The sequence below is a fragment of the Populus trichocarpa genome, chromosome 9 (genome assembly GCF_000002775.5).
Source record: "Populus trichocarpa isolate Nisqually-1 chromosome 9, P.trichocarpa_v4.1, whole genome shotgun sequence".
Lineage (NCBI taxonomy): Eukaryota > Viridiplantae > Streptophyta > Magnoliopsida > Malpighiales > Salicaceae > Populus > Populus trichocarpa.
Window position 1 is genome coordinate 7,194,488 of NC_037293.2, and position 63,529 is coordinate 7,258,016.

Genomic DNA, 63,529 nt, shown 5'->3' on the forward strand with positions numbered 1-63,529 from the left:
CAATAAGTGAAAGAATCAAACTTGGGAGGCTATTAATAAAGCATGAATACCATCTTTATCGTTTCTTGCTGAACTCATAGCGACCAATCTCTACTTTAAGATAACTTTTCTTTAATTTTATTTTTTATTTTTTGTCATGTTGTTTGATGCTACTACTTAGTGTTTTGCTAGGAATGAGAATATGTGGAGGGAAATATCAACTTTTTTTTTTTTTTTTTTAATTTGGCGAACACTCTTTTAGCCTCAGCACAAGGATTTGGACAAATACAGGTGAATTCCAGGAATAAAGATAGCACGTAAAGAAAAGGCGGTTTTCTTTACAGCCTTCTCTTTGTACATCAATTCCTTTAAAGGCTTACAGTAGTTGAATGGACCCAAAATATGGGAAAGAAACAAGGACACTTCTGGAAACAGCGAAGGTCTTATGGTCCTACCGTTTGATCAATGATCACCCTTTTTTCAGCCACGAACAAGAAGCCAAGGCCACGAGGACAGCTGATGATATATAAATATCCCAGAAACTTTCAGCGAAGAAAAAGAAAACCAACAAAAATAGGTACTTCTAGGATATACCATTTTCGATCCCTGGATGTGACGGTGATTTTCTTGTTTGTAAAGAAGAAAGAAAGGGAAAAAAACTCATGATCTGTACTGCGAAACAACCACTAAAGTCTAAACGAAACCCTAAATTTCATGCCAAAGCCATTAGCTAAGTGCCGTTTGGAGATTGAAGATCCCTATCATGCATGTAAGCTTAGAACCCCTCAAGTATATATATATTGAGGGTGTAACCTATCTTATAGATCCTTAGTGCGTGTTAAAAAATTGTTCCTATAAATAAAAACCAATTCCTGTATTTACAATCTTGTAAGAATTATATATATCCATTTCAAACCAAACACATGTATACACCTTTCGTAGAAGACAGACGATCGAGGATTGAAGTAGATATCACTAAAGCACCACTGATTGGCAGCTAATCAGAGACATGTCTTTGGTGCACACGCATCAGAGACAATATTTATGATTCTTTTCCGTCACGGGAATGGCTGTTTTTATCACTGAAGAGGGGACAGGCCTTCACTTGAATGGCTGTTTTTCTGCACGCAAGTTCACTGTATCTAGATAGAATAGCTGAAACCTTCATGCACCCATGAAAATAAATTAAATCTTATCAAGGAGGGCTATTTATAAAAAAAGAAAGACAAATTTAATAGTAAAAGCTAATTATTTTCAAAAATCATATAAAATAAGCATTTAACTTATCTAAATATAGAAGTTTAGCGAGAGGAAAATTGTAAGATATGCTTGATATATTATAAAAAAGAGATAAAAGAGAAAAAGGGAGAGGAAAATCAATGGGAGACCAGCTTTATTACTAGAAAATATATTTATTTAACAGGAATAAAAAATATATTCTTAGAAAACTTATTTTGGCTAACTGAATTAGATAAACATGTATATAATTCAAACTCTTTAGACTGTGCATTTGAAAAAAGTTGAAGATATTGATCACGAATTATATTAAAACTTAAAATTATACAAGAAATTAGAAATTTAAGGACCAAAATGTACAAATAATATATAACAGGTGGCAAGTATGGTACTGCCATACTGTGGGACCCTATCACCCCAGGTTCCATTAATACTCGTGCCGAAGTGGGTAACTTTACTTTTCCACTGGTCTGCGTAGTGCGTACGTGTTTCTTAATCAGTGTTTGAATCAAAACTGTATTTTTTAAAAAATTAAATATTTTTTTAAAATATTTTTTATATATTTTAAAATTATTTTAATGCAAAAATAATTTTTTAAAAATAAAAAATATTAATTTAAAACATTTTGAGTAAAAAATACTTTAAAATCGTAATTACTACTACACTTCTAAACATCATTTTAATATGATGCATGATATTGTTTGAAAATATTTTTTAATTATTATGTTTTTTTTATTGTTTTATTTTTAATATTAATTTTTTAAAATTATATAAAAACATATTAATTTAATATTGTTTTTAAATAAAAAATTAAAGAAATTGTTTGGTTTGAGGGTGTGATGATTTTTTTTAGTGAGATTTTCATTGAAAAACAAATTTTTACTTTTATAAAATATAATTTATATTTTAAAATAATTATATCTTTAAAAAAAATTTACCACAACAGACCAAACATACAATCACAAAAGCTAGTCGCATATTTAACAACCCACAACTAACCTAGTCTGTTTAATCAGGTCCTGGTGCGCATGTTTAGGGCTAGAGGCTAGTTTGGCTTGGACTGGTTATTCAAATACATGAGGTCTGCATGCCAATTGACAAGTGGATTAGTACGAAAACGTTTACCTAATTACGTCCTTTCCAGCTGGGTTAGTCAAGCTTCGGTCCAAACTTAAATTATGCCAAACAGATCACCACAGTGTGACGGAGATCGTGACCCTTTTTTCGTCCTACCACCTTGGTTTTTACCTCATTTTGCAATGGGATGCAAAATTTGTTATTTTTAAGAAACTAACCTTTTTTTTTTTTTTTTGCATTTAAAGTGTTTTTGAAAAAAAAAATATTTTTAATTTTTTTTTACTTTAAATTAATTTTTTTTATATTTTCAGATTATTTTAACATAATAATATCAAAAATAATTTTTAAAAAATAAAAAAAATATTATTTTAATATATTTTTTTAAAAAAAACATTTTAAAAACATAACTGCTACCACATCCTCAAACACCACTTTAATCTTCTTTCATGTACAAGGGCATTTTGAAAATGAGGTAAATATTATTTTTTAAAATGTTTTTTCGCTTATCAGAATAATGATTTTTATATTATTTTTTAAAATTTATTTTTAATATTAATATATTAAAATAATTAAAAAATATAAAAAAATTAATTTAAAATAAAAAATAATTTAAATTAATTTCAAAAAACAAGAGGAGACCGCAAAGCCAAACAAATGACACGAAAAAAAATTCATGTAAAATTACAAAAATCACCTCACTTATTAAGAATTAAAAAAAAAACTAATCTTTATTAAAAATAAAAAAGTGATCTCATTTATTAAAAATAGAACGTTCCCGCAAAACCTTAATCTCATCAGTGGAATTGAAAACGAAAGGGATAATGTTCTCAATTCTCTCCTCACCAATGTTTTTTTTAAAAACGGAAAATGTTCTTAAAGTTCACTTTCCAAACGGTCAGTTCTTTAATTGAATAAGATATTTTCCGTTCCTTCCTCAATCCCCACCCCAATGTGTAACCTTTTATTTTCTTGACATTCACAGTAAGGTAACTCCCACCCAATGACAGTAGCCATTGGGCCAGAGCAAAAGAATTCCAGAGAATACAATTCCCCTGCAAGACTGCAACTGCCATTATATTTATTATATATCTCTTGTTAAACTTTGTTAGATTGTTTACTTGTATAATTCTACGAGTTTCAAGGCTTTATTTAGATAAATTTGTTTAAAAAAAACAAAATTTTAGAGACTAGAGAGGGACAAAGAGCATTGAATGCATTTTGCAACCTCTTTGGTGCACACGCATCACTTGCCTCTTCACTACTTGCTGCTGCCTCTCTTCCTACATTCTCTCTTCTCTCTCTTTATATTCTCCTTTACAGCTTTTCACCCTCCAAGTTCCAACCTTTTTGGCCATCTCTCTCGCTCACTCGGAGACAAAAAGCCATGAACCCACCAGCAGAATTTGTGGAGCAAGGGATATCTCCACAGGTACTCTGCAATTGACCATGATTTTTTTATTGCAGTTTTTCAGTTTCATATACTGTGGAGTATGTGTTGAATGGCGTTGTGAATGCTGCCACTGACGGAAGCTTTCAAGAAATCTTAGTTCAATGTTTGCTTGTAAGACTAAAGATGGTTTCTTTTTAAAAAATTTCTGATGTATAATAATGAATTGGCGGGGTTTTCTATTTCGTGTTCCTTTGCAGTAGATTTTGTATCTTTTTAGTATTTGGTGATGATAGTGAATTTCATGAGCAAGTTTCACAGTGATGGTGACTCATGCAATTCATTGGTAGATTCTGCTTCTCTAACCAGCCCCTGTGTATTTAATTCTTAAATGTTGGATGGATTTAAGAAGATTGCACCCATGATTTTTTTTCAAATTTTGTTTTGATGTCTACTTGGGTCAGATAGGTTCATTTGAAAGGTGAAAAAAAATATATGGCATAATTTAGAGCTTTTACCACTGTTATTCTTCAGGCATATTTGTGATAAGCTGTGGCATATTTTGTCTATTGAGGATAGGAATAGAGCGTTGAACCTCAAAAGACTGCAAACAGGCTTGAATAGTGCTTCTCATTTCTGGCTCAAAATAGGGTCATCAACCTTTTGCATTTTCTGCATATAAAGATAATTTTACCTTATAATGTTGTTTGTCCTAAATTTTTCTTTCATATGCATCATGAATTTATTAGTATACTCTATTATGAATCAGAATGTAAAGAGGGCATCCTGCATGAGCGTGATCACATTGGCTTATCAAAGTCTTGGAGTGGTTTACGGTGACCTTAGTACATCCCCTCTCTACGTTTACAAGACCACTTTCTCTGGGAAGTTGAGCCTTCATGAGGATGACGAGGAAATTTATGGAGTGCTCTCCTTTATCTTTTGGACATTTACTCTCATCGCTCTTGTCAAATACATATTCTTTGTCATGTCAGCTGATGACAACGGTGAAGGTAGCGCTTTCTCATTTCCTCAACTGCTTACTAATGGTTTGTCGTACACAACCTTATCAAAATTGTGACAAAAGAATTATGCAGGATAAGAACAAACGATTTGTATCCTATTCTGAATATGATGAGAACTCAGAGAAATATATATGCATAAATCATTGCCCGGGCTTAGCCCCAATTTTATTCCACTGCAATTACCGAGAAGCAGACTTGTCACCCTGTGAAAAACCTGCCCTAAGAAATTTCCCCTGCATTCTTATCCCTCTCCCCTTTTCTTCTGAAAATGGGATGCTTGGACTAGGCTAAGCACCACCCTTTAGCACACAGCAGCATTCTAAATGTTGAAACTGTAGCAGTTGTGCACAACTCAGGTAGAGTTTTCATTCTGAATACCAGACACATCCATCTATGGAAAAACCAGGTGCTAGTTCCCATAGAACTTATTAATTTGAAGCTCAATGGCTGCAGATTTGGACAAGGGAGAAAGACAGCTTACTGATGCCAGCTTTGCACCTATTGTGCAGGTGGTACCTTTGCATTGTACTCTCTTCTTTGCCGACATGCGAAACTCAGCATTTTACCAAATCAACAAGCCACAGATGAAAAGTTGTCTACCTATGCAACAGAAGCATCTGCAGACACATGGCAGAGTTCTGCTCTGAAGTCGTTGTTTGAGAAGCATCCAAGATTTCACAAAATGCTGTTGATCTTTGTTCTTTTGGGGACGTGTATGGCAATTGGTGATGGCGTACTCACCCCTACAATATCAGGTAGCGGGATTCAATGTAACCTCTCCTTTTTGCTTAGGAGCATAAGTACCCAAGGAACACTCATACTGATTGGCTGTTGACAGTCAAATTATGCTAAATTTTCTTATGATGTCCACTGAAAGGGGAAAAATTTCTTCCAATGTCATGGAACATATAATCTATAACATTTTTCTTATTGTGGCAAAAATGCAGTACATATTAAATTGGAATACTTAGGGATGGTGAATCTTGATGGCAGTTGATATTTTTCTTGCCAGAACAAGATGAAGTAGGTATAGAAAAGGTGCCTTTCTTTTTTGTATAGAATTAAGAATGCTGATGGCAGTGTGACTTAATAATAGTTTTATGTCCATGTATAACTTGGATGTCAAATCTGAAACGCAATGACATTAGGATATGCTCCTTTTCTCTCTGGATATTTTTCCCTCCTTTTGAAACTCTGAATCTTAGTCTGATTTATAGAATAGATCCTATTCGTACTGAGATTTGCATACCTCTGCCTTTCAGTCCTTTCAGCAGTTTCAGGGGTCAAAGTTAAAATCACTGGACTCCATGAGAGTAAGTCCATATTCATTCATCACTGTCTAGAAATATATTACTGCTTAAAGGCCATCTTTGTGAGATAAACTTAGATTTGATGTTTCTGTGTTCAGATTACATAGTTATAATCTCGTGTGTCATACTGGTGGGGCTTTTTTCTCTTCAGCATCATGGAACAAACAGAGTTGCTTTCTTGTTTGCTCCTATTGTCACGGCATGGCTTCTGTGTATTAGTAGCATTGGAATATACAACATATTCCGGTGGAATCGACATGTATTTTGTGCGATTTCTCCCATTTACATGCTGAAGTTTCTTAAAAATACTGGCACTGAGGGATGGGTGTCACTAGGAGGAGTGGTCCTTTCAATTACAGGTACCTCTTTAACACTTCCTTATGGTTATAGTGATTTACTTGACGATTGGGCTACATATAGGTACTAAAACTAGTTTCCTCTGGAATGCGTTTCAGGAGTGGAGACGATGTTTGCAGACTTGGGCCATTTTTCTTCATCATCAATAAAGGTAACTTGGTTATGTACCAGGCATTCAAAACTAAATTTTCTTATATCATTCAACCATGTCTCTATCCTAATCTGAACACCTGAAATTTGTTTTCTAGGTTGCCTTCACTTGTGTAGTATATCCCTGCTTAATTCTTGCATATATGGGTGAGGCTGCATTCCTTTCCAGGCACCATGAAGATATCCAGAGAAGCTTCTACAAAGCTATACCAGGCAAGAGCTAAACTAAGGTCCAAAGTTGAAGATTGCTATTGGTTCTTCTCTTGTGTTAATGTAACTATGCTTTCTGCAGAATCTGTGTTTTGGCCAGTGTTCATAGTGGCAACTTTTGCAGCTGTAGTAGGAAGTCAGGCTGTAATATCAGCTACATTTTCCATGATAAGTCAGTGCTGTGCCCTGAATTGCTTCCCACGTGTGAAAATTGTTCATACTTCAAGCAAAATATATGGGCAGATATACATTCCAGAGGTCAATTGGATGTTAATGTGCCTTTGTTTGGCTGTGACAATTGGATTGAGAGACACTAACATGATGGGCCATGCATATGGTATAAATATATCAGCCATAAAAATAATTTACAATTATCATTTATCTTTATGCATTCATCTATGTTAAATAAAATTTGATAATTTTCCTTGGTTTTTAGGTCTGGCTGTCACTACTGTTATGTTCGTGACAACTTGCTTGATGGCACTGGTGATGATAATTGTGTGGAAGAAAAAAATAATTATTGCAGTTGCTTTCTTATTGTTTTTTGGATCGATTGAAGTGCTTTACATTTCAGCATCTGTTTACAAGGTGCCAGAAGGTGGGTGGATTCCACTTGTGCTGTCTTTGATCTTTATGGTTGTGATGTACATATGGAACTACGGAACAATGAAGAAACACCAATTTGATGTGGAGAACAAGGTTTCGATGAATAGGATAGTGTCTCTTGGACCTAGCCTGGGCATGGTCCGTGTTCCTGGAATAGGTTTGGTTTACTCCAACCTGGCTATTGGAGTCCCTGCTGTTTTTGGACACTTCGTAACAAACCTGCCTGCCTTCCATCAGGTGCTAGTTTTTGTCTGTGTCAAATCTGTTCAAGTTCCTCATGTCAGTGAAAATGAACGGCTGCTCATCAGTAGGGTCGGCCCAAAGGAGTATGGCATGTTTCGGTGCATTGTAAGGTATGGTTACAAAGATCTGCAACAGGAAAACTATGATTTTGAGAACAGACTGGTATCCGGAATAGTTCAGTTTGTAGAAACAGAGGAAGAAAGTGCATCTAAACTGACAAGCGAATCATTTGGGGAATTTGAAAATACAGCTTTCAAAGGCTTTGTTGCTTCAGAGCACCCCTATACAAACTCACGTCACAAGGAGAAAATGGTGCCGTCTTCATGTGATATTCAAGCAGAAGTGGCTAAAACTGGCAGTGAACGTCTAGAAAATACCCAACTTAAACACGAATCGTTGCAAATACTGAAAGCTAAGGAGTCTGGTGTTGCTTACATTCTTGGGCATTCCCACGCGAAGGCAAAGAAATCATCCTCTATCATCAAGAAAATTGCAATCAATGTGGTATACACTTTTCTGAGCAAGAATTCTAGAGAACCTGATGTTATTCTTAATGTGCCTCACACCTCCTTGCTGGAGGTTGGCATGATTTATTATGTCTAAGTTCTACAGGAGGGACACTAGCGATTAGGAGATTCTACACCTAGAGGGGAAAAAAGAAAGAAAGAAGACCACTGTTCATTACGGTGACAGATATCGAGTACAGTCCGGATAGTAGCCTAGAGAATGGAGAGCTTTCTAGTCCTTTTTGAATCCAGGCTTTACAGGTTTGCATGGCACACCTTGCTTGTTCATATGGGTTATATGTTTGATGACTAAACACCATATAACACCATCACCAACAATTACTAGAAAATGTATAGTCTTATTTCTTGAAATTGCTGGCTGTTCTAACATAACACATGCACATGAAAGTTAATGCCATTCTGAAACATTTGCTGATAAATGTTGCAACTGGACTTGATGAATTATTGCAACTCTTCGAGCATGGAGGATTTTCTTTGTCGTATCGCCTGTTGTCTGTTGATGCAGAAAGGATGACAATGTGGTACGGATAGCAGAAAGGATAATGCAAACAGCAATTTCTTTGCCTAGCTCTCCATAACATTTGAGTACAGAACACATGCATGCATATTGAAAATTATAAACTTTCAGTAATTTAGGGAATGCTGGAGGTAACAATCTCCTAAAGTTTATTGTATGGTTCTAGCTCGTCAGGTGGGAGAAAAATTGAAAATAATAACATAAAAAAGAATTGTGAGTAAAAGTAAATAAAGGGGGGTAAAAGATGAATTGAAATATTTCCCAAATTGGCCATGAGATATTGGGTCAAATCACTAAGATTTTATTGTTTAGGGACTAAATCTGGATATTCGAGCAATATAAGGGACTAAGAAAACCAATGAAGCTCACAAACTTGAAATTGCAAAAGTGCAAAAACTGTCTTACATAATTTGCTAAATTATTTAATATCAATTTTTATTGATTTGAGTTTCTATAAATTAAAGAACTACTCAGTTCCAGAAAACCAACATGAAAGCTTGAAGAGGTAAGATGAATATATCGACTCTTTGAGGGAGTGAAAATTGAGAAAAATAATTGAAATATAAAGAGTCCGTTAAAACAAACGGGGGCCGTGAATGATTGATGATATTGCTAGAAGAATTGCTCTGTTAATCACAAAGACTTCAACAGTTTACGAACCTTAAGACGGGTTGACTTGGTATTGGATTCCTTCATGCTGTTTTTACCTTCTTGGTTTGCACCTTCATCTAAATAAAAATATGTTACAACAAAAATATTACGTGCAATTTCTTTTTATAAAACATACATATAAAATAAATAAATAAATATATGTGGCTTTATATCATTGGATGTTGATGTAACTCTGTACATCTGTTTTGTCACACTGCACCACAGGTTGGCTGAAAAAAGAAAAAAATCAACATGTAATAAGCTACTATAGCGTCCCTATCACTGGTTCTGTATTGCATATATAAAATATATCGATACATTAGAGTAACAATATACTTTTTTAGTTGATAATATTAGTAATTAGCATAACTATATATAATTATAATTAATTAGTTAAGTTACTCAATGATAAGTTAAATATTCTACAGTTTATGTAACTTAAAAGTACTATATTTATAGCGTCTTGAAATAACTATAGCAAGCCCCAACCAATAATAATAATAATATAAAAAAAAGGGGATCGTTCGCCCCTACACATAAAAGAATAATAAACCAACGTGAGCTGGCACTTTTGATTGCTAGCGTGTTTGTTTTCTCAGTGCTTTGGAGGAAGGTTATCAATTCTTAGTTATTTTTTTTTTATAATTGAAATGGAATATTTCAGTTTTGGAGTATTTTGACGTGTCATTTCAGAGTTGTATTGTATATATATATATATATATATATATTCAACAAACATAATTCAAATTCAAGATAAATTAATTATAAATTATACAATACAAACACAATGCCAAACAAATATAATTTCAAAATTTAAAATATTTCTAAATAGTCAAGATTAAATAGATTTTTAACTTAAAGTAATTCAATTTAAACAAAATATCAAAATATTATGAAAGTAAAATGTTTTAACACAAATATTTTAAATATAAAGTTAGGTTAATGTTATCAAGGCTAATGGAATCTAAAGCATCCATTGTTTTGCTCAAATTCCTACAAAGTATAAACATGAAAAAAACAACATGAATATAAACCATATATATTAGTGATAAATCTAATTTTAAAAAATTAATATCATTGTTAATGAAAATAGTAATAATAATTTTCAATATTATTATTAATATCATTGTTATTGAAAATAGTAATGAAAAAGAGCTTTTTATAATTGGGTGATTTAATTAATTAAATTGAACAAGGTTCAATTTGATTCAATGACTTTTTAAGAGCGGAACGGAACATGTGGAATGAAACCGGAACGTTCTGGGCGGAATTTAGCCGAAAAATCCGGAACGGACCGAGATTTAAAATAAGATGAAATTTGTTCTGTTTTGTTTTGTTTTTTAAATTGGTATGGAATGTTTCGGCCATTCCGGATGAAACAGAACGGAATTGACAACCTTACTTTAGAGTAGTTTCGAGCCAGGCTCAGAACCACCTGATCTCTTTTCATTTAATGTATTTTTTGGTTTGCATTATTTTTTCTTTTATAATTTTCATTAAGACCTTTCATTTTATTTCTTAGATTGTTAATTGTTCAAAAGGCCTGATAAACAGTACTCTAAACCAAAAGGCCTACAAACCAATGATAAACAGTACTATAAACCAAAAGGCCTGATCCAGCTATCCTGGGCAGAACCCAGGCGAGCACGACGCCCGCTAGCCTAGGACAGCCCAGGCGAGCTGGGCTGCTTGCCTGGGACAGCCCAATCACTTGGGCATGTCCTCAGGTGCAGCCCAGCTGCGGGAAAAACGCAGATCTTTTTTGTGCAGATTTTATTTTATTTTGCATATTTTTATTCATATTTTCTCATAGTCTTTCTTTTGTTGTATGGATATTTTTTATATTTCTCTGTACACAATCTCATAAATTCTTTCTTCTTCTTTTTTCCCACACAATCCCATAAATTTTACTTGTCTTCACGCAAACATTTTTATTAGACAACCTACACTGCTAATTATGTACCATTTTATAAACCAATAAAAATCATTTATTATTTTTTCAAATAGTTGTACCGTCCTAAATTTAGTCTCTCTTCTTAAGAAAGATAAAGATAATCTATGTAACAATTTTTTTTATATATAAAAACTTACCATATCCCAAGACCTATAAAAAAAAACACTATTCATCTTTTTCATTTTTCTAACATGCTTAACAACTTAATAAAAAACCCAAACTGACTTAAGCATCAAATTTTTTGTTTTGCAAATAACCTTAACCACAAAATACAAGTCCAATCTATAACCAATAAGAAAAAAAACCTAAAGATTCATTGAAATATTCATCGAGGATGCATATATGATCCCTCTATACAATTAGCATTACTTTATAAAGTTACTAGCCATATAATGGTCTTATTATTAAGTATTACTTTAAAAGGTGTGAGTTTTTTACTATGCAAGGCTCAATTGTTCATCATCTCACCTATTACTGTGGATGAGTTATGTAAAATTTCATGTTTTTTCAATTTGATTCTCAATTTTTTTCCAGCGATTTAGTTTTAATTGAAGGTCAATTGATTTTAATTTCTTATGGGAAAGTGGTATTGAAAAAATAAGGATCGAAATGAAAAAATGCATCAAATATGGGTGACATATCATAATTTTCACAAAAGATGCACTTTGTTTCTTGAACTTTAAAAATCAGGTAAATTATACAATTTCAGTACATCAATATTTTTCCAATTCGATTTTGGTTAAAAAGTTTATTTTTGTTATTTTTCAGTTCCTGGTTAAGAGAGGAGAGAGAAGGGTTGCCATATTCTGATGGTAGAGAGAGAAAGTGTCATTAACACTGATTTAGACCACTAAAATAAATTATATTTGTGTCAAATGGTTACATTTGATAAGGAGAGTTCATATTAGGTGTTTTTTTTTTTACTTTTAAAGTTCGTGACAAAACAAATATGAGTTCAAATTGATTTTTAGATTCGAGTTTATTTCGATTTTTGGAGCAGCTTTTCAGGTTTTTTGAGGCCATAGATATGTTTTTCATAGCTCTTACAATGTTTTAAAGGTATTTTGAGTAAAAAATAAGTTGAAAAACAGGTTTCTGGGTAAAAAAAAACTTAAACCTTGATTTCTTAGCCACCACAGTGGCCTGAATCTGGGTAAATCAAATAGCGTGTTGTCTGTTTTATTTTTTTCAAAAAAGTTTTGGGCAAACTCGTTTGCCCCAGTTGCAAACAAAAAAATTAAGGGTCCAATTGTGCGGGCTTGCCAGGCCCAGCCCTACGATGCTTGACCTTTGCTTTTTTTTTTTTTTCTAATTCTTTTTTATGGTTTTTTTTTTCTAATTTATATTTAAATTAGTACCTCTTCTCTATTTCATTTTATTTGGAAAGCCTCTTAATGACGATATTTTTTTTAATTATGCATTTAAATTTAAAGAGTTTTTCATCTATAATTTTTTTTCTTTTGTATGGATGAAATTTATTTTTGAAAATAAAAATTTTATTTTTCAGATAATATTTATAATATGCGCAACCTTGCATGATGCTATTTCCCCCCTGTTATTTTATTCGATCAATTTAATTTGTGTGTCTATTTCTATTATCGTTTGCTTAAATAGAAAAATTATTTTAATAAAAAAATTGATCTACACTTGTTTCTTTATTTTTTAAATTTTATTTTTAGATATCATTAATAACTTTTTATTTATTCATTCGTATATACAGTTCTCGATTTATTTAATTATATATATGCTTCATTTTTTTTATTTGAACTTATATTTTTTAAATTACAAAAATATATTGAAAAAACATACATATACAATTTTTTTTTTATAAAAAATAAAAATATACACAACTAGCATACATGAAAATGAAAAAAAAATAAAAGAAAAAAGAAAATGCGTTGTGTAATGTTACATGCGTACAGCTAATAGAATTCGTGTTTTCAGATGACAGCACAAGATGTTTCTGCGATGATGCAATCGGACAAAAAAGCATCATCTTCCAAATATACAATGGTGGATACACCATAGAAGTTGAAATCCATGGCAGGCCTTACAATGTAATCAAGAACTGTAACTACACAGGTTTAGTTGATGCTCTCCATAATGGACATGGAAAATGCTGTACAAAAAGGTCAGAGTGTTCAATTCCTAACTGTGGGATTGATTAGTGAAATTGAGAGCAGTAGATTCATTAACCACCTTCTTCTTCTTCTTCTTCTTCTTCTTCTTCTTTAAGGATTACCTGTATGGTTTTTAAGGGAAAAAAACAAATAAAATTAGCGCAAGAATAGTTTTTAAGGGAAAAAAAAATTGAGAGAGACAGAGACTTGTGAATGTTTCTTTTTTGTTTTTGCCTAGCCACCCACCGATTTGGAAGGTGATATTTTACCTTCTCACACGTGAAGTAAAAAACTATACAAACTACTATTTGCAAGGCAATCATGCTTACTTAAGCCAGCCATTAATGGAGGAGACTTTTATAGGAGAACAATGACAGAAAGCACCAATAATACAGTAGATAAATACAAGACACAGAACTTCCTTTGGTCTTCGGGCATCAATATAGTTCACAAATGAATTGCCCATCAAGATCTTGTGGCTCAAATCATGCTATTATAAACAGGACACATTTTGCCCACACCATCCTTCCAACGCTTCTCAAGTCATCAGCAAGTAATAGGGAATTCGATTTACGAACCAATGATGGCTATGGGGCCTCCTAAAAAAAAAGAAAAAGAAAAAGAAAAGCTGACTTGAAGAAAATCAAAGCAACACCAAGCTCCTGCAGCTCCTGGTCGGACTACTTTTTCTCTTAACGTTGAGGCAGAAGTACATTATAGTGATTGCGCTTAGATGTTCCTTTCTATTACTGTAGAATTGTCTTACAAAGATTTTTATCAGGATCCCTCATAAACCCGGTACATCTTCTCCGGTCTCTACCAAAATGGTGATATTCTAACATTCTCCATCTCTTCAACTACCACAGGAAATAAAACTTCACCATCAGAGATATTCTTTACTTTTAACTCGTATAATCGCTAATTTAACCCTTGTAACATTTTACAATCAACGCCTCTGAGAGGGCAAGCTACTTCAGGAATAAAACCTGTAGACATACTGTATCATGACATAGAACCAAGGCCTACGAAAGGGCAGGCTACTTCAAGAACAAAACCTGAAGCATAGCTGCCATCCATTTTCCTTTAAAAGTAAGGGGAAAAAAAACAAAGTAAAAGACGAAAAACTTATTCTGGTAGGCTGTATTTATCATTGCCTTTTCTTTTCTTTAATGAACTACTGTCGGCATCTTTACTGTGCTTCATTTCCCAGCTCTTTTTTACTTTCCACGTTGCTTAACAAGCAAAGAATAACAAACGCAATGCAGTGCGATCAAGACCTCTAGAAAAGTTCATGGAGATCAACACGAGAAGAATTCAGAATTGAAACCTGGTTTGACCTGATAGTTCCACCATCCCACTCTGGGGCTTACACATGTACAATGGAGAGTAGAAAAGGAAGTTCACACATGGGCAGTTGGGAGTTTGCAATCAGTCATATCTCAATTGCTGCTTCGTGCTATGCCTCACAGCACAACGTGCAAGATATGCAAGTGATGTTATAACTTGGATTGATGAAGCCTAACAGCTTATGCCACAGCAAGAAAATGGAATTCTATCAGGATGTCAAGGGTAAATGAACTTCATATACAATCAATAATGCGAAATAAAATAGAGGAAAGAGTTAAATTTGACCTGAGAATTTAATGTTGCACCTAACATAACTTCCTAGGGACAACTATAGCCAGCAAATCAAAGAAAACTCCTCACCTACACTGCAAATTGCAAAAGAGGGAAGTATAACAAATCACAATTTCTGGTTCACAAAAAGTCAGAAATACCCTGCCCAGGATACCATGTTCGGCATGCCTGGAGTGCCATTTCTAAGCATACTAAGGGGTATTCTATTGAGCATCACTCTTCAGGCTTAGGTGAGAATACCTTGCTTCAAAAGTAAGATCATTAAATAAAAGGGGAAGGATCTAGCTATTGAATGCGACTCCAATCTTCTTCTGTTATTATTTTGATGAAAGCAGAACGAGAGAGTAAAATGCGGAAAGAAGAGGATGAATCATTGATCATCTACCTCAAGAAAGAAGTCGAAGCTGCTCTGCTAAGGACTGATTCTCTGGAGAAAGAAAATCAGGAATTACAACAGGAAGTAGTTCGTCTAAAAGCACAGATAAGTTCACTCAAAGCACACGACAATGAGAGAAAATCCATGCTTTGGAAGAAGTTACAGAACCCCATTGACAGCAGCAAAACTGATGTATTTCTGCAGAAACAATCAGATTTTGTCAAAGTGAGTGAGGAACATTCAAGTCCAAGACCGAGCATACAGGAATTACCATCAAGAAAAGAGAAACTGGCAAAAGTACCAAATCCACCACCAAGGCCTACTTCTGTAGCCCCTTCATCACCCAAGGAAGTGAACAGCAATAAATTGTCACCAGCACCAGCACCAGCACCAGCACCACCACCTCCACCTCCGCCACCGAAGATGTCTGTTGGGTCAAAAACAGTGCGCCGCGTGCCAGAAGTCGCCGAGTTCTATCGTTTGGTTACAAGGAGAGATGTCCACATGGAGAACAGAATCAATTCAGCGGCTATTCCAGTGGTTGCATTTACTCCTAGCATGATTGGAGAAATTGAGAATCGTTCCACTTATCTTTCTGCTGTAAGTTAGTTGCAAACTTCTCTTCTCATTGTTTTAACAAATTGTTACTCACTGATGACAAAATGCATGCTCATTGGCTAGATAAAATCGGATGTGGAAAAACAGAAGGAATTTATCAATTTCCTAATCAAAGAAGTGGAGTCTGCAGCCTTCAAAGAAATATCTGATGTTAAGGCATTTGTGAAATGGCTGGATGATGAATTATCATCTTTGGTTGACGAAAGGGCAGTATTGAAGCATTTCCCACAATGGCCAGAACGAAAAGCAGATGCTTTGCGAGAAGCTGCTTTCAACTACCGAGACCTAATAAACCTCGAGTCTGAAGTTTCATCATTCCAGGACAATAAAAAAGAGCCTTTGATCCGAGCCCTGGGAAGAATGCAAGCATTGCAAGACAGGCGAGCATGTACAAACTAAATTGCAGTAACTCCCTGTTTTTACTCAATACCATGAATTAATGACATGATCAAACATCAAATTTACAGGTTGGAGCGAAGTGTAAACAATACAGAAAGGACTAGAGAGAGCATGATCAAGAGATACAGGGATCTTCAGATCCCATGGGAATGGTTGCTGAACACAGGGTTGATCGGTCAGGTAGGTAGCATGTAGCTTATTTTTACGTTGAAGCCTGATCAGGTAACATGTAGCTGGTTTTCACCTCGAAGCATGATATTTCAACTCATGACAATACCTTGCCAACAAAATTATCATCAATTAATAGAAAATTAGAACAACAACTTGACAGGCCAAAACTTTTGACATTTACAGAAATAAACTGAAGTTCACGTGTTTTATAAAGGAAACTGCTTCTTCCCATTTAAAGGGATTGAAGTGCGTCATTTGGTAATATGAATAACACCAGAAAAGATTCTCAGCAAAAAAGCATGATAAACATGATGGTCTAGCCTCCTGCATTCTCTAGAATCGAAGTAGCGGAATAGAAAAATGGCTTCTCATAAGTGAAATTTCAAGTGATAGAAAAATCTGGTGGCCACTCGAAAAATTTTATGCAGATAATTTGATGCCCCCCACTGCATTTTCTAGATTTTGCATATTGCATCTCGTAATGGATTCATCTTGAAGAACTCCAAAGAAGGGTTTCCTATATCTGCCAACATTTTTACACAAATATTACCAAGAAAACAACTTTAAAATGGACTCCCAATAAGAAATCAGAGACACAGCTCCAACTAACAGTCTCGATATTGTTAACAGATGAAATTAAGTTCTTTGAGGCTAGCCAAGGATTACTTGAAAAGGATAACTAAAGAGCTGCAGCTTAATGAATGCTCAGGAGAGGAGAATCTTCTGCTTCAAGGAGCTAGATTTGCCTATCGTGTACACCAGGTAAACATTGAATTCCCTCAAGCTCATTTTTGAGATTTTACCTGTCTTACTAACCTTTATGTCAAAACATTCAGTTCGCAGGTGGTTTTGATGCTGAGACCACACATGCATTTCAAGAGCTAAAGAAGATTGGCATGGGTAGTCTCAAACAATAGAGAGTTAAGTATATTCAATTCTATAGAATGGGAGAGTTTCATAAATTATGAATTCAAGTTCTAAGATCCTCTCTTATGGGTGAAGACATACTAATCACTGGTTTTGAGAGCAATGATACCAAGCACCTTGATCATCTCAGGCTTTCAACATGCAGCAATCAAAACAAAAGGGTAAGGAGTCACGGATGGCAATGAATGTATAATATAAATTCGGACTAAATCTTATGAATTTATCTGTCTAAGTAACTTGGGCAAATTCTTGATTGCCTGAAGGGGAAGAAGGCATTACAGTCTGTTTTTGGGAAGTTTTTTCACTGAATTTCTGAAAACATATTCTGTATTCTGCAGTTCGGTAATGATAGTTCACTGAATGCATGGGAAAACATTCAGTAAATCTGTCGGATTTCCCCCAATAGCAGTGCCTTCCTGACATCCTAAATCCGTGGGTTAATTTTATGTTCTATATATCTTATTCATTTAGATCCTAGCAGCAAATAGCACATGAATTCATTCCAAAACCTTTTGAAGAATAGAAACATCGTATCCCGTTCACACCATGTAAATCACTCAACAGTGTTTATCACACAAAAAAGAAAAGAAAAAAGAAAACAGAGAGATACAGTGCAGTTTTGCTATGCTAGACACAACATGAGCAATTAGTCGAGGTGCGCGCAAGCTGACCCGAACACCCACGTTAAACTAAAAAAGAATAGTATAACCATGTGACCGTGAGATTAATTGAGGTGCGCGTAAACTAACCCGGACATTCACGTTAATAATAAAAAGATAGAATTGTATAACCACAAGAGTTAGCTCAACTGGTCAGGTTTTAAGTTTACTTTTCAATGGTCACGAGTTTGAGTTTTTTCAAGGTTATTGGAAGCTTACATAGTCATTAACTTTGAAATCAGTGAAATTAATCAAAATACATATAAACTGACCCGGACATCTATGTTAATAAAAAAAAAACCATCTATCCAAAAGTCAAAAACCCCTAATTGAACAGCCCTGAAATCTAAAGGACCAGCAGGTTAAGGACCAACAACCAAAATCTTTTTGCTATTAATAATCTTATTATTTTTATGTTTTAAAAATATTTTAAAAATAATTTAAATTTTATATTTTTTTTCTTTAATTTAATTTTTTAAAAATAAAAAATATATTATTTTAATATATTTTCAAATAAAATATATTTAAAATACAATCATCAGAATAACTCTACTGACAGCAATAGCCAACTTCGCGCACGTTTTAAAATTAATGCACCACAAGTGACTTAGCAGGAGGCACTGCATTTTTGCATTGCATTTGCACCACAAATTAAAAAAGGATGGATTTCCAATCTATAGTATTAAAGAAAACATTAGTTTCTCCAGTTTCAGTCAAGCAATGTAATTGTTAATATGATGATTATTGAAAGTTTACATAATCATTAATTTTAGAGTTTGTAAAATTAGTCAAGGTATACGCAAACTGGTCTGGACATCCACATTAATAATAATAAAAAACATTAATTTATATTAAAAAGTCAAATTATCTCTAGACACCATTTTTATTTTAGTTTAGAATTAATTATATTTTAGTTTAGTTTGTACCATCCTGTTGGCATATATAGTGCTTGAAATCTTATATTTTATTTTAGTTTAGAGTTAATTACCTTAATTATCCGTATAATTTATAGTTGTTTAAAAAAACCCGAACTCCAAGCACAAGAACAAATCAAAATGGAGGCACCTAATTTTTGTCAATTTGGTCTTGACAAGCACCCAACATTCTTCTATATTATTAGGATCTTGATTAGTTGGATTCTTTTATTACTAACATAATTAACGGAATCCCTCTACTATATATTATATTAATGTTTGATCTCTTTAATCTAACAGACCAGTTAAGCTAATGACGTGTCACATTGAAAGCGTGACACACATCTAGTGTGACTAGGAATAACAGTTTGATGTATCAAAATTCATTTTTTTTCTTAATTTTTTATTTTTTAATAAAAAAATAAACGATGTTGTTTTTTTATTAATAAATGCTGGATTTATTATTTTTTTTATAATTGTTAATGATTTTATCTACTTATTTATTTATTTATCATATTGAAAGTGTTTTTTTTAAAATGTTTTACTTTATTAAAAAAAAAACGTTTATTTTTTTACTTCATCAATGGAGGATAAAATTATTGATTTAATTGATGAAACGTACTTGATTCAATTCGTGTTTTGTTTTCATAGGCGTGATTTTTCAATTTATTTTTTATGTGTTTGAGATTTTATGATTTTATATAAAATATTTTTTCTTGACAGTCTTATTTGTCTTTGAAAATTAAAATAAAATCTAGAAAAATAAAATAAAAATAAATAAATTATTAAAAAATAAATCCAGTATAAATTAATAAAAAAAATTAACAAAAAAATATTTTCTTTTATTTATTTGTATTTTTTAATTAATTAAAAAAATTCCTATGTAAATAAAAAATTTAAAAATATATTTCTAGTAATAAATAAAAAATATGGCAAAAAAGACTTTTTATTTGATTTTTTAATATTTCTTTTGAACTTTTAATCAACTTTTGTTTTTTTACATGTCTCATGCTCTTAAAGTGATGCATTGTCCACGTAACCGTTCTCTCAGGTTAAGTGACTTGAATATTAAAATAATATAAAGTTAAGGGATTTATTAATTATATTAGACTATTAGTAGTTGAGAAACTTAACTTATTAAAACCCGATAATACAGAAACATAGAGCATAATTAACTAATGACCGAATAAATCTTAGATAAATCCTAGGATATTTGCAACATACCCCTAGATGCCAATACTACATGTTTGTTTAATATTATGATACATAGTACTTTTTTAAAAAAATTTAAAATATATTAAAATAATTTTTTTTTAATTTTTTATATTAATACATCAAAACTATATGAAAAATACTAAAAAAATTAATTTAATATTTTTTCAAATTAAACACAATTACAAATGCAATGACAAACACACACTAATACTATTACTTAATTTATTAGCAAATAAACAATGTGATGATTTGATTTTTTTTAAAAAAATTGATGATTGGTTTTTTCTAAGATAAATAGCAATAGATATTAAATCAGATTTTTTTTTTAGATTAACGTGGATGTCCGGGCCAGTTTGGGCGCAACTCGACTAATTTTACGGGCTCTGAAGTTAATGGCTATGAACAAACTTCTTGGTCCCAAATTCTTACCACTAAAACACCTACTATATAATTATATTAAATCAGATTTTGTTTTGACTTGCTTTGCGTGTACATTATTAAACTAATCCTTGCTAAAAATGCCACAACATTATTTTACAAACCTATATATTATTGTTTTTTAAAAGTATTTTTTATTTGAAAGTATTTTAAAATAATATTTTTTATTTTTTAAAATTTATTTTTAATATTAATATATTAAAATATCTAAAAACATCTAAAAAAAAACTAATTTAAAAAAAATTCAAATTTCTTTAAAAGTATTTTTACACTACAGAAACAAACGGCAACTTAGAATGGTGACAGATCCAACTGCTCAAAGACGTTCAAACTTCGGTAGCAACTCAAACAACAACACACTCTCCTTCTCATGCTCTTGCCCTTCCCAAAGCCAGTACCCTGGTCGTCACCTTGCAAGCAGGCTTGTACAATAGGCATTACCGATGTTTTCTCCGTGCCCCGCGACTTTAACCTTGCACTTCTTGATCATCTTGTTGCCGAGCCAGGGCTCACCAACATTAGTTGTTGCAATGAGCTCAATGCAGGGTATGCAGCTGATGGACATGGAAGGTCACGACGTGTATGTGCTTGTGTTGTTGCAAGGAGCTGCATGTGAGCACAGCCTTTTGTTCTGAAATTGTGGAATCCGCAGATGCATACATATTTGTCGTCCCTATCTTCAATGACTACAGCTCCGTTGGATACTCACTCCTCCTCGAGACATAGAAGCCAATCATTGTGCAGCCTGATAGTGTTGTAGATGCTCATGGACCTGCTTTCGGGTCTGTACCAATGGAGGACTTTCTTTTCCTGCACTTGCCAAAAGGCTTCACAGGAATACAACTGCATATAAAAACTACAGGAGGGGCATCCTCTCAAACGTAAGCCAAATTATATACTCTCTCAACACATACAGAAAATGTCTCAGGGAGCACAGCTGTGGTTGCTGAGACAGGAGACTCCTGGTTTCATTGCCAGAAACTCAAGTTACCAGAAGGACGTGTGTACTGTATAGGATCAAAAGGCCTAATGTCATTTATCTTAATTTCGACTTTTCTGAGACATAAAAAAGGTATAAAACTTGGTGTTGTGGGTATGAATTTCAGATTCAATATGGTTCAATAGGGTGGTCTGTAGGTGCAACACCTGGCTATGCACAGTCCCTGCCATATAATAGGGTGATTGCTTGCATTGTCGATGGGAGCTTTCAGGTGAGCACTTAATACTGTTGTCATTCAATCCATCAGTAACTGGCATGCAAATTTATATTGTCCTATCTATAAATGTAATCCCTTTGAAGAATTACTTTATAAGGTTACTGGCCGTACAGCTGATAGCGATCCGATTTGCAGATGACAACACAAGCTGTGTCGACTATGCTGCGGTGTGGACAAAAGAGTACCATCTTCGTTATAAACAATGGTGGATACACCATAGAAGTTGAAATCCATGATGGGCCGTACAATCGTATCAAGAACTGGAACTACTCGGGTTTCGTCGATGCAATCCACAATTGGGATGGCAATTGCTGGACAAAAAAGGTCAGGGTTTGAACTCCTAATTGCAGAATGGGCTGCTTCAGTGAAATTGAGAATTGTAAGTCAGTGTTAGTTCAATTGTGAGGAGGAGCTTATTGAAACAGCAACAGGAAAGACGAGAAATTGTCTTTGCTTCATTGAGGTGATTGATACTAGCAAAGAGCTCCTAGAATGGGGTGTAAGGGTCTTAGCAGCCAATGGCCGCCCACCAAATCCTCAGTAAACGGCCTCTACAAACTTGAAACTAGAATAAAAATCCTGTTGCAGAATCTTAAACGTTTCAATTAGCAAGGCTGCCTCATTTATATCAAGAAATAAAATTAAATGGGATTCAGTTCCTGAGTTTATATGAGAAATAAGATCAAACCTCTGTTTTATGATAAAGCAATGTCAATACATCTTGCCTATGTTTCATGATTGTTCTGCGCGATCAATAGTTAAAATCTTCAATTCATATTTGGTCGTATGAAGTGGTTTTTTTTTTTCAATTATGAAGTAAACTAGTGAATGTTTCTCGTTTGTCTTGCCTAGCCACCCGCTGACTTGGAAGACGATAATTTACCTTCTAATTGGCCTGTGATTATAAAAACTATGAAACTACTGCTTGCAAGGCAACATCTAACCTAAAACTGCTAATCGTCGTGGAAACCATTTTGAACAATAACTCAAAGTACCAGCACAACAGATGACTAGATTAATACTGAGAACAAAACCTCCTAATTTGGTATTCGAGCATTGATATTGCTCACAAATGATAAGCCTATCAAGCTCCGGTGATGAAGTAAAAAAAGACACAAAGTTCCCTTGGCTGTAGGGAATTGGATTTCGGAACTGAAGATGGCCCTCGGCCTCTAAAAAAGTAAGCTAACTCAAAGAAAAGCAAAGCAATAACACGAGTTATGTTTCCCTGCTGAATCTCCTAGTCAGGTTACCTTTTCTTTTAATGTCGAGACAGAAGTGAGAATTGTACAAATTTCAAGTTCTCTACATCCTAGTGACCGCATCTTTTGTTGAAGTGTTCCTTTCCGATACTCAAGAATCCATTTTCTCAAAGATTTCAAGTATCCTCCCAGACCTGGTATGTTATCCGGTCTCCACCATAATAATGATATTCCAACACTCTCCTCAACTACCACTGGACATAACTTCACCATCTGAGTTATTCGCCACGTTTAACACCATTTATTACTAGAATAATCAAAGCATATAAAATTGATCACCTAGACATACAGTATCATGATGACAACAGAGGCCTACTAAACTACTTTAAGAATAAAACCTGAAGCAAATCTTTTGCCTAATAGTTCCAACATCCTACTCTGGGGCTTGCACATGTAAAATGGAAAATGAAAAAGGAAGTTCCAAACATGGGCAGTTAGAAGTGATGTTATAACTCAGGTTGATGTCGATGAGACCTGACAATGTACACTGCAGCAAGAAAATGGGATTCTACCACGATTTCAAGGGTAAATGAGGTTCATGGACAATCAATGATTGATAGTAAAATAAAACAGGAAAGAGCTAAACTTGACCTGAAAATTTAAAGTGGCACCTAACATAACTTCCTAGGGAGAACTTATAAAGCATGTCAGCAAACCAAAGAAGTCGCCTCACCTACACTGCAAATTGAAAAAAAGGCTAACCTAACAAATCCCAATTTCTATAAAATCAAAAGGGGAAGGAATTACTAGTGACAGACACTCGATCTTATAAAGACCTGAAAGGCAATTTGACTTCCCGTTAATTTATCTGTCGAACATGCTTCTAAATTCCTAAATCCTAACATAACTAGGCTCTATCACACAACTTACTCCCACAGTCACCAATAAAAAAAAGATTGAAATTGCAAAACAACATAATATTCTTGCATTCTATTTATCTTATCCATTGTGGTCCTAGCACCAACACATGAATCCATTCTAAACCCCATTCAAAGCGCAAAATGCTTTGAGTATTGACAATGTTTATCACCATAACAAAAGAAACATTGCAGTTCTGCTGTGCTGGACACAACGTAACTGAAAATCACCTATCAACTAAACATCTCGGATTGCAGTAAAATTTAAAACTCAGTAAGTTAAGGGACAAGCAACAGAACTTTGCAACAATTGGCGACTTAGGAATAGAATTTTAGAATCAAAGCAGGACAAGAGACTTATCAGGGATTGCATAACAATTGCATTCACGCCACATTTTTTTATATATAAAAAAAGTAGCATTCCCGTAATAATTAAAAAAAACCGCGAATTTCCGCACATCAAGTGATTAAAAACATATACTCCATGGTTCAGAAATGAAATAACAGCGAAGATTAATTAAGGGTTTGTAAGGTTGAGCTAAAACTGCAACTACTTGGATCTTTGCCTCATTTTTCGGCGTTTTCTCTTCAACCTCCTCATTCGCTTCTTCTTCCACTGCAAAAACAGATATACCAATTAATGACTCTCAACTCTTCTAATTAAACAGCTTTTTATGATTTGGGTTTGCTAGAAAGGAGATATTAGATTACCTTGGCTCTCATTGTACCAGATGGCGCGAGTGAAAAACCCTTTTTGCTTCTTCAAGGTCTAGATTAGACAACTGCAAATTGTAAATACGCGAAGGGGATTGCCACTTCTCAGAGTTTTTATACACAAACCCTAACTCTATTTTGTTTGGGTCAAAGTAACCGGGTCTGAAAAACGGATCCAGAGTAAAAAAGATGGATCCGGCATTGTTTGGCTGTTCTAATTCTCATAGCAAGATAGGGATTTTTGGCTCCCCTCAAGTTGGGGTAACACGTGTCTGCTTGTTGCTGTTATGTTGTGCTGTGGTTATTATGTTGTACTGCATTCTATGTTGAATCATAAGATAAAAGTATTATTTGATAAAGGGTTAGCAACAATATAACAGTGTTTGGTTGAATTATATTATTTTGTTTTTGAGATATAAAATGAACGATTAATAAGAATTATAGCACACTAAAAGTATTTATTAAAATATATGTTATTTATATCAAATGATTTATAATTTATTAAACTTGTATGACATGTGTGCACTTTTTTAGGAGAGGAATCTTAGGTTAAAAAAACTATATAAAAAAAGAAGGAAGTTTAAACTGGAATATGACTGTAGATGTCATGGTGGACTGAAAAAAACATTTGGTTACAAGAGCCATTCAAAATGGAACAGCTTCTGGGTTCTTTGGTATGAGACTCACAATCCTACGTTATATTTTTTTACTACCAAACATAGATTTGACTTTTTGTCTGAAAAAAAGACTTTTAAGTTGTAACTAAACAGCCTTTGAAGACTTTTTATGATTTAGTTTTGCTACAGACGAGAGATTAGATTACCTGGTCTCTTATTGTAATAAATGGAGCAGGTGAGAAACCCTTTGATTCTTCAAGGCCCCCAAAAACACGCAAATTGTGAATATACGGAGGGGCTTGGCACTTCTCAGTGTTCTTATACACAGACCTAAACTCTATATGGTTTGGGTAAAAGGAATCGGGTTTGGAAATTGGGGTCATGTTTGATTGTTCCAACTCTCTTAAAAAAAAAAGGCTTGAATTCTATCAATTGTTCTTAATAAGAAATAATAATGTCTAAGATAAAAAATTTAAAATGCATAGATTAAAAAAAAAACAAGTCATGCTTAAATATTTGCGTGGTCGTATGTTTTTTTTGCTTTTAGAAGAAATACTTGCCTTTTATTTTAGCTTTTAACGAACATTAAATCCTCTCTAAGTTTATTGGTTTATTATTTTTAAAAAAATTTAAATTAATACCCTCTCAGTTTTTTTCTTTAACTTTTTAGTTTTTTTTTTCAAATATTATTTATTCTTTTAATTATCTAGTATTTTTTATAATGTTTCAAATAGATTCTTATAATTTACTTTTAATTTTTGTCTTTTATATATGATATAAATAAAATTTATTTTCATGATTTATTTAAATTATTGATAAGAAAAAATAACCTACAAGATAAAAAAAAAACACATAAATTAAAAAAAATTAGGATTAAATATTTGTATACTCAACTATATTTTTCTTTTAGAAAAAATATTATATTTTTATAGGTATTTAATTAGCATTAATAACTTTTTGATAGTTTCAATTCATATTTTTTTAATTTATTTCATTAAATATAAATAATATTTTTGTATTTTTCAAGTAAAAAAAAATTATACAATTAAATGTATTCATATATTTTCTTAAAAATATATGAATTCAGGCACTCCCCGTCTAGGCTGTCCAAGCATGTTTGGATTTGACTTCGCAGCTAAAAAAAAAAAAAAAAACCTAACTTCACCTAACAGGCAGTCTCCCCGTCTGAGAACCGGTAGCACCTGCAACTGGCCTTAAGCCGAACAGCCCCTAAGATTCCGGGGGTGAGTAAAAAGAGGAAATAAACACTGCCCACCTGTGAACTGCAAGTTGCTGGCCCAAAGCATCATCCAGTCTCACCATCGGCCAGCCACATAATTAATCGAACAAACAGAGCACCGACTCTCTCTCGCTCTCGTCCCTTTCCGTTACAGTCGAAAAACAAATCCAACGGCTCAAAACCCAGCCAAATCTCTAGACCCCCCTCTTTCTTTCTTTTCTTTATTCTCTCTTATCCGAAGAAAATCCACTAACACACCAAATAACAACAACTTGCTTGGCATACACTATATAAATAGCATCTCTTTCTCCCTCTCACTCAAAAATCAACAGTCTCGAGAGTAGCTAGCTATGGGCACTGGTTTGTCAAAGGACGCAGACGGCAGCTCGCACGGAAATGAAGGAGAAGAAAATCCAGACCACGCAGGAGGTCAACTTTATGTTTCTCTTAAAATGGAGAATTATAGACTTAAAGCGGAACTCATCCCTCATGTCTACGGTTCCGTGCCTCTTGTTGGCTCCTGGGATTCTTCTAAAGCTGTAATTATACTAATTAACTATTAAAAAGAAAAAATCCAGTTGCAATTAGTTTCCAGGCCTCTCATTTGCTTGTATTTGTGTTTCTAATTTAGCTTTCCATGGAACCTGAATCGGCTTCAATGTGGGAATTAAGCTTTGTCGTTCCATCTAATCACGGTAACTAATTCAGTTTATTTGTACGTTTCTGCAACTCTTTTGTTTCGTTGCAGAGAAATTTAGAGAAAAGAAAAGTTTTTAGGATTACTTTATTCATTTTTAATGCATAATTTGCCTCCATTTTTCCTGAACTCGGAAATTTATTTTCAAATTCCAATCAAACAGTAAACTTAAGGCATGGTTATTTATTTTAGTAATGATTTTCTAAAATTTTCTCTTGACTGCCTTTTTTTTTTAAAAAAATAAAATGTTTTATTGCTTGTTGGATATTAGAAACTTTGGATTTCAAGTTCCTGTTGAAGCCAAAGTACAGTAATAGCCCTTGTGTGGTGGAGGAGGGTCCAAACCGGCTTCTTACCAGGGGAACATTGCAAGGGGAATCGAGGCTGGCAGTATTCAAGAATGGCGATGTGACTGTGGAGTTTAGGGTGTTTATTAAAGCTGATAGAGTTTCACCTTTTGATCTTGCGGCCAGTTGGAGAGTTTATCAGGAGAATCTCCAGCCTTCAACTGTTCGTGGAATTCCTGATGTCAGCATCAATTCTGTACCAATGGCAGGAATTGAGGTGCATTTTCAGCTCACAGATGTTTTTTTTTATCATTTTCTTTTGCTGTTGTTATATGTTGCATAACGACATGTTTCCATTTCTATGAGATTTCATTTCTACAGGGACCAAGAGTGAGAAGAGGTGGTTTTAGTTAGTTCTACGTTTCTTTATATCTATTATCTATACCTGCCTCATGATTCCTGAGCTGCAAACATTTGAGTTATCATGAATTTATAGCTAATTAAAGACCGGTAAACTATATACTTAATTGGCTCCTCGACCTGTGAGCTAAAGTTTTAGATGTGATGCTCTAATGTATACCATCATTTGTTGTTGTTTCCTCAACTATGCTGTTTTTGGATGGTGGCCTATTCACTATTGTTCTCGTGAAACCACAGTTGATTAGAATTGGGTATTGCTGTTGTTTGATTGCTAGTATTGGCTACCTATGGGATATGCCCAGTTTTTGGGCTCAGTCCATTTGTTATCGTTTTCATCAATTACGTTTTCTTATTCGTTTACTTACATGTGAGAGGGTGGCCATTGATTAACCACATATTGATTTTAAGTATTAACTTTGCTATGACCTTATTTACTATATGGGCTGCCCCACCAACTATCTTAAACTTTCAAGTTGGATGCTTAGCTTGGTATTGGAGCTTGCTGTGGTAATTTGTTATTGTTGTCCTCCAGTTCAAATTTCTCTAACTAGGTGCATTATTGTTTCTTTTGTTTTCTTTTCCACCCTTCCATGATGCTGTTATAAGCAAAGCAAAAGCATAACAAAAACAAAAAACTCTTCCAAGTCAGATTGAGACCTTTTTTAAACTCATTTGCAATTGTGGCCTTCTGTGCTGCAGTTGATTTCCATCATTTTTCACTGGGTGTATTGTTAGTTTCATTATACTGTTTAATCTATTAACTTGTGCACACTAAAGAAACTGTCCTTCAATTTTTTTTTACAGAATGGCTCTCCAGCTAGTTTGGAGCTTGATCTTGAACATTATGTTGTCCCAGCTCCTTCAACTTCTGCAAACTCTGCTTTCGTGTACGCAGCTAACAATACAGAGAATCCAAGGTTTTCCAATGTTGATTGCCCAGGCAATGCTTCATATTCCTTCAAGGATAGTGGTGTTTCTGCTGATCAACCTACAACTATTAAGGTGCATCTTGGTAACCTATTTTGCAGATATACAGATTAATTTCCATCATAGGCCTAGAAATATCTAAGTCTACTTCAATACACAGATATTCTTTTCAACCTTCTAATGTTTGCCTGCTCATAAATTTTGAAGTCCCTCCAATATAGAGGGCAATTGGATCATATCAGCTTTGTTGGGCCTGGACTTCAAATTTTAATGGGTGCAATTGCTAAATAGTTAGGTTAATTCCAGTTGGTCAAGGAGAAGTTTGATGCTAATTTTTAAGATGAGACATTTTCATATGCATGGGTGGCTTCCGTATACCTTGTTTTCTCCCTGTTAATATAGTATTCTAGTTCTAATGCATTTTGCAAATGTTCAAATAGGAGATGGAGGTTGTTATCCCAGATCCATCCAAGGTATATTCTGGTTCCGGCATGGTTGAATCAAAATCAGTGGGGACATTTTCCTCTTTGCAAAAGCAAGATGGTCACAGGGGGCTCTTTGTGGATAGAGGTGTTGGATCTCCTAGATTAGTTAAGTCATCTAGTTCGAGTGCTTTTTCTTGTGATCTCAAACTGGACACTGAAACCAAGGTTTGTAACAAATATTTCTCACAGTAGGAAAATCGTGCGAGCTTAATTATTTTTGGTATGCAGTGGTGGTTTTATGTCATGGTTTTATTCTGTGTTCCCTGCATTGTCAGAATTCAATGCCAGCAGCTGCTGGAGCTGTTGCTGCTGGAGCTGTTGCTGATCAGATGCTTGGACCAAAGGAGGATAGGCATTTGGCAATTGTTCTGGTATTTTCCTGCATAATTTATTGATCAGAACTGGTGATAATATTTATTATCCTTCTAATTTCACTCTCAATTTAATTGAAAAGTTTTTGAGATTAGATTTGGTATCAACTTCTACAGATAACTTGAGAGTTGCATGCTGGATTTAACTGAGTGTTTGTATTGTATATGTTCCATTTTCATAGTTCAATAATAAATGCACGAGTTCTGTTGATAATTAAAAATTCTAACAAGTACTTGCACTGTAGGTTGGTTTACCTGCCCGAGGCAAAACTTTTACTGCAGCTAAACTTACTAGATATCTTCGTTGGTTGGGTCATGATACCAAGCACTTCAATGTTGGAAAGGTCAGTCATGCATTCTTGAGGCCTGTTACATGTGAAAAGTTGAAGTGTAATATTTTCCTACCTTTGGCTGTAACAGTATCGGCGCCTTAAGCATGGAGCTAATCAGGTATGCTTAAAGCCTTTTACAGTTGATTATGTTCTTAGAACTTTCATTAGTTATATTAGTGGTTTAATGACTATTTTTTTTATTGATGAAGAAATTTGTTCTGCATTGTTTGTTCCCGTGGAATGATGATTAGTGTTGTACAGTTCATAGACATATATGGTTATCTTCTTTGCATTTCTCTCCCTTTTGTTAATTCAAAAATTATCTCAAGTCTTGTCCGTGGAATATCATTGCGGTACCTCCTACAGCTATATTTGCTACAGTTTTGTAATATTTTGTCCCATGTCAATTAAGCAACTGAATTCCAATAATTATTAATGATTGAATTCCAACTTTTTAATAATTAATGCTAGTAAAAACTAAAACTTTAATGCAGTTTCACAATGCGCTTGGCATTCAAATCCGCTTTATTATACTATTTCTCTTATCACGGTATAATATGAAGAAGTTATGGACTGCAAAATTCATTTGTCATTTGAGATATGCATTTGGAATAGAAATGGATCCAGATGTGGTTTTAATTCTATACTTGTACTATGTATTGCACTCATGTTATGCTCTGGAATCGAAATACTGCAGTCATTTTCTTCTTTTTTGGACATTTCTTGATGATTTGTGTGGATGCAGTCTGCTGATTTTTTCCGAGCTGACAACCCTGAAGGAATGGAGGCACGAAATGAGGTAATATCCATTAAATAAGTGGTCTTTCATAGACCACAAAAAACATTGTTTCTCTCATCCTACGATGGTTTTGTGTTTATTGCATTATGCTGGACTGATTGAACTTATTATGATACTCTCTCTATGAGTGAGCGAATCAATTATTTGGTTGGACTAGTTCAATCTTTGGTTTAATATGTGTTGCTGCTCACTTTCTCCTTAGGATATAGTGATGGAAGATTTATTGATTTCTAAAGGTTGTAAATTGTAAGACATTAATTTCTTAAAATCGTACAAGTTCCTTGCAATTGTTATCGGATATATGAATCAAATTGCTTTATTACAGGTATTATTCCTTATTGAAGTACCCTTGAGTCATTGAGATCTCAAGATCTATTTCATTTAGATTTTCGACTCTTGAAATTTTGTTGGGTAATGGTCACTAATAAAGTGAAAAGAAAGTAGTCAATAAAAGGAAAGCAATTACTGAACAGTGAGAATAAAAAGCGGAACTAAGCATGTTGCAGGAACTGATCTTTTTGCTGGTTCAGTAATCTGGCCCATGCCCAGATACAATCCTGGATGAATACAGTAACCCAAATAGCAATTAGTAGTAAAGCCTCCCAGAAATACTACTGTGTCCCTCAAAGTATGCTGTTACTTCTGAACTATTATTTCTTACACGATTGGGAATGGTAACACATTAACTTTCTCCTTTGCAAATAGTTTTAATGTATCACGTGCTCCTAGGTAGCAGCATTGGCAATGGATGATATGATTGCCTGGATGCAAGAAGGTGGCCAGGTACATTACCATATGTCAGATATGATGACATTTCTGTGTATCTTTCCTAATCCTTTAGATTTGTTTGTTTCAATTTCTTTGTAGGTAGGAATATTTGATGCCACAAACAGTACCAGGAAAAGAAGGAACATGCTGATGAAAATGGCTGAAGGGAAGTGCAAGGTACAAAGACCATAGCATAAAAGGTCCTAAAATTTACCAGTAAGATACTAACGTGATTTTTTAGGTGAAGAGTATCCTTTTGGAACATGTGCTTTTAATGTGTTTTGCCTTGAAGCAATAAGCACTTTGGCTACCTATGCCATTTTTATTGCTTTTTCAAACTCAAAGTGTTTTAAGAAACTGAATTTCACATATTATTGCCAAGTGTGTTAGTTATTTGGCTACTGAGATTATTCTCTAAGCTTAAGAGAAAGATACTAAATTTGGAAGCTTTACAGTGCTTAGGTTCATAAATTGATATTCTACCTCATAATCTTCTTGCATCAGGTGTTAATCTAAATAAATTAAATAAAAACAGCGTGTCTTGATTTTTTCTTCACCTTTTGGCTGCACAGTTGCTATCTTAAATGAAAACTTTCTTATTCTTATCTTTTGCTCTCTATTATTTCTTGGATTTTCAAACCGCTAAAAGTCCCCCTTAAAAACTCTTGTAACCAGAGGACAAAATCTGACTGGAAAGTGGGATACAATAGAGAAATGATGAAGAGTCCTGAACTGTTCTGACACGTGTTATCTGTTTTAGCTGCAGATTATTTTTTTGGAGACACTATGCAATGATGAACACATAATTGAAAGAAATATACGTCTTAAAATTCAACAAAGCCCTGACTATGCTGAACAGTATGATTACTATCTGAAGTCACTGGCTTCTTAACTGAACAGACGTGGGTACTTAGTACTTGGTGTGATTTTGCAGGCCAGATTTCGAAGCTGGATTGCAAGACTTCAAAAGTCGGCTATCTAATTATGAAAAGGTGGTTTCATGTGCTTCCAATATCTTCTCCTTTTGAGATTTGGTCATTACCAATGAGCAATTTCAACTTTAGTTTTAAAATTTTTACTTCTATTTACTAGGTTTATGAACCAGTAGAAGAAGGATCTTATATCAAGATGATTGATATGGTCAGTGGACATGGTGGACAGATACAAGTAAGCTCAACCCCCCCCCCCCAAACTGATTTGTGAATTCATTTATATGCAGCACAGGATAAGTTAATAGTACCATTGGTCTATATGGCACCTTGGCTGACTGAAATTTTTTCATGAATCCTTATATATTGAAGGATGTTGTCTTTGAACTCCCTATGTTCCATGTGATTATTCTATAATACAACTCGGGTTTGTACATTCAGGTTAACAATATCAGTGGCTACCTTCCTGGGAGAATTGTTTTTTTCTTAGTAAGTTGTCCTGCCATCAATTCGGTACAATTATTTCTTAGCATATTATAGAAATGTTCTAGTTGGCCACTTCTCCTTTCTAATTTCTAATTTCTAATTTCTGAGACTCTCTTTTCATCACAGCTGGCACTAGTTGTATTCAAATTTCTGTCAAATCTTAGCTACCATGTTTGTTGAAAATAAGTTGCACTCAAGGGATGTTTGTTTGAGAGGTGTGATATACACTTCTATGCAGAGGAAGAAGATAGTGTTTATTTGAGTTGCAAACAGTGACTTTAAAATAAACATAAAGAAACCAAGATGCCTGAAAGTGATGAAACATGATTGACCATTTTTGTGACAATCTTGTTCATTTGATGTTCGTTCTTTTCACGCAAACCTAAAAATTTTAATCTGATGCAGGTGAATACACACCTTACACCACGCCCAATATTACTTACCAGGCATGGAGAGAGTCGAGATAATGTTAGAGGTAGAATTGGTGGTGATACTGTATTGAGGTATTGGTTCACAATTTATTAATTATCTGGTATAATCTGAATTTGAAGTTGTAAATGTTATATTTTGTTTAGTTATCTTTAATCTTGGATGACCTAAAATGTTCTGTATGACAGTATTTTCATGTCTCATTGCCACTGATATTGTGTTCCGCTATATCAGCACAGATGCCAAACAAAGTATTATTTTTTGTAAAGTATGCTTGGGCTCATTTTTACTGATTGTGTGTTGGCACCTTTTCCATTTTGTTGTGTGAAACTAGCTCTCCTATAAGGGATATTCTGCAGACTTGAACATATTCCTTTTGAGAAGTTTGTAATATCCTTCATGGAATCCCTACGGGCTTCTTGCTACTTACAATATTGCAGTGAAGATCAACATCTTGCTTTTACCCAAAAGTGTCTGAATGTGAATCTTTTATGAATAAAAGAGGAGTGAAACTGAATAAAAGAGGAGTGAAACTGTTGAGCATGGAAGCTGAATGGCCTACATAGTACTCTTGTTAGCAACATTATAATTGATTGACAACTGAGAGGCCCAAACACAAATATCTATTTATATCCACATATAATATCTACTAAAAATGCATGTTGTATTCTTAAGACCTTTTCTTAATTTTTTTTTATGAATGTCCTTAAAACTTGATTCCAATGCTGATATTTTTATTCCCTTTAATAATCACTGCTGTTTTTCAAAGTCAATCCAAGGATGAGATTTGTCATAACCTAGAATTAGTCCCACCAATGTCCAAGAGCAATGAGATATCTTGATGTATGTCAATTATATTGCCAAATTATTAAGTCTCTCTGTCTCTAGTCAATTTTCCCTTCACGTCTACTGTCAATTCTGGTATTTTTTTATTTAGGTTTAACGCCCCATGCTGACATGATTCCTTCAGTTTCTAATCTTTCTTTTCAACACATTCTAATTTTCTGCAAACTTTGGTTCGTCTTTGAGATTTGATCTACCCTTCTGGTGACTGGAATTTACTATAATTTGTTTCTGCAGTGATGCTGGAGAAATTTATGCGAAGAAACTTGCTAACTTTGTCGAGAAACGACTGAAATCGGAAAAGGCAGCATCTGTAAGCCTTCATCAATCCTCATGATTAACCTTTTCTATCGTCCAAATCTTGTATCCTTAAAAACCAATCTTTTTTATGTTAGGTGCCTCTGCAACCTTGTCCTATTTTCGTTCACTTTAAGTAGTGAAGTTATGTGTTGATTTGTCCTTGAATAATTATAAAATTTAAGAACTCAGATGTTACACAATTAGAGTTTTTAAGCTTTTGTAGTGACGCCACTTTACTCCTAAGCTCAATAAGTTTTTCCAAATCATAAAGATTTAGAAGTGGTTTTTTAATAGATTTTACATATAAGATTGGTCTTTTTTTTTGTAATGCTTTGATGTTTTGTGTCAATGAGAACACCATGTTACTTCTAGTTCTCATTTCCATGTTCAGTTTAACAGAATTGCCTGCTGTTTTATTGTGCTAGTTGTGACTGTCTGCAACTCATAATGGTTTCTTCACATTCTAGCTCTTCTTTTTCTTTTTTTTCCTTTTTTTGGTTTCATTGGGAAGTAGGAACAATGATTTCACTGATAATTATTTATGTTGTTCCCTGGAAGTTCAGCTCAAGAAGTTTTTCCAGATCACAAGAAAAGAAGTGGTTTTTAAATAGCTTTTACTACGTTTAAGATTGGATTTTTCTTTTTTTAATACTGTTTTTATCATTCTAGTTGTGACTATCTGCAAATCATTACAGTTTCTTCACATTTTAGCTTCTTTTTTCTTGTATTTTTTTCTTTGGGAAATAGGAACAGTGATTTCACTTATAATTATTATCTTGTTTCTTGGAAATTCTGTCAAGCTGGGTGTGTTTAGAATGAGCTATATGAATTCTTACAACCATTTTTCTCTTTTTTCCGTGGTCTAGATTTGGACCAGCACACTTCAAAGGACAATTATAACAGCAAGTCCTATCATTGGATTTCCCAAGGTCAGTTTGAATCCCTGCAGAACCTTAGTTGGCCGTTCAGAATCTTGATTTACTTTGGCTGACTGATGGACATTGGAAATTCATAGAAAAATTCACAATTTTGGCCATTTTGATAGATTCAATGGCGTGCCCTTGATGAGATAAATGCTGGAGTATGTGATGGAATGACATATGAAGAGATTAAGAAGAACATGCCTGAGGAATATGAGTATGTGTCTTCTCCTCATCTTCGCTCTCCCTCCCATTTGCTTTACCTTTTACCTGAATAACTTCTTTTCTTGTAGTAAACTCCTATGACAATCAGTTGGGGTTCTCTTTACTTGAAAGTGCACACATGTTTGTATTTTTCCTGTGCTTGGACATTATTAGTTGCTTCCCTGAGGCCTGATGCATGTCCCTTTGAGCAGGGCACGCAGGAAGGACAAGCTGAGGTATCGATACCCTCGTGGAGAATCTTATCTCGATGTCATCCAAAGGTTTGCATTTAGCGGCTTTATTTAGAACCTTCAATGTTTCATATTCCTGCTTGTTAAATTAAAAAACTAATTTCCACATCAATGCAGGCTAGAGCCTGTAATTATTGAACTAGAAAGACAACGGGCTCCTGTTGTAGTCATCTCTCACCAGGTTATACATTAAACATCCGCATTCTTCAATATCCTGATAAGTTGAGTTGGGTTCGACAAAGCTTATAAGAGCTTTCATGGCTTTATTTGTGCAGGCTGTGTTGAGAGCGTTATATGCTTATTTTGCTGATAGGCCTCTAAAAGAAATTCCACATATCGAGGTAATTCAGTATAATTCTGAACTGGCTTTGTTTTTGTGATGATACTAATGATAATTAGCTTTGGACGAAAATGGTTAATATGCAGCAAGGGACTAATTAATCCTCCTGGCACATCATAATTGAGTGGTGCAAAGTTTTTAGGAGAGGCTGGTCTGATGCTTGTAAACATGATGTGCGGGATTCTAGCTGTATTGCTGACACATTCTAACAGAGTGGTTATATTCAAATTTCAGGTGCCACTTCATACAATAATAGAGATACAAATGGGAGTTACTGGAGTCCAGGAGAAAAGATACAAGCTCATGGACTGAAATGCTCACAGAAGATTTTTGCGACTCTTTACACGAACTTCCAATGCAACTTCACATTCATTAAATCTCCATTCGTTAACGAGACATAACACAAGCGTAAACGCACCAACTGTATCTGGAATAATTTTCATCGTTCCGACGGTAAAATTCTTCTTGCGCGAACAATGATGGTGTTGTAACTTGAAAGTAGCTTCCTTTCAATGCATCCAAAAAAGTTTCGAACAGCACTGTATATGTTATTCTGGATCTCTTAACTGTTTTAGGTGCAAAACTCGAGCGCATTCAAGTTATCCACGTTTTAAATATCACCATGTCTCAATTAAGCGTATTATCGAATGGAAGAAGAATAATCCGATTCCTTTTAAATTTCTTACACCCTAGACTGTCCAAGATTATTGTGAAACTACTGTCCTCCAATCATGTATGGCAATGCTCTGGAGAGGATGTATCATGCACTCACTATGGTCAACAATTAGCTAGCTTCTACGCGTCTCTGCCGACGCCGTTTTGGTCCCAATTCATTGCTGGATTTCTGGCTATTGATTGAGTGCCGTACCAGTATGCATAGCTGCTGATTTTTAGATCTGATGTCAATAGTCTATCTAAGAGTAGGACCTTATACGACATTGCCCCCGAGACAGGTCAGAGGTCACGAGCCTATACCCAACGCTAAAATGGATCCCTCGCCAGAAAACAGGCAAACAAAAAAAAAGAGGCCCCAACAGGTAGTGGTGATGCAGCGGTGGACTAGTGGTCGTAATAAGAGTCAAAAGATCTTTTCTGGTTAGATTCACATGGGACCCCTGAACAAAAATTTGACCCCCCAGACCAATTAGGGCCCCAATTGACTCAACCAGAAAGACACGAAAAGGATGGCTTAACAGAGATACCATGTCTGGATGTTCATTGAAGTTAAAATTTTCTTTGAATTTTTAATGTTTTATAATAATTATGATAGGTTGATGTTAAAAATAAAAAAAAAAATTTAATATATTTTTAAATAAAAAACATTTAAAAACAAAAACTACAAATACATCTCTTTTCAATCTTGGGATCCCTAACTCCCTCTTAAGCAATTAAAATAGCCACATGAAGCCTATAACCCCACCCTCTTATGCCGTCGCCTTCACGAGTCCTCCATTTCGGCTTTTCTTCTCTTCTTTCCTATGCATGAGTCTCATTAGCTCCTTGGAAAAAGGGATTCTTTTCTACTTCAAAGAAGACCTTATAGACAGATAGTCTTGAGTTAATATTGCTTGCTAATACATGCAAATGTTTGAGGACACATTACCCGTAATCTAATCCTCAATCAACGACTTCATTTTCATGTTAAAGTCTTCTTTTATACACACAAACGCACATTGAAGTAGCAAGTAATAGAAGAAAAGGAAGATTACAGTGGTACCTTATTGTCTACAAAAAGGATCGTTCTATATTGTTCTGTACTTATGTAAGTAAATATATATCCTCAACTTTTCTCTTCTACAAACATCACTCTCTTTAAACCCCTAAAAGCACTGCAATGTCAACTACTATTGAATCACCAAAGCACAATCCAATGAGTCATCTCATCAACAGCATATCTTCATATGACAGCAACATAATGCTTGCTGCAGTTATATCCCTTCTTGTAGTGATCCTCTTTGTGTTGCTTCTTCACATCTATGCCAAGTGGTTCTTGGCACAAGCTCGCAATAGAAGAAGATCAAGTTCTGTGACTGCGTCCCACGTTCTACTTCCTTCAAGATTCCACCATCTGCATAATTTCACTATTGACACTACTTTCTCTACTTCTACTTCAAAGGGTCTTGATACATCAGTCATTTCTTCAATTCCGTTGTTTGTTTACAAAGCAGAAGAGTGTAAACAAGGTTTAGAGTGTGTCATTTGCTTGAGTCCCTTTGAGGAAAATGAGGCTGGTAGGAGCTTGACAAGGTGTGGTCATGGTTTTCATGTTGAGTGTATTGATATGTGGTTGAATTCTCACTCTAATTGTCCAGTTTGTAGAGCTCCTGCTGTGAGTGATGACAATGACATTGCAAGTGATGGCAAGTCCATGGAGGCGAGTACTAGAGAGTCAACAGACGATAGGGGCTTGAGTGATGTTGGGGACTCTAGATTGGAAATTGTTATTTCAAATTCTGAGAATGGGAATCTTGCGGTAAACTGTGATTGTTTATCAGAATCACCATCTACTTCTTCGTCTTTGGGTTCTTCTTTGAAGAGAATGCTGAGTAGGAATAGATCAGAAAGCAAGGCTTTCCCATCAATTAATGTGATTGAATTGGATGCCTGAGAGATTGTCTATGTTTATACAGAGAGCTTGTGTAGATGATCTTTTGTAAGTTGATAGATCATTTTTGTATCTGAATTCTCATTACTTATTATAGGCCATGCAATCTTGAGCTGATTGAATATCTCTTAATTCCTTAAACATTTCTTGAATCAGTTCAACAATGGGTCACGCTTGTTAGCTGAAGAAAACAGTATTTTGATCATAGAGCTGGTGTGCACAGTATCAGTCTATGATCCAAAAGTTATATGCTTAATTAACACAAGGCATCGCAAGGGAAAGAATCTTGACTGAGCAGTAGCAAGTCTTGGAGCTGTGTGTGGCTGTATATGTTTGATGAGTCGAAGAAAACGCGGGACGTGTTACCGTGGTAAATTAAGTAAATATTTGTTTTTGTATTCTAAAAATATTTTAAAAAAAATTAATTTTTTTTATTTTAAATTAATATTTTTCAGTGTTTTAAATTATTTTGATATGTTAATATTAAAAATAATTTTTTAAAAATAAAAAAATATTATTTTAATATATTTATAAATAAAAAACAACTCCAACTGCCCATTAAAAAACCCTGAACTGTGAACCTATATGGAGAGGTTAGAGAGAACAAATTCTCCTGTGAAGTCTTCCATATTTCCGCTAAGTGTTTTGGAGTCTTGCATAAAACAAATTGCTACGTGTGAGAGATGTGTTTGCTTGGTTTTCCTCGTTGGTTTGTATTTAACTCAGAGTCCAAGGGGTCAATATATGAAACCGGATATGTGTATGCTTTTCATTGATTACAGCCTCTGATTGCCTCATTCGAACTTCAGCTTGTTGTTCAAGCAAAGAGAAAATTAATATACGTGTGCACCGTCATAATTTGTAGCATTATTCCCAGGAAAAGGAAAACAAAAGAAGAGAAAGAGTAAGAAAGAAAAATAGAGAATTACTATCATTTTTTTCAATCTCGTGTAGACAATTTCATCACATTAGTAATTAATTTTCCTTCCATTTCAGACTTTTGGGCAGCGTTTGAATGAATTAGAAGCAGCTTACTATTGCATATATACCAAGGAAATCCAGGTTATGAAAGAATTAAGCAGAATCAATCAATGAAACACACAAAGGAAAATTGCCAAGACCCTTCCAGTATTTTTCCAAATGAGGACTTATAAATGAATATTGATTGTTTAAAAAGTGACGAATTCGAGTGAGTATGCTCCTTGGTTAAACTTGTACTGCTTTGTTTATATTTATCTAGAACTAACAAATAATTTTTTTTTAATTATATAAAAAAAAAAGCAATTAAGATGGAGATTAAATTATCAGTCAAAATCACCTGACCAAGATAAAAATTAATTTCCAAGGTATGAGAAAAAATTATCGGTCATACCATGATAGAAAAGGGCATGGTAATATATATATATTCGTCATTAGACTTGGGTCGAAGAGAGGCTCTGCAGACGGGGCAACTTGACTGAGTACTTAGCCACTTATCTATACAGTACTCAGAATGATAAGCATGATTACACATGCACGAGCAAGACCTTAACTCTCTCTTCGTCCTCGAAAAGACTTAGGCATATAGAACACTCAGTTTCTACGATAACATCATTAACAAAGTTTGCAGTCATAAATATTATAATTGGCATGACGTTTATGATTGCCGGGTGGAGCCCTAGTGAAGTAGACTGTTGTAATATTGGTGCCATTGTTGCCGGGGTACTGGTGACATCTGAGAGACCGCGATAGCGACGACAAATCCATTGTGCACACAAGAAAAAGGCAGTGATGATGAGAACTAAACTGGAGCAAAAGAAAAGTATGAGAAAGAGGCCTCGCGCGGTTGTCTATATGGAAGCCTGTTGTGTTTAGCTCAAAACTAAAGTGCCAGTGAGAGAGTGGGGATTGTTGAGAGGCCATAACTCATGTATAGGGGAGTTCTTGCTAGTTGGTTTAAATAGTGGTGCTAGGATGGTTGTAGGTTAAGAGGATGGCTATGACCAGCTGCGCATGCCAATTAGTTTCTCATCGTGTGGATTTGGCAACAGGTTAGGTAGTTGTCAACATTATTTTGCTAATTCCTTTCAGACAGTAAGGTGATCAGACTCGGGGATTGTCCTAATTGATACCGTTTGTTCATTTTGGAGAACATAGGTACTGTTAAACATCGGTCCCACTATCTCGATTCTTATATCCTTGTAGCTCGAGTCTTGACATTTACGTACGTTGTCTCTAAGTAATGTCTTGATACATGCAACCATGCTTTAGCTTTGTGATGAAATCTGGCTTCTTCTTTCTTTCTTTTTTTCTTTTATTAACCTAATTAGGCTTGGTGACTTTCTATATAAAATGACTGCCTCGGTTTTTTTTTTTTTTAATCTCAGAGAATAGTTTTAACTGATGAAGTTAGAATGATTTTATATATAATTAGTCTATAGGATTATCGTCTCTAATATAGAGTCTAAGGATTAAGGAGTTCATCATATATACCAGCCTGTCAAGGTCATGATGAGCATGGAATTAATGAGAGGGACGATCGCCATTGTTGAACCTGTTTATACAACGTATTTTAACGTTTCATATATTTATGTAATATATATCTTGCTAAGTTGAGCTGTTAGTATTTATTTTAATTTAAGTGCTATGTGTGATATTGCTTTATATATTTTGGACCAGTGCTTAGATGTTCTTGTATACACAAATTCTGTCATGTACTGGATATTCTAAAAATTCTGTCATATTAATCAAGCAACTAGAAGGATGATAAGTCATCCATCATTTCTCCTTTCTCTCTCCTTCCACTTTTTTGTTCTTTTGTTTACCTTCACTGAATGAAAGCTATGAGAGTAATCCAAGAATGTTAAAGTAACCTACGGTTTGGAACGGATCTTAATTTGATTGGGCTCAAAGACGTTGGGCTTGGTTTAGTCAACCACAAAGTTTGACTATGTTCCATGCAGCATCGTTTGTTTTTGTTCGTCGAGTGCTGTCCGGGTACCGAATCGATGAATGATGCTGAGAGTAGAACAATGAAGGGTAACGCTGATTTTCTTTTCTTTCTTTCTTTTTTATTTTAAAAAAACTAGGGTTAGTTTCTCATGGGCCATAAATATAAATATAATGAATATAGGATTGAAGTCTTGTCTTTAAAAGAGGTAGTTGGGTAACTGGGTAGGTGATGGAAATGAAGAAGTACTTGTTAATTGTATATGAAAGTTGGTTAAGGTCGTTTGATATTATAGCATGTCAGTATTATTTTTTTTTGAAGTGTTTTTTTTATTAAAATATATTAAAATAAAAAAAATATTTTTAATATTAGTATATCAAAATAATTTAAAAATATATAAAAAAATTATTAATTTTTTTAAAATAGCAAAAATAAACTGGCTGTGTGACGGATGTTTATCACTCTTCCAACCAACGAGTACAGATTAAAAAACGCTACATTAAGCTTTAAGGCACCCTCTTCGAAGAGAGGTAAAAACAATTAAACAGAATGGTCCCGGCGGGGCTCGAACCCGCGACCTTCGGCTCATAAGACCAACGCTCTAACCAACTGAGCTACGGGACCTGTGTTCTGAAAGGGGATAATACAATTTATCTGAATACTAGTTTTTGTCTAAACTGTTTATTCAGTTCTCTATCCAGTTTTCATCATCTCGAGTTCTGTTCTCGTATTTCTCCATTACATTACATGAATTCATGGCCCGCCGATCAAAGATTGATACTGGCCAATCACATGCTTGGTGAGGCGTAAACCCACTAATATTATAAAAATAAAAAAAGACCGGTGAATCTTCAACAAAACAAATCCATACTTCATAAAAGAATGATAACATTGCCCCATAGGCCTCTTTTCTTCAATAGCATGTCCTGCAAGCTGCGAATCATCTGTCAGCACAGAGACTTGATATAGATAGTGGAAGATGGAGTCACTCGTCAGCTTCCAGTAGTCACGACCAGCACTAAGATTTGTTTTTTTCAAACCACACACCATTCCATGAGGAAATAATCGGGGGTGTTTCGATAGTGGGTTTCTGACGTTGTATTCACTATGTCTGCACTTTGAGCAAATTTTGTTCCAGTCGTGAGGCCATAGCTCATCACCATTGAACATTAACACTTCTTTTCTGCTTTATCATGCACATGTATATATATGAAATCGGTACAGAACAAGTAGATGCCGAAGGAGTGGCAGAAAACTCCACAGAAAAAAGAAAGGTTCTTTGATGCGACGCTCCAAAAAGAGACATTAACCAAGTTTAGCGTAACAGTTTTGTTTCTGATAGCTTCTTTCTTTAAAATAAAGTTTGAGTTCCGATCACTATTGTTTTCAACGACAATTAAATAATAAGGAAATAAGAGAAAATTTTAATGTTAACCATCAGAAAAAAAAAATCCCATGACTATTGAATAATAAAATTAAAAAAAATCTATTAAAAAAAATATGAAAAAAAAATATAAATTTAACTAAAAAATAAATATAAATGAAACTGATTGAATAAACTCACGCCCTAAAAAATATCACGTACACATTAATAATATTATTTAAAAATAAATATTTTTTATTTTAAAAAATAAAGTTCATTTTATAAAACCAAAAAAAATACAAATGAATTAGAATAATATTTTGAAAAATAAAACACAAACAAAACAATTCTAAAAAAATTATATTAAAAATAGTATGCAAAACCCGTGACTTAGATTTCGAGACTGTGATAAACCCATAGAAAAGAAATTGAAGATAATTTCAAAAACAATATTAAAAAAAATAATGCAGAACAATCAGATTGCACAAAGCCAAATCCCTAACAAATCAAATGTTAAAAGATAAAACCATAAAAAAATCAATTAGATAAAAGAATCTTAAAAAATGAGTGGAAAAAAAAGGCACTAATTAGAGGGCAAATTAAGATTTTCAATTAGAGAGTTAAATTGAATTGAAAAATAGCTTTAACAAAATAAAAAACAAATCAAAAGAATGAGGGTTAAACTAGAAAAAAAAAACTTTGATTGAAGGATGAAATTGAAAGTCATAAAAACCTTAACAAAAAGGCTAAGGAAGAAGAAAAAAAATGAGGATCGAAATGAAAAACAAAACATATGATAAATTGTAATTGAAAGACTAAATTGAAGAAAAAAAACTTATATAAAGAAATAAGAATGAAATAAGAAATTAAAAGAATGAGAACTAAAACTATAAAAAGAATAAAAAATTAAAAGAATGAGGGCTGAAATAAAAAATAAAACATATAAGCAATTGTAATTGAAAAACTAAATTGAAAAACAAAAAACTTCTATACAAAAAATAAGAATGAAATAAGAAATTAAAAAAATTAAGACTAAAATTGAAAACCAAAAAACAAAGAAGATAATGATGTACCTTTTCTGTTAGGAGAGAGAAAGAAAAGGAAAAAAACAAACGATCATCGACGACAATTCGACCACCATAATCCGTCACGTGCTACTCCATGTGAAAGAGGACACCGTTGTACATTTAGGGAGATGACGAAAAACTTGATTTGGCTATTGGGTAGCATCTCACTGGCCGCTTGAATGACACGAACATCACTTATTCGTTGGCACGTGTTCATCAGCTTTTATAATTTAAAAATTCAAAAGTAAACGTGAAAATACCAAAACACCCCTTATGACCTTGATAATTACACAAAATACTCATGTAAAAGTACAAAAAAAAAAAAAGCAAAGGCAAAACTTATTTTTTGTATTTTTTAAAGTTAAACGCATACTTTTACCATGTATAGATAATGGAAAAACAAAAAAAAAACAACTCTTGTCCAGTAGTCCAATAATTTTTGATCCTAGGGGCAAATAAAATTTTTACTGTTAAGGGAATTGTGAAAAGTCGAAAGATCTTTTTGTCAATAGTTTTAAATTTTTTGACTTTGGAGGTAAAACATTATTTTTATTGTGTTAAAGAATAAAAAAAACTTATATTCCCTCAAACAATCTTCTAATGACTAATGGATCAATAAAAAAGACCAAAGAACCTCCAGTCTCAAACCTTATTTTTTTTCCACTCAAGAGCAAAAATATAATTTCACTACACCAATTCACAATAAATTATCTATTAAAACTTGTAGAGTTTTTGTTAATGTAATTTTATTATATGATATAGTTAGCCAAGGCAAGAGTATATCACCTTTTTAACATAGATTTAAGATTTTTAGTATTTATAAGTTATAATAATAATAATAATCAATACAAAAAACCTTCTCAACAACTTATTCTTTTTAGGATACAATAACCCACCATCCATCTGCTGACTCAACTTCAATTCTACACAAATGAATGAGTCTAACTCCACCGCATAAATTTACTTTAGATTAGACAATGAAGATAAATGCTGTAACATATTCATATTAAAATTAAAAACTTCAACATAAGTTAAAAAGTAATTATAAGTTAATAAAACATGTAAACTAACAAAATAATTAACTAACTAATGAGTTATATTTATACTAAGACATATAGCAAAAGTGCCAAGGTTAATTATATATATATGTATCAAGGTGAAAGATAAATTAGCAGCACTCCACTTGCTTGGCAGAGAAGAGCACTACGTTTTAGAAAGGTTTATGCTATAACATTCTCTGGATGTAACTAAAAAGAAATTTGCTAGTAACTAGCCTACCTCGAATTCTTGATACCAAGTGGCCGTATGCCACCACGTTTTCTAAATTATACACCTTGATAGCTAGCTACATGCAAGCGTCCTTATATATATATATATATATATAAAAGGCTGTTTTGATGTTTTTGAACGACGTATACAAGCTCCCGAATCATTACTTTAATGTCTAGCCTTCAGAAACAAGAGCACAAAAAGAATTTCAAGCCCAAAGAGCAAGGATAGACATTGAAGTAGAGCCAAGAGCTAGTGCGATGAATGATGCCTTCTTCAACCATGGAGCAGAACTCATCAGCTTGTTATGGAAGAAATCAACAGCTATGAGATCAACAAGACCCATGTATACAAGTACACCTGAAGATAATGACCCCAGTAATCCTTCCATGATCAAGGCATTGGGGTTACTGTCGTCGTAACCGGTTATTGAAAATATGATCATCCCTAAGACTATCCCCATCGGCGTAGTCACTGCAAACATAAAACACATGTAGGCCACTGTTCCGAAGCCAAACCCTGCCTGCAATTTGCCACCATTACGTGCACAATCAGATTCATAGCAAGAATGAAATGTTAGCTGTCACAGTATTTCTATCCTCTCCCATAAAGAAGTGTGCCCGATTTATGTTGACATGTTCCGACGACAACTTTCTTTGAAAGAAAGAAAAGTTGAACAAACTGAAAAGCTGGTTGATATCCTCGTTATTGTCAATCGTTCATGAGGAATGACTCATTCTCGCAAGATTGCCATGTAAAATTCTAAATACTAAATATACATTTTACGCATCCAACAAGGAAGCAAGTAAATGCCATTAATACTCCTGCAAAAGATTTGAACTCCAACATGATCCAGCAGCTCATGATGTACTAACTACATATCCTATAATCACCACTCTTATATTGCATGAATGGGGAAATTATTAGCTTACAGATTTTGATATAATACAATCAAGCAGGTCGTCTCCTTCTTAGAAGGTAAAGGTGGTTGAAGGAATGAACGATACTCGGCTGCTGGAAAGAAAGACATGTCGTTCCTTCTAAACTGGCAAGTGCCCAAATTTACAAATCATCCCATTCCAAGCCCACATGCATAGTAGTACTTGTTTTTCTCTTTAACTAGGAAGCTAATAAACTAATTAAACCACATCATCAAGAAGCACGAATTAATTAACAATTAAATACCATATCAGAGGTTAGATTAACAAAATAATTAAGAGGAATTTACCTGAGCAATGCAGCCGCCAAGACCCATCCCTTCAAAAATCTGATGAAAAGCAAGGGCAGCAACAAGAGGTCTAATAGTACACTTATTTTGTGACATACCCATAGTAACCCCAATTATCACCGAGTGAAAAATAATCCCAATTTCCAAAACCTGCGACACCAACCTCTGCTTTACCTTAACCAAATCCACCTCTCCCATGATCTCCACCCTAACCGACATGTCACTCACTTTCTTTCCCACCATTTCCTCCTGTGTCCCAACAACCGTGTACTCCCCGTCACCGTCACCGTCACCATGCCCTTGCCCGTGTTGCTCCACGTGTGCACTTGCTGTTAAATCAACTAATAGGGCTAGTAAAACCCCAATTAAAGTAATTAAACCTGCAAAAGGAAAATCTTTCCAGGGATGTTTTGATGCTACGTGGCAATCAGAGAGTGCACCGAAAGCGTCGGGGAGTACGTGGACTAGTGAAGTGGAGAGGATTACTCCTGCCGCGAAACACTTGATGATTAGAGTTGCCTTGTCGTAGACGGGTTTGCCTTGGAAATAGCGAGCTAAGAGAACTGGAAAAGAGATGCCAATTATGCTTGTAAAGAAGATTATTAAGATGGAGATTAGTTTTAGGTGGGTTGCTGCTTGTGTGTCTCTGCAGGTTGTGGAGCGGGTTGCGTCGATCAAACAAGCAGCTGCCATGGGAAATGAAGGGGTTTTGAATGACTGATCTCAAGTTTGATAGGGAGGGAGAGGAAGTTTACAAGGCTATGGCGCGTGGACTGGAGTGTCACGCGAGAGAGAGAGACTATCAAGGAGCCATAGTTGCCTCCGGGACTGGTTCATTAAAGAGAGTAGGGTTTGAGGGGTCCGCTATTGAATAAATGGTGAATGCTACTACTATAGTAGTGATACAGTAGTGGTTTTGAGCCTTTTTCTGTTAGTGCTATTTGTGTGATTTCCAATCTTTGATTTTCTTTTTCTTTTTTTTTAGGGGAGGAAAGATTATCAAGGAACTTAAAATATGAATTATTGGTGGATACATCTAAAACTAACAAGACTGAGACGTATGGTTTTTCACCCTTTATGCTGTGAGAAAACAGAAATGCGAGAAAAAATGTCTAACTTGCTTGGATAACTGAGTCGAACATATGGACGGGTTCAGGGGGGAACAAATGAACAAATGTATTCGCGTATAGTATAATGTCAAGGAAAAAACAAAAAAGAAAAGGTTGGTAGTCGTGACTCGTGCCATAAATATGTAACGACCCACCGACGTGACAAAGTAAGGTTAAATTATTAGTATTTAATTTGGTTGCGTATTGTAAAAAACTCTAAAACTGATGGTTTTTTACGGTAGAATACGAGGTAATTTACTGTGGAATTGCAGAGTATAATTATTGTTTTGCCTTTATCTGCACACAGTTTTTATTTTGTTTATAGGGCTATAACAGTATTTTCAATGGGATATAAAGATTGTTTGTAAATTGACTGGGAATAATTTAAAATCAATAAAATTAAAGGATGGGTAAAGGGTTATTTTAATATTTTTTATGGGTTATTTATTTTTTGTTATACTCTATTTGGATAGGAAAAAAGTAGTATTTTCATAAATAAAAATAAAAATAAAAAATTATTGACACATGCGAAGTTATACAGTGACCAAAAATTTTCTATTACCATGTCGTTTAAAGCATTTTATGGAGGTGAAACTTATAAAGCAATGCATATTTCTCAAATCATAAAGGTTGGTTTTTTTTTATTTCTTTTTTCTTTTCTCTCCTTGAAATTTGTGTTAGGTGAAACAATCAAGGTTGTTCTTCCATTTATTTTATCTTGCAATTATAATTCCTTTTTTTACTGGTTTTTTTTTTGTTTTAAATTGTTTTTTTTCAATTTTATTCATTTGATTTTGATTTTGTTTTATTTTTATATCAAATATGATACTCATTCTCTTAAATTTTTTTTTATTATTATTTTCTTGGTTTTTTCTTTTAATTTTGTCACTCAACATTTTTTTTTTCCAGATTGAGTCGTCATTCTTTTAATTGCTTTTTTTTAATCATTTTCTTAATTTGTTTTTTTTTCTTTCAATTAGTCTCTCAATATTTTATTTCATTTGTTTTTTTTATCTAGTTTTGGTCCTTGTTCTTTTAATTTGTTTTTTCTTTTAATTTTTTCTTCAACATTTTATTTTATCTGTTTTTTTTATCCAATTCCATTCCACATTCTTTTAATTGTTTTTTTCTTATCTTTTATTTTATTTTATTTTTGGATTAAGTCCCTCGTTATTTTATTTCATTAGTTTTTATATTATCTTATTGTTTCGATTACTATTTGTTTTCTTTTTAATTTTTTAATGGCTAAGAATTTTATTTTATGATTTTTTTATCTTTTATAATTATCTCGGTCTCATGACTATAATTGCTAGTTTCGAAGATTATCTCGATTTAACTTGATTTTTTTAAAATAATTTTATCATTTGGCATTAGGTTATTATCTTGAGCTTTCTATTTTTTATCCATTTCTTTAATTTCTTTTAGGTTATCCCGGGTCACGGATTAATCAAGTTAACATGGGTTGCTTTTGATTTTTTCTTAATGTTTTTTTTTAGTTTTATCATTTGAGATTGGGCTATTAGATCTTGATATTTTTTATTTTTATGCTTTTCCTTTCCATAAAGTTATCCCGGGTCACAGATTCATTATGTTAACCCAATGTAACTCAAGTTTTTTATATTTATTTAGATTTGATTTTCTTTCAAAAAAAATTAATTGTCTTATCTCAATTTCATTTCGAAGGAGGTGTGTTAGTGGAGTGAACTCGGGTATATTTAGATTTTTTTTCTTGTTTTTTTTTCAAATTTGTCCTTTGAAATTAGCTTTGTTGGACCTTAAACTTTTTTTTTTTTCCTTTTCTTCTCTGATGTTATTTCAGATCACCAATTTATTAAGTTAATCTTTACTTAGATATTATCATTTGAATTTTTTTTTATATGAAAAAAAAGTCAACTCACCCATGCTCCAACAGCACGGGACTAGTAAAAAAAATCTAATAATAACACCAGGGAAAGAATAGCGTTAAAGAAGAAAAAAAAAACAGTATGGACGGGCACACGCGAATTAACATTGTCACGCGGTACGGGACCCAGTGACGGAGATAGGGGGCTGATAGGCATAATTTGTTTTTTTCAACCTTTTGCTTAACAATTTATAATTTTAACCCATAAACTAGTGAAATTAAAACTTTACCTTTCTCTAAAAAGATTTTATAATTTAGCTCCCTAACTAAATTTTCTGGTTTCTGACGGGACCCTTTATGATAATGTTAAGGATGCCTTATTATTTCGGAGTTTACTTTTAAAATATGGTGGAAAGAAAAGTCAAACGTTGGGTGTCATTAATAGGAGTCCAAGCAGGCCTGAATTGAACAGAGTAAGAACTATCTATTTTGAAAGCCCAATGAAAATCGTTTAAAGTCCACGCTTCCTATCAAAACGAAGATCAAAAGAAACTTAACAGCGAATTGAATTACATGTTAAATTTAATTCAATCTTAAATATAATTTGAATTTATTTAATAATATATTATAATTTTTATATTTATAATAAAATATTAAATCACATATTAAATTTAATTATATTATTTGAAATATCTATGAAAATGAATTGAATTTTGACTATTTTGCTCTAGAATCAGTTTTTCTTGCAATTTTTTTTTTTTGCAAGAACCCTTATATTTACCTTTTTTTTACACTATTCTTGTAATATTTTACCACCTTCATGTTAATTTCCCAGTCTAACTCTAACATCCCAAGTGCTGGACTAGATATATAGCTTTAATCATTCTTCATGTTGGACTTCCCCTTTTATATGATCAAGGATATCACAAAATCTGATATGAGGATATACACTTTATACAACTCAAGTCCCAGAAAAAACTCAATAAGTACCGAATCAATTTGGAGGCAGAGAGTTTTTTTCATTCCAAGTAAAATGATAAGAATGATGTTGGCCTTTTTAACTTAAGAATTACAAAGGCTAAAGGGGAGGAAAACTTTTTCTAAATTGGTTGTAAAATAGACTGCAAATTGTTTGTTGCTCTCATGAACTGTATTTTGATGACTGTTCTATTTAAGGAGACAGGTCAAGCGCTTATTTCAGCAGCATCTTAAACTATGCTTTAGATTTTTTGCGGTTGTTTTAGATTCAAACTTGTAAACTGTGATTAAGAAGAATTGTCATCGTAAGGCCTTGTTAGGGAGGTAAGTGTCTTCGTCGAGGCCGAGGCGGAGAAGGGCTGCGTGGACATGTTTTAGGTGTTTGAGAGAGTTAAAGCTTTGAAAGAGACGGATTTTGATTTCTGCTGATTGCTGACTTGTTGAGAATTAAGGAAGGCATAATTTGAAAAAGAAAAGGACTTGTTAATCTTCATCCTCATTATTCATTACTGGAATTAGTTAAGATCCGTAAAAGAAAATTAATTGGAAAAGGCGTAAAATAATCTGCAAATTGTTCATTATGCTTGCCCTCTGCAGCTCTTTTGTAGTTATAAAAGAGGAGCTATATAGAAAAAATTTAGCAGCCACTTTTACTGCAGTTTACATCCCCTCTTCAAGTAGCAGGCACGAAGATTAGAAAAAGAGAAGGAAAGAAATAGTGGTTTTTTTTATTCTTTTATAAACAAATAGAGTCTGTGTTGTTAAGAGTATTTTTAGAATATTATTTTTAATATCAATTCAAGGGAACTACTATAGCAAATCAGAGGTTCTTTCCCTGATTTATTTTTGGTTATTTTTTTAGCAATTAAATTCTATTTAGAATTCAAATCAATACTCTCAAGAAGTTTTCAAATTAAAAAATCCATTTAACCCTACAAACAGCATGTAAACTCTACATTACAAATTCATTAATTTCAAAGTCTTACAGCTTGACCTTACAAACTAAAGAGCCAATCCATGAATAACGACTTGACAATGCTAGCTACTACGTCATCAAGACAACTATAATTTTTGGAAAGGAGAAAGTGATACGTAGTTACTGAATTTACACTTTGAATCCTGACTGTTCTCTTTGCATTTTAGTTTTATGTTCCTTCTCTTGTGAAGCTGCATGTCAGGAACTTGGATACAACGTCCAATTGAGGATGAAGAGCTTTTCTTGTTTCCTTCGATGTTATCCCATGTTAAAAGGGTCTGCTTATGCACCAAAATGGATTTCAGACAGTCTCCCAGGGCCAAGTGGTAGCGTTATCTTAAAAATCTAAACCTGCTCACTAAAAGAAGCCTATGCTGTCTCGAGCCCACTTAGGATCAAGCTAACAAAGGCTCACGGTCAGTCCAGATTCACTAAGGCCCAGAATCTTTTGAATGGAAGGCGAGTAAGATAAATTAGAAGGCTTGGGCATGAACCAAAACAAGTAAGATTTGGGCCTAAATGGTGGGAGTTTGTCGATTGCCGCCTGCTTCATGGTGCCATCTGCCATGAATTCTGCCCGAAGAAAGTTTCACCAGCTCCTCGGTCCTAACATGTTCAATGGAACTAAATTGTTAGGCATTGGCAGCAAAACATGAAACTAAGTCAGATTAGCCATCACTCAGCCCGCAAAAGTCAGGATTATCCTATTCCTTTGTCCAGTCATCTATTTTTTTTTAAAAAAAATGTTAAGTTAATATGATGGGATGGGTCTTTATTTTTTGACTATGGCTAAGTGATGGGGCAGCTAAAGAGGCTGAGACCGATGGGTGCAGGTTTGGACAGAAGGGCCAATAGGGCAACAGATTGGATATATACCGCAAAAAGTTAGGAACAACGAGTGTGCAAGTGATATTTTATAATATTAGTCTTATTTGACTTTTCACACATTAATAAAGGGTAATCAATGTAATTCCATGCCATGTCATATGCTTTGAAGTTATTTTCAATGGTATCCTTGTTTAATGAAGCATACATCAAATTAGCAAAATTAGCCTTAGGAGTTTATTCACTGCTAATTAACAAATTTCAAATCTTAATGCATACATCTTTTTTTTTTTAACATAGTATAGTAAATAATATCCGGATTTATACAGCATAATTAATTTTATTTTTATAAAGTATCAAAATAAAATCTTAAAATATTTCCTTGATTACTTATAACAGATAGTTTATAGGTATAATTAAACAAAAAAAGAGTTATAATTAAATGTATATATAATAAGAAAACCAAGTAATTAATATTTTGACGTTTTGATAATGGGAGAATATATAGTTTTGGAAAATTCTAAATAGTAAAGGGTTGACAACTACTCGCGGCGGAGTTTAGTGCGACTACAAAGATTCTATAATCTGTACCTATCGTCCAATTAGTTTTTTTTTCCTTGTCATCAATTTTTTTTATATATATATAGAATGAAAGTAGCTTTCATTAATAAATACCAGAGTATATGTTCATCAACAAAACTTTTTTTTATGATAATTAAGATATTATTAATAAAACCAGTTTATTATGGTAAATTAAAACTTGAAACTTGAAAGGATCGCATTAATTCAAGCTATCTTTTATCAACAAGAGAAGGAGTCGTGCTATCAAATCCTATTCCTGTATATTGTGATAAGACCTTCTGAGTCCAGTATATCCATAAAGTTGATCATAATTGTCAACAGCGATTTTCAATCTTCATTAATATGCAAACTACTACGTGCTAACCAACACAAAGAAAATTCTACCAGAATCTCTCAAGGGCTACCAAGAATAACATGGCCATCATCTGCATGGATTGATCCTCAATTTAGCTGTCCAGCATCAAAACTCGCGAGTTACAATTCTTCTTCTTCTTCTCGTACACATGATGTAAAATACGTGCAGCCAATTTAGACTAGAATGAAAGACGTATGCAACTGTTAGAATTAAAGGGCTGCAATAAATGTAGGAAGCTAAAAATCAACGATATAATTGACCTTGCCATGTCCTTGATCATCGCATGCTCAAAAGAATTGAGACTGGATGCGTACATCGGTACATGTGCTAGATATATTCGACGAATTGTGGTCCATCGTAGGTTTTTAATTTCCAAGTTCTCGAATACTAAGAAAAATCCAACCATAGATCGAACAAACCTTTATGATCACAAAGGTTGGATTCAAGGCAGATTTGTCAAGACATCACTTAGCAATGAATGTTTACCTGCATGTAATAATTGAATATCCTTCTCTCCAAGTGGCCAGCACCATTTTTGGACGTCTGCTTTTAGTACTGGAGCCTGCATGTTTTCTTGGGGTGGGAAATTATTGAAATCAGACGGACGGACTTATGCGAGTGTTTGGATATATTCTCTTTATTCCGTGGTGATTTTTGTATCTCTCTCTTTCTCTTTCATACAAAGATGTGCTGAGCTGTTTGCTAGTAGCCTCCATGGAATTAACTTGTAGTCGAGTAGTGTCATGTGCAGAGTCATAATAGAACTTTTCTTTCTTACCTTTTTTTTTTTTTTTTGGCGTGCATGATAAGGCTACGCAACGATTGATGTTAATCTATCTTTTCAAGTCCCAGTCTAGTTGGACTTTTATGCATGCTACAAGGAAAAAAAAAATCTTGTGAATGCATGCTTAAGTACAGGGCTAGCTGGGGATAAATGGACTTCATTTCAGTAGCCTGATAATTCATTAAAAATCAAAAGAAAAAAATAGCGATTTTAATTTTAGCTGTGAAAAACCATCTCACCATAAATTGAAATATATAGTTAAATGAGATCTTAAAATAGTTTTATATAAATTCTTTCGACATTAATAAGCAAACGTTCTTCCTATATTTACTTAGTTAACACACATCCATAAACACTTCGAGGGCTTAAGTTCGCGTGTCATACCTCAAAGAAAACTAGGAAAAGGGAGATGCACCACGCATTTAAATCACACAAATCGGTTTAAATAACACTATGATACTATTTAGAAGTATAGAACTACGTACAGGGGAGTTTTGGTGCCTGTAAAAGAAGCACGATGTCTATATGATTGAAGGATTTTATATGCGTTTTCTACAGGGATGTCAATGGTATTCCCAATAGAATTTCTTGATATCCATATCCACCCATTATTAATAATATAAAAAAATTAAATATTTATAAATTATTCATGAAGTTTCGGATATCCATACGGTTATCTTCATATTCGATTCAAAAAAATTTCAAATCAAATTTAATAATATTCATACTCTTTCTATTATCTATTAATTAACAAAAATAACTATCCAAAAAGTATTTACCCCATTCAACAGATTACTACTAACAAATACAATCCAATTCCATGTAAGACATGTCTGTAATATATCCCAATCCCAATCCCACGCACATCAAATCCTTACTAGTCTTTATTCTTACTTAAAATCATCAATTCTCTACGGCTAACTCTTCACAAATCCTCTTTCTGATACAAAACCTAAGTTGTCCGGGATGTACGTACGGTCACAATTAAACAAAAATATAACGAATTAAGTACCATACATTAATATAGTTAAAATTCTGAGAAATATTATTGAATGAAAGATTAAGAAGTTATCGATGTCGATGGCTAGTATATATGCTGGTGCTCTTACAAAAGTAATGAGATGATAGGTTTCAAAGCTGGAGTTAATTAAAGTTGGGGGGAAAACTACAACTAGGGTTAGAAATTAATGTGACAAAGGGATCATGAGGAATTAGTGCTCGTGCTTATTGCAGCAATGACCAATGTATCAGCTTTGATTAGCTCTCTACATGTGTAATGGACATGCAAGTATATATTGGCATTATCATGATTAGAAACCTCTTAAGTCATTTAAAGCACTTGTTCGTGCTCTCGTGCTCCACTCACTCCAAATACTTCTATCAAAAGACAAAAGCCTCTTTCAAGAATCAAAGTCTATTGCTCCATTATGATTGCCATTCGATTGCTAACTTTCTATTTTTCATCTAACCAATAAAATCATTATCTATATCGTCATTATGCAATCATCATCCCAATAATCATGATCAGGCTAGCTGCGGTACACGTATTTAAATGACAAGAAATACCTTTGAAAAACAAATTCAATGGTGACTATAAATGAAGAAACTTCCTTCTTTGACAGGAGAGAATAGATGCCTAACTCATGGCTGCTTTACCTAGCTAAACACGGTGTCGACTGCATGTGACTATTGACTTGAAACCCTAACCAAAGTTGTTTTATTCGCAGGACTGGCTAGGGTTCTGGAAGATGTAGGATCCTGCATCTGGGCAGTGAAGTTGACATCTTCCCATCTATGCTGTGCCTTAATTATGCATGAGTTGAAACCCGCCGAAATCATAAAATATTTTGCTAGAAACATCTAATGACCTTATTAATTCACTTTGGAGACTTCGCTGGGCGGTTTTTTGCATTCAATAGGTATGTATACCTTCCATCTCAAAAGAAATATGAACTTCTTGCATTGGCATGTTAAGGAATGCTTTAGCTATATGAGAGGCGACGAATGAGATAGGATAATCCAATCGAAAAAATTTTACCCGTGAAAAAGGTACAAAACATGGACCACTGGCTTCATGATTAGTCAGGATCGCAAGGGTAGCGAAAATTGAGTTGATAACAGGGACAAATAGGGTGGCACCTAATTACGGAAATCTTTTGAGATTTTGTGTCACCAATGTGAAAGGAACAAGAGAAAAGCCCCCACAAAGGAGAGATGGATGGACTCATCTAACAATACACGAGGTGGGGTTTGGCCTCAAGCAAAGCATAATAAATCCAAGGGGATATTTTCTTATATATTGCTTAAACCTCTCTTGGGTCTACGAAAAGAGATGTTGTTGTCGGTGGCGTTTTTGGCAATTGAAGGATTGTGCTCTCTTCATTTTTCATGGCCTTTATGCACCACAAATCTTCTGGACAGGAGAGCGATTTCCAGTAGGGGATGTGAGGCCTTAGCATTTCCTTACCGCCTACTTCTGTTACTGTAACCTTACAATCTTTGGTCTTTGTCGCCATGTTGTGCACAAATTGGCACAAGTCTCCAACCAGTTTTCCTGATAATGGTCCTTCAAGGTGCAATCCATACATGAAGTAGAATCCAAATGGACTGAAAAAATCTGGTATTGCAGACAATTTAAAACATGGAAAGATTTTATCAATCAATCTTGAAATCTTTGTGTATATTAAGCAAGATAAGGGCGCTTTCCCTAATCTTAGCTTGAAGAGCTCCCCACTGTTCCATACACTAAGCATGGCCCAACTACTTGGAAATTTCCCATCTGAACCAAAACCATCCCATGACTCACCTCTTTGATACGCCACCCAAGTCCCCAAGCTTAGCCTGTTTCTTAGTATATTGCCTATATCATCAGGGAAAAACTCGGTTGAAGTCATTAGCTTGCGGTATAGAAACTCAGCTTCTTCAATCCTGAGTTTCGCGACCTCAGTTTTTGATGACAAACGCAAGGCTCGACGATCAACTGGATTAACAAGAATCGCTGGTGTCCTGAATTTGGCATATCCAAGCTTTTTTATGAAGAGATTAACTGATGCCTCATTATCTTTCTCTGTAGCCATGTACGCGTAGTCAACATCATTTGCAACGAACCATTTTTCCAATTCAAGCACTAGCCTCAATCCAATCCCATTTCTTCGATGAAGCGGTGCAATTCTTAAGCCTAACACATAACCCAACTTGGCTAGATTCTTTGGAGGTTTATGGACGGTTGCAAGCTTTATAGAGCCTTGAATGACACCAACCAGTTCGCTGCCCAGCTCGGCTATCTAACATGTAAAAGAAACGAGGTTGCAATATTTTTTCGTCAATAAGACATCATTGTAAGGGCAATGGATGTAACAACACATAAGATATATCCGATAATGGATATAATGAAAAACAAAGGAAAAATAAAAGAGAATGACGATGATCAGTATCGTGAGCACGTACCAGCATCTTGTACATCGGACTGTTTTTGATTCTACAGATGGGGTCACCCATAGTATCTGTGAAGAGAACTACTCGTTTAGTCGGGCCTACCTCACATCTTCTCTCAAGATCTTCCACTCTAGCTCTATGAATTTGAACATCGTAGCTTCGTATTTTAAGTTCTCCGTACACCATTTTTCTCACTTCATCAAACTTGCACCATAAATAGCAATGAATTAGCGACCGGCATGAGAGAGTGGAGATACGAGCAAATATAGCTTTTTTATTTATAAGAGATCAAAAGAGAGCCCATACACATAAGATGAAATATTGCAGCTAGCAAGCATATTGTATATTAGCTAGTAATATAGCTAGGAAGGAAATAATAGGTTCTTTGTTCCACCACTAACTAAAAGAAATTGTCCTGGAAATTCATATTGATCATCATTTATATGCAAAGGTGGGAAATGTGGAATGTTATCTCTAATCAACATCAACATTAACATTGGGCTTAAACAGTAATAATAATAGACAAAAGGTAGTTAATAATAGGATGTGTCTTTTTGTCCTCAGCCTTTTGCCCATTCTTAACTTAATTAAGCCCTGTCCACGTTAGGATCACCTCAGGCTCACGCCACAGTGCACACCTAAGAATATGTATAGTTGGCCAACCCTAATTTGTCAATCGATTGTCCAAATACGATTAAGCCCTCTGCCCTCCAAAAAAAAAAAACAACTGTAGTCGCTCAGTTGATACCATACATGTACAGGTACGATTAAGCCCTCCGCCACCTAATTGAAAAATAGGTATACTGTCCCGTCGGCAGGTCATAAATATCTTCAAATCTGATCGTAGATTAACGATTCTCGACAAGAAGTTCATTGTTTTAATTTTATTGAATTATCAGATCAATCTTTTAGCTATGTGTGTTGCGGTTGGCCTAATTAATTATAGGAGTCTAGATTGTGTCGTCGGCAGATGTACACCGTGTATATATAATGCATGGTGGCGACATATAATTAACTAACTAAGTGCAGGGATTAATTAATTGGGGGGAAGGGCGGGTTTTATTTGCTTAAGCTTTATGCAAGAGGAGAAGTCCCTTTCCTCTCACACTGAAGTTCTTGCATTTGTAATATATTTTATTCTTGATTTGTTTCTTTGTGTGTTGTGTGCGGTAACGGTGGTCCATATTGGCTTCCTTTTAGACGCTTCGATTCGAAAGTGAAAGTAGCCCCACTATAAAACCCTAGCTCGCTCTCTACTGCTTACAGAAAAGCTACATATATATAAATTAATGATAATTCTGCTCTAACGTGCCCTGTTTATGTGTGCGCCAGCAAATTTAGCTTGCAATAGTCGGTCCAGATCAAAGCGAGTACTATTGGCTTGAACTTATAGATCATGCCGAGGGACGCAAGGCAGCAGCTGTTAATTTTCTGGCAATGTACATTGGATCTGGTTTGTGCGTTGGGTTGCATGTGGGCCATTCGGTCTCGAGGCTTACTTATTCATTAGGCTTACGTAACTGTGGTATGTGGGAAGACGCAGTGGCCCAGAGGACCCAGGAGACGAGAGAGAGAAGGAGGCTGTCGTGAGTAGCTGTCAAGTTGACTGGTTTGGGTTTGCAATGAGCCCACGATGAGATGGGGCACTTGAGCTCTATTGTAGCCCAGCAAGATGCTTTGGATGTTCGTTAATTAATGTTCCTCGGCGGAGCGCCACTTGATTTATTAGTTCTCTCCACTCGAACAAGGAAAAACAAAAGAAAAGGGAATTACTCCTTTTAATTTTTAGCATAAGTTTTTCAAGACCTAATTAGGAATTTAGTTTTTGTAGTGTGCGAAAAGGTAGATGAAGAACCATTAAGACAAAAAAGAAAAGACAAAGTTCAATAGATGCGGTACCGTCTTATACTTGCAAAGTTAATTATTGCCATGTCTCTATGCTTTAATCAGTGTTAGAATTATTAATCTTCATCTTTGGGAACAATTGGCAGAAAAATAAGAACAGAAACGTTTCCAAACGATGAGCTTATACCAGTAATCAACATATATATATATATATATATAAAAAAAAAAAAAGAGAAGGAGAAGGAGACATAAGGAACACAGCAAGAAACCCTAGCTAACATATATGATCACATAGCAGAATTAGACTCTAAACATCTCACAATTAATTACACATAAAATGTTTTACGAAACCCTAACCATTCTTGTTCTTCTTCTCTTGCTGTTTTTTTATGGGCCCTTTATTTAACTTACTCATATGGTTCCACCAGCCTCACTTTTATATTCATTATTCTTAATCTAAATCACAATCAATCCACCGCACCCATTATTGCTTAGAAAAAGACACGTGCTCCATTTATGCGCCATTAACCAAATGCAAAGTGCACACGTGTAGGAAGCCCCCCCATTATCACCCCAGAAAAAAACACAAAGGTCCCTCCCACTACATCTGGGCTAAAGAAAATATGGGTCCCTGCTTCACTCATGATGATCTATTTTGTTTAAGAAAGGACTCGTACTGTTTTTTGATGATTTTAACTCTCCCACAAAGTGCTAAGTGTACGACATTTATTTGTCTGCTTGGTGTCCTAATATTTCTTTGCATGCATTATGTTGTCTAGCTACATCTACATGCCTTTTTAGATGGACACTTTTGAGGGCCAAGGCCATTTTTTAATGTGTGGTACCACTCCAAAAGTGCTTCAAGCTTTCTTGAGGGAGGGAGCATGATAACTCCTTGCTTTTATTCTTTTATTTGCATCAAACTTATCTACGAAAGTGTTGCCGATATGCCCTATGAGGAGAGACCTTTTATGTTGATGCTTAGTATTGTTCCAAAGGTCTCCTCGTTAATCATCTTTATCCATTTCCCTCAAACCCTTTGGAGATGCGACCGTGATGTGTTATTGGACCAATGTTTATGTACCAATTGTCATGAAATGTAGGAAGTGGGATGAAAGCTAGAGAAGGGACCAGTTCTTAATCAGATTTGTGTAGGAAAATCATGGAAGCTAGATCATGGATATAAGAATAACCCCAACATACCACCATCTGAATCTGCATTAAAAGAGAGTGGAGAAGAGAGAAACGAAGAAGAAAAGGAAGGGCACATTACACACCAACCAATCAAGATCGATACCATATATATTCTTATATGCCAGCTAAAGACGTCATGTTGCAATGAAAAGCATAAAAGAAGAGAAAATGGTTACGCTACATGTATCTGAACTACACACTATAAGGTGCTCTAGATGTCAAGTAGTGATCACTAATAATTTGCCTTTTTTTTCCTTTTCTTTTTCCTTTCAATGAATGAAAGATTTCACTATAGAAGAGGGGCTCAAGATAGAGAGCTCACTTCACCGCAAAAGCTTTACAAACAAGACTTTTCTGAAAACCAGTATCGATAGATAATAAAAATATTCTATCTATTACAGATTCAACATACTTCACGATTGTCAATGGCAGCTTTAAGCAATCAAGAATTATATACCTTACAATAACTAAAATTGTTGGTACGATCAGCTGTACACTGCTCTTATTTCCTTTTTCCATACAGAGCAAATGAAATTACATCAAGCAATCCTTAATAGATTAACTCAAAATCTGATGATGGATGAATTTATCCCATGAATCTGATCACGCTTTATTCTTGCAAAAGATTTTTTTATATATATATTGAGGGACTACCTGAAATGAATATCATTTGAAAAAAAATAGCTATATTTAGGGTTGTGATTGACAGAGCCCAAAAATAATGAGTTATTACTCTCCATGTGATCATTCTTTAAAAGAACCGATACAAGGGGGGGAAAAATGGTTATCCATCAAAAACTACTGCAGAGAACTTCTTGCAAAGTGGAATTCATATATTGCACACTCCAACTGACCTTTGATTGCTTCGAATTTGAAGATTCGAGGACTAAATATCCTTTACCTTAGAACATGAGAAGAACAAATGATTTTTATATTCAATTTCTCTTTTGTAAAAGACGCAATTAGAATCAATTACCTTTCCTAATAGAAAGCCAATTCAGAATTGCAAGCCATTATATAAAACTATATATTTAATTAGGGATATGAAAAGTTTTCTTAGTAAGTTATCTCAAACTCTGTATGGAGTCTATTTATACCCTCATGTCTGAAGGACTATTATATCATATGACCGAAACTCTAAGCATTTATGTAAAAGTGGCCATAAGACATAAAGTTATCGTCAACCAAAAAACCTACATGTGATCATGGTACCTTAAGAGGTGCGTAGGATAACATCCTGCGGATCAATCCCTCATTTCCCTATTTAACCCACTCCTGTTTCAAAGCGCCATTTCGCAAGAGTCCATAAAATATGGGGAGGATTCGAAGTCACTTGTAGGCCCATTTCATGGTCGCCGTATACTTGTTTGGGCCCTGAATCTGCAGAGGACTTCAGCCTGTCTTGTCCAAAACTGGCCCATATGATTCTTCCTGGGGCCAGAATCTTCACATTGTTTATAAAAAATTGAAAGTAAAAACAACATTTATGTTATTTTTATTTTTTCTCGTTAATATTAGAATTTGGGATATATATTTATATTTTCGCACACTTTTCTTCATTAACACCCAGTAACATGGTCCATTTCCTTACTAGACGTCGCAGTTCCTTGCAATGGAGCACCTGCAATCATATTTTTTCGATTATAGATGCCATGTGAAAATATAAAAAGAACCAGGCAATTTCTTTTTTAATTTTAAGAATATAGAACCAGCCAGTGTTGGGCCGAGTTCTAGTAGAGAAAAACAAACATGGTACCGAGTGAAGGGAGGCAAATTTTGTTCCAACGAAGTGCACGAAAAGCACCAAATATTTGGTTTTAGAGGGGGTCTGATATAGAAACACGTAAGCACCAAATCAGCTATATGCACAGCCATATGGGCTACAAATAAAATCCCAGAAACACGTAAGCACCAAATCAGCTATATGCACAGCCATATGGGCTACAAATAAAATTTCAGAAACACGTAAGCACAATGGCATATCATCAAAATCTAAGAAAAAAATAAATTAAAATCCAAATAAGGTCCTTGTGTTCTTAGCCTGGAAAATCAAAGAGGGATTCCTGCTGCATTATTTGCCTGTGCCCTGTGGGTACGAAATATTCTCTGGTGACCTGCCTAATGTCATAAATAGGAACAATAAATCGGGGTTACTTTCATCTGGCTGTGTTTGGTAAGATAAATGCATTGCATTTAAAAATATTTTTCAAAATACATGTGAACTGAGAAAAAAGTATCAAATTTAATATTTTTAATTTAAATACATTTATTATATATAAAAAAAACCCCCGCCTAGGCCGCATGACGAGACGCATACCAGATTTTAACAACAAATATAACCTGCAGGCTGGACTACTGGTCACCCTCTGTATCATTAAAGAAACAAGAAAAAGCTTGTGGACCCGTTTAATCACATCATGGGTGCAAACGTAATTGGCGAAAATCAGCAAATGTTGCCCCCTCGTGTCACATAACAGGGCTCGAGTTTATCCTGTACTAATATTATCCATTAATAATAATAAAAAATAAAGTTTTTTTCCCCTAATATGCCTTTTGTTTTTTCCAGACTTTAAGAGTTTGATATTCCATTTACAACCACGGTTTCATTACTATTACTATTCCTTAATTATTACTGTTGCTGCTACTAGCAGCATTTCAAGATCCGAAAGAAATTCACCTGCTTGGAATGTTTACATGAACAATGTAAGCAAATTCCTCTTTTATTTCTTTTTTTTTTTTAATT

General features: G+C 34.2%; 6 protein-coding genes, 1 long non-coding RNA gene and 1 other non-coding gene across 10 annotated transcripts; 4 read left to right on the top strand and 4 right to left on the bottom strand.

Moving 5' to 3' along the window:
- The first annotated feature begins 3,199 nt into the window (after positions 1 to 3,199).
- Positions 3,200 to 8,587, top strand: LOC18102064 (potassium transporter 1). Its single transcript, XM_024608227.2, has 9 exons — positions 3,200 to 3,721; positions 4,449 to 4,692; positions 5,214 to 5,459; positions 5,967 to 6,017; positions 6,113 to 6,373; positions 6,470 to 6,522; positions 6,620 to 6,734; positions 6,814 to 7,068; positions 7,168 to 8,587. The coding sequence occupies exons 1-9, from the start codon at positions 3,677 to 3,679 to the stop codon at positions 8,181 to 8,183; spliced, it is 2,286 nt and encodes a 761-aa protein (XP_024463995.1). The 5' UTR covers positions 3,200 to 3,676; the 3' UTR covers positions 8,184 to 8,587.
- A 4,976-nt stretch (positions 8,588 to 13,563) lies between these two features.
- On the top strand, positions 13,564 to 17,881 carry LOC7475009 (protein CHUP1, chloroplastic). Its single transcript, XM_024608289.2, has 5 exons — positions 13,564 to 15,963; positions 16,045 to 16,361; positions 16,449 to 16,560; positions 17,182 to 17,313; positions 17,388 to 17,881. The coding sequence occupies exons 1-5, from the start codon at positions 15,280 to 15,282 to the stop codon at positions 17,466 to 17,468; spliced, it is 1,326 nt and encodes a 441-aa protein (XP_024464057.2). The 5' UTR covers positions 13,564 to 15,279; the 3' UTR covers positions 17,469 to 17,881.
- Positions 17,882 to 24,407: 6,526 nt separating this feature from the next.
- On the bottom strand, positions 24,408 to 25,637 carry LOC112328641 (uncharacterized). The gene is made up of 2 exons (XR_002983711.2): positions 24,752 to 25,637; positions 24,408 to 24,656 (listed from the first exon to the last, which is right to left on the bottom strand). It is a non-coding gene; the product is annotated as an uncharacterized LOC112328641 (long non-coding RNA).
- An 856-nt stretch (positions 25,638 to 26,493) lies between these two features.
- On the top strand, positions 26,494 to 36,935 carry LOC7454849 (6-phosphofructo-2-kinase/fructose-2,6-bisphosphatase). Of its 3 annotated transcripts, none has more exons than XM_002313946.4 (23): positions 26,497 to 27,150; positions 27,243 to 27,306; positions 27,580 to 27,872; positions 28,820 to 29,017; positions 29,383 to 29,592; positions 29,703 to 29,798; positions 30,044 to 30,142; positions 30,219 to 30,248; positions 30,876 to 30,929; positions 31,659 to 31,712; positions 31,797 to 31,874; positions 32,458 to 32,555; positions 32,632 to 32,689; positions 32,790 to 32,864; positions 33,068 to 33,115; positions 33,518 to 33,615; positions 34,622 to 34,697; positions 35,551 to 35,613; positions 35,730 to 35,821; positions 36,021 to 36,089; positions 36,177 to 36,240; positions 36,335 to 36,400; positions 36,634 to 36,935. In XM_002313946.4, exons 1-23 carry the CDS (start codon positions 26,962 to 26,964, stop codon positions 36,709 to 36,711), a joined length of 2,250 nt encoding a protein of 749 aa, XP_002313982.3. In that variant the 5' UTR covers positions 26,497 to 26,961; the 3' UTR covers positions 36,712 to 36,935. The 3 variants fall into 3 exon arrangements, 2 of the variants coding, with proteins under 2 accessions (XP_002313982.3, XP_002313981.3); XM_002313945.4 differs by having other exon boundaries at positions 26,498 to 27,150; positions 32,464 to 32,555; XR_002983767.2 differs by lacking the exons at positions 36,335 to 36,400; positions 36,634 to 36,935 and adding an exon at positions 35,898 to 35,916 and having other exon boundaries at positions 26,494 to 27,150; positions 36,177 to 36,246.
- An 898-nt stretch (positions 36,936 to 37,833) lies between these two features.
- On the top strand, positions 37,834 to 39,445 carry LOC7475008 (RING-H2 finger protein ATL63). Its single transcript, XM_002313944.4, has 2 exons — positions 37,834 to 39,052; positions 39,161 to 39,445. Exon 1 carries the CDS (start codon positions 38,234 to 38,236, stop codon positions 39,005 to 39,007), a length of 774 nt encoding a protein of 257 aa, XP_002313980.3. The 5' UTR covers positions 37,834 to 38,233; the 3' UTR covers positions 39,008 to 39,052; positions 39,161 to 39,445.
- A 3,038-nt stretch (positions 39,446 to 42,483) lies between these two features.
- On the bottom strand, positions 42,484 to 42,557 carry TRNAI-UAU (transfer RNA isoleucine (anticodon UAU)). The gene has a single exon. It is a non-coding gene; the product is annotated as a tRNA-Ile (tRNA).
- Positions 42,558 to 45,478: 2,921 nt separating this feature from the next.
- On the bottom strand, positions 45,479 to 47,765 carry LOC7475007 (zinc transporter 6, chloroplastic). Its single transcript, XM_002313208.4, has 2 exons — positions 46,861 to 47,765; positions 45,479 to 46,155 (listed from the first exon to the last, which is right to left on the bottom strand). The coding sequence occupies exons 1-2, from the start codon at positions 47,551 to 47,553 to the stop codon at positions 45,841 to 45,843; spliced, it is 1,008 nt and encodes a 335-aa protein (XP_002313244.4). The 5' UTR covers positions 47,554 to 47,765; the 3' UTR covers positions 45,479 to 45,840.
- A 7,945-nt stretch (positions 47,766 to 55,710) lies between these two features.
- Positions 55,711 to 58,164, bottom strand: LOC7454848 (probable N-acetyltransferase HLS1-like). Its single transcript, XM_002313207.4, has 2 exons — positions 57,760 to 58,164; positions 55,711 to 57,596 (listed from the first exon to the last, which is right to left on the bottom strand). Exons 1-2 carry the CDS (start codon positions 57,931 to 57,933, stop codon positions 56,616 to 56,618), a joined length of 1,155 nt encoding a protein of 384 aa, XP_002313243.1. The 5' UTR covers positions 57,934 to 58,164; the 3' UTR covers positions 55,711 to 56,615.
- Positions 58,165 to 63,529: the final 5,365 nt, after the last annotated feature.

Bases quoted from the DNA above. Each gene is read 5' to 3' on its own strand.
- LOC18102064 (XM_024608227.2), top strand. From the start codon at position 3,677: ATGAACCCACCAGCAGAATTTGTGGAGCAAGGGATATCTCCACAG. The intron at 3,722-4,448 runs GTACTCTGCAAT...ATTATGAATCAG, and splicing joins AGCAAGGGATATCTCCACAG to AATGTAAAGAGGGCATCCTG. The intron at 6,735-6,813 runs GCAAGAGCTAAA...TGCTTTCTGCAG, and splicing joins CTTCTACAAAGCTATACCAG to AATCTGTGTTTTGGCCAGTG.
- LOC7475009 (XM_024608289.2), top strand. From the start codon at position 15,280: ATGCGACTCCAATCTTCTTCTGTTATTATTTTGATGAAAGCAGAACGA. The intron at 15,964-16,044 runs GTAAGTTAGTTG...CTCATTGGCTAG, and splicing joins GTTCCACTTATCTTTCTGCT to ATAAAATCGGATGTGGAAAA. The intron at 17,314-17,387 runs GTAAACATTGAA...CAAAACATTCAG, and splicing joins TTGCCTATCGTGTACACCAG to TTCGCAGGTGGTTTTGATGC.
- LOC7454849 (XM_002313946.4), top strand. From the start codon at position 26,962: ATGGGCACTGGTTTGTCAAAGGACGCAGACGGCAGCTCGCACGGAAAT. The intron at 32,556-32,631 runs GTATGATTACTA...GTGATTTTGCAG, and splicing joins AGCCCTGACTATGCTGAACA to GCCAGATTTCGAAGCTGGAT. The intron at 36,090-36,176 runs GTTTGCATTTAG...ACATCAATGCAG, and splicing joins TATCTCGATGTCATCCAAAG to GCTAGAGCCTGTAATTATTG.
- LOC7475008 (XM_002313944.4), top strand. From the start codon at position 38,234: ATGTCAACTACTATTGAATCACCAAAGCACAATCCAATGAGTCATCTC.
- LOC7475007 (XM_002313208.4), bottom strand. From the start codon at position 47,553: ATGGCAGCTGCTTGTTTGATCGACGCAACCCGCTCCACAACCTGCAGA. The intron at 46,156-46,860 runs GTAAATTCCTCT...GGCAAATTGCAG, and splicing joins TTGGCGGCTGCATTGCTCAG to GCAGGGTTTGGCTTCGGAAC.
- LOC7454848 (XM_002313207.4), bottom strand. From the start codon at position 57,933: ATGGTGTACGGAGAACTTAAAATACGAAGCTACGATGTTCAAATTCAT. The intron at 57,597-57,759 runs GTACGTGCTCAC...TTTACATGTTAG, and splicing joins GTCCGATGTACAAGATGCTG to ATAGCCGAGCTGGGCAGCGA.